Source organism: Acomys russatus, chromosome 4 (assembly GCF_903995435.1).
Source record: "Acomys russatus chromosome 4, mAcoRus1.1, whole genome shotgun sequence".
NCBI lineage: Eukaryota > Metazoa > Chordata > Mammalia > Rodentia > Muridae > Acomys > Acomys russatus.
In genome coordinates this window covers 32,061,000-32,132,096 of record NC_067140.1, presented here as the reverse complement: position 1 = coordinate 32,132,096, position 71,097 = coordinate 32,061,000, and the positions used below count along the sequence as shown (strand labels likewise).

Genomic DNA, 71,097 nt, shown 5'->3' with positions numbered 1-71,097 from the left:
TTCGAGACAGGGTTTCCCTGTGTAGCCCTGGCAGTCCTGGACTCACTCTGTAGATCAGGCTGGCCTTGAACTCACAGAGATCCACCTGCTGCTGCCTCCCAGAGTGCTGGGATTACAGGTGTGTGCCACCATGCCTGGCTGCTGAGACATCTTGATAGTCTTGTTTGGTCTTTCAGTGTGTGTAGACGGTGGTGTGTGCATGCATGCACAAGTACATACACCACATATGTAGTAGTGCCCTGAGGCCAGAGGAGAAACCATATGTGACTGTGAGCCTCTTGACATCAGTGTGGGAATGGAACTTGGGTCCTGTGCGAGAGCAGTGGACACCTTTACCGGCTGAGTAATCTTCCCAGCCCTGTCATTTCATGTTTCTGTTCTGACATCCTGCTGCTGGGCTTGCAATGTTCCAGGGGAGCACTGAGAGGGCTCTGCAGGGGTGCTTTTTTGCAGAACTAAGCTTTCTTTCTCCTTTTCTGAGCCTGGGGACTCTGACAACCTGGCACCACTCCGTTCCCATGTAAGGCATCTGTCCCAGCTCAGCTCTTACACTTTCTGAAAATTTCAGTAATTAGTCTCCTGTCCCCACACTGGGTTTCAGCATGATCCTCAAGGAGAAACCATTGGGTTCCTCTTCTCACTGCTCACCAATTTCAGCTCTTTAGTATGTTTTTCCTCTTTTGGCTTTATGAGTTTTCCACCCCCAGCGATCTGACAGGCTTCTTGTGACTCTAACCTTGCATTAAAAGAGGGTTAACAAATTCAGTTTGCAGGAGTTTGGGTCTGGACTAATTATTTGTTTTGTGTTTTAATAGGTGGGGATTTAGTCAGATACAAGCAATCAGATATAATAGAAACAGCATTGGAGAAACTAGACATCTGCAGAGGACAGAGGGAAATAGAAATAGCCTCCAGGTGGCACTCACGGAGCCTGGAGCCCCTCCCTACGTCTCACCTAACTACTAAAGCTATGACTTCCTCCTCTCCCCGTTCCCCTACCCCTCCACTCCCCTCCCTCCTTCCCATCCCTTCTTATTTTCTTACAGTTTTGGTGCTTTGCTAGCCTCTTGTTATTCTAAAAATATTTAAATACCTGAAGTAAATAACTTACAAGGAAGGAAGATTTATTTGCATTCACAAATTTAATTTTTAATAAGATTGTTTTTCTTTTATGCATATGGATGTTTTGCCTGCATGTAGAACTGTACACCTGTGCCTGAGGAGGCTAGAAGGCCATCAGACCACCTGGAGCTGGAGTTTACAGATGGTTGTGAGCCATGTGGGGGTAGGATATTGAACCTGGATCCTCTGCTTGAGCAGCAAGTGCTCTTAATTGTGAAGCTATCTGTCTAGCCCTTTTTCACTATCTTTGGAATTTTGCCTTCTCTGAAGTGTTGTTTCGTAGGCAGGACCCTACCGTGTGCAGCCTTTCAACCTGGCTTCATTCACTTTATCAGCATTCATTGACACTTCATCTGTGTCTTTTGAGGCCATGCTTTGTATCACAGAATAATACTGCACTTTTTGGATGTCCCACCATTAGTGATTCACCTACTAAAGGACATCGTGATTGCTTCTGCCCTGGATGCTATCAACTGGGTTGTTTGCCCTTGGAATCACATGGCTGTGGATCCTGTCCCCTGATCAGCCTCATGACATCCTGCAACACATTAACTAGTCCTGAAAAGAATAAAAATTAAGAATCCAAAGTAGCATTTGCTCTGTGTGTGTACCACTTTTTGCACCATTCTCAAGTTGAAAAAATTTTTAAGTTGAATGATTGAAAGTCAGAGACTTAATTTGTAAATAAAGATTATTTAAGACTTTATTAAGTATATTCAGACAAAGGAATAGCAATGTTGATCTGTCTTCAATTAAAATTCTTAGTACAGTTGTTGGGTTACAGTGGGGAGGGAGAGGACCTATGGTGTGAATACTAGTTCAGTCCCTAAGCCATCATAAAGTTAGGCTAATGGCCATGAATTCTCAGGGGATAGTCTTTCTGAGTTACTTGTGTCAGCTTAGGGCCACATATTCTAGAACCTTCTTGGGACTGGGGAGATGGTCCAGTGGGTAAAGGTGCTTGTCACCAAGCCTGATGACCTGAGCATGATCCTAGGGCCCAGATGGTCAAAGAGAACTGACTACCACAAGTTGTCCTCGGATTTCCACATGCATGTGTGTGCCTTTACACACACAAAAAAAATTGAATACAAATAAAACCTCCATAAAGCCTTCAATGAACACTGTTCCGCTCTCAAAATCTCCACTGCCCCCTGGATTTTTGTCTCTTCTCTGCAGCCTCAAAGCCAGTGAGACTGTTAACTGCTCCCTGCAGCCTGGAGCTGAGTCTTTTCATCATATACAAGAACACTAGCATGGCGAGCTCTAACTCCCTGCTGAACTCTGGGGAAGCACCTGCAATCCCTCAAGGTTGCTTGGAGTTGGAGGAGACCTGAGAGCCTCGCAGTGGTCATGCTCACAGCCAGCGGGAGCCCTTCCTAGACTAGCCCTTCAGGCTGGGAATTGCTAAATCTCAGGCTCTGAGACTCCAGCTGGGGTGCCTCCATGCAGAACTGTCCCTGGCAGCTATGAGCATACTGTGCCAGTATTTTCCTTGGTTTGGATTTCCTCGGGAATACAGCAGCAAGCACTCCGCATGCTACATGTGATTGGAAGAAGGAGGTTTGGCAAGACTCTGGTGTGAAAATCAGCATCTGAGAATAGGCCTATATGCAGCTCACTCCGCACTATATATAAGGGCCAGCAGCCCTTATAGCATCTATGTGTTTTGCCAGCCAGGGCCTAGGATAATGATTGTATGAAGACTGCTCCCCTGCAGAAACCAAGCAGCTGCAAAAGGTACAGCACACCCTGCAGGTGCTTGCCAATTGGCACAGGATATTATGAATGCAGATTGCTGGGTGCTCCCAGAACTACTAATGGGGCCAGGAATATGTAATTTTTCTGAAGTTTAAAAGTGTATTATTTGAAAAATATTTCATACATGTATACAATGTGTCTTGGTTAGGTCCACCCTTCATTCCCACCCAGGACCATCATATCTACTTCCCAACTTCATGTCTGCCTTTCTCAGTGTTTCTCAATGTATCCCTGGCTGGCCTCGAACTTGCTGTGTAGACCAGGTTAGCCTTGAACTTACAGAGATACACCTGCCTCTCTCCTTTTCTATTTGGTTTTTGTTTTATTTTGTTTTTCAAGACAGTGTTTCTCGGTGTAACAGCCCTGGCTGTCCTGGACTCACTTTGTAGACCAGGCTGGCCTTGAACTTACAGAGATCCACCTGCCTCTGCCTCCTGAGTGCTAGGATGAAGGTCTAAGCCCCACCGGAAATAGTGTGACTAGGTTTTGCCAAGGTGGAGCCTTGGAAATGCGTGGCTGGACTTGGGGTGGTAACCATGGGTCACTGATCCCCATGAACCAGTTCAGGGAAGGTACTGTTGTGCTTAAGTTGCCAAACAAATTGCCACAGAAGGGGTAGTTGACAAAGAAAAATAAGTTTTCCAGCCCCACGTTGTGGCACATGCCTTTAATCCCAGCACTTGGGAGGCAGAGGCAGGCAAATCGAATTGGAGTTCAAGGCCAGCCTGGTCTACAAAGCAAATCCAGAACAGCAAGGCTACACAGAGAGACCCTGTCTTGAAAAACCAAAAAGGACAAAAAAAAGAAAAGAAAAGAAAAAGAAAGAAAAGAAAAATGTTTTCCAGAGACTTGACCAGGGACATGCTTCCTCCCTGCCCTTTCCAGCATCTGGTAGTTTTAGGTTGTGGCAATGTCACGACAGCCTCTGCCTCTGTCTCCCCATGGTGTGCTGGTGAGGTCTTATGTCAGCCTGACCCAGACTAGAGTCATTTGAGAAGAGGGAAACTAAGTTGAGAAAATGCTTCCATAAGATTGGCCTATGGGTGAGTTTGTGGGAATATTGTCTTAATTAGTGATTGACTTGGGTGGTACCATACCTGGGCAGATGATCCTGGGGTATATAAGGAAGCAGGCTGAGCAAGCAAGCCATGAGGAGCAAGCCAGTAAGCAGCATTCATACCTTCAGTGGCCTCTGCAGCATCTTCTACCTCCAGCTTCCTCCTTGAGTCTCTGCCATAACTTCTTTGGTGATGGATGGCAATGGGGAAATATAATCAAAATAAACACTTTCCTCTCCAAGTTGTTTTTGGTCATTGTGTTTTCTCACAGCAGTGGTAACCCTAAGAAATACTGATTTCTCTTGTGTTTCTCTCTGCTTATGAAAATGTCAGTCGGTGGAGTCGGACCCACCCTGATCCCATAGGCAATCATCTTAAATCCCTCGGCAGAGATCTTATTCTGAGATAAGGTCACGTTCACAAGTTAGACTGTGAATTTAGGGGGTACACAATTCAACTAGGAACAGAGGCACATCCAGGAACCTGGGAGGAGAGCCCTATATTGGCTGTTTTTCTCACTTTGTGACCAAATACCTGACAGAGAAATGACTTAAGGGAAATTTATTCCAGTTTGTGGTTTTCTGGTTCATAGGGTTTCAGTCCCCCACTGCAGGTAAGGCATGGCCCTGAAGCACTCCATCCACATTGGTAGGAGCAGTTGTAGAAGCTAGCTCACACCTCCAAAGCCAAGAGTAGAGAGCTAGAACAGAGTTGGAGGTGGGAATAACCTTCAAAGGCCCACTCCCAGTGGCCTATATCTTTCAGTCAAGCATCACTTCCCGAAGGATCCACAACTTCTCCAGCAGCGCCTCCAACTCGGGACCATGTTTTCAAATACTTGAACCTCTGGTCAGTCGGGACATTCCACTTTCAAGCCACAAGAAGCCTCTTCTCCCTGCAGGCCCTTCTACTAATGAAGCTCAGTCCTGGGTCAGGCAGCAGGAAGAACTGTGTGCACACAGGATGGTGACTAGGAAGATCTGTTGAAGTGTCCACACAGGACAGTGGATAGGGAGGACTCTTGAAGTGTGTACTCAGGATTGTGGAAAGGGAGGACTGTTGACGTACGCACACAGGACAGTGAATAGGGAGGACTGTTAAAGTGTGCACTCAGGATGGTAGATAGGGAGGACTATTGAAGTGCACACACAGGATGGTGGAAAGAGAGGACTGTTGAAGTGTGCACTCAGGATGGTGGATAGGAGGACTATTGAAGTGTGCACACAGGACAGTGAATAGGGAGGACTGTTGAAGTGTGCACACAGGACGGTGGATAGGGAGGACTGTTGAAGTGTGCACTCAGGATGGTGAGTAGAGAGATCTGTTGAAGTGTGCACTCAGGACGGTGGATAGGGAGGACTACTGAAGTGTGCACACAGGACAGTGAACAGTGGTTCTGGAGCTGAGAGGCAAAATGTTCTACAACCGGCAAAGCCCAGCCCCTTACTCAGTTGACATCACACCCTCTGCACTCATGTGTATTGATGCAGAGCAGTACAACTCCATTTCCACTTAGCAAGACCTAGGTGTCTTTCCTGTAACTGGTGGAGTTGTCATTGTTTCTCCATGAGTCTACTGCTTTGTTATGACTTCCTAGCTCTCATAGTCCTCCCCCCAACCTCCAGTTATGTTAACTAAAACCAAAATTGCAGAACCTTCAGAAAACACACACCACACAGTAGCTGTCATACACATATAGACACATATATAATAAACAAAGAAAACACTGGTGAGGCTGGAGCATTCATTCCGGCCATTAGCTGTGAAACCAGAGCCTACACTTATGGCTGCTCAACCTCTGTCCCATCCACATTTCCCTTGCCTTTAGCCAAGAACCTTGGTTTTCTGGCTTCTTTGATTAGCAGAGTAGCCCAGATCCTCATTCCTAAAAATGCAAATTGTAAATTACTCTGTTGTCACTGTTGCTGATGCTGTTGTTTTCTGGTACCACTTACTATGGGCAAGAAGGACAAAGAGGCGCCCAGGCAATGAATGCCCTTGTTTCCAGACATAGCTATTGCCTTCATTGTACAGCAGCAACTCAAATCTCACTCACCCCACCCCCCACATAACTGGGATAAATCACCCCAAATGAAAGGACAAGTATTTTCCTTGCATTTTGCCTCAGTGATATAAAGAATCCCCTGGGGTTCTTTACATCACTAGGTCTGGGTGGCAGTCTTATGTCCTAACTCAGTGGGAATATTGTTTTACTCCCCGACACTTGAAACTTTTTAAAAATAACCCCACTGTTTTCAGGTTTTATCCCATGTGCTTAAGCCCTCTGGTGTATTTTCTTTGCTGTGAAATGAGTTCCTTGACCAGGAGCTGTTAATACCCTTGGGGCTGCCATTGGTGAATGAGACATTCGGAGGTCCACAGATGGTGTTGCTGGCCAAGGCAGTGTGGGCCAGGAAGGCATCCAGAGTGTGCTTACTCCAGTGAGAATGAGTCTCTACCTTCTCCAGGAAGGAAAGGGCCCATGCAATCATTCTGTCACCAAGTGACTTGGCAGCTGCTTGAGGCATGGTGACATGTGGAGGACTCCATTAATGGGTCACAGCATTTGCAGATCAGGGTTGGAATGGTAGCAGTTCAGGTTTGGCTGGCAGAACCGATACATACCCCTCCCCCCCCCCCCCCCCTGCCACCGTGGCTGTGTTTTGACAACCAATTGGGCAGGCCCCAAGAAGGGGCCGCCATGGATGGAGCATGTTGCTGCGTCTAGTGATTATAAACTTCCTCTGCAAGGGTTGGAAATGTCTTGACTGAACATTCGTACTGGACATAAACATCTTCAGTATTTGTCTACCAGTTTCATGTTCCCCCAGACTTCCTTGACACAAGCCTTCCTGTTCCTGATGAAGTGTCTTGAGTATCCTGAAACCCTATACCCATCTTTCATGAGTCAATACAGCAGTCTCCCGCCACAGTGGTCAGTCAATATGGTTTAAATGGGAATGAGATAGCCATCGTCATCCAATTATTCCAAGTTGCTGTTGGTCGCTGGAGTGGGTTATGGACCTTTCTGAGCCTACTGTGTCACACTTGACCTATGGTTCCAGTTCTCACACGAACACCACAACCTCTTGTTTTTTGTTTTGTTTTGTTTTTTTGTTTTTCTTCTTTAAATTCAGGGTGGTTTTTTTTTTAAATTTGTTCACTTTATGTCCCGATTGTAGCCCCCTCCCTCGTTGACTCCCGGCCCCACCCTCCATCCCATATACCCCCTTCTTCTCTCCCCTAGCCCTCAGAAAGGGGAGCCCTCCTCCCCTCACATCTGACCTCAGCCTATCAAGTCTCATCCGGACTGCCTGTATCTTCTTCCTCTATGGCCTGGCAAGGCCGCCCCACCAGAAGGAAGTGATCAATATTTGGGGGCCAGAGTCCATATAAGAAGTAGTCCCATATTATGAGACCCAAAAGGGGACTGTGATGCCTATCTGCCACATCTGAGCTGAGGGTCTAGGTCCTCACCATGCGTGGTCCTTGGTTGGTGCATCAGTCTCTGCAGCAGCCCCCTCCTCTGCCTGGATTTGTTGACTCCATTGGTCTCCTTGTGGAGCTATTGACTTCTCCAGGTCCTTCTGTCCTCCAACTCTTCCATAAGACTCACTGCACCCCACCCCCAAAGTTAGGCTGTGTGTCTCAGCATCTGCTTGGATTGGCTGCTTGGTGGTAGTTAGTCTATTCTATTTGTCCTTCTGAATTAGAAGCATTCTCTCTAGGGCTCTCCTTGTTATTTATAACCTTTTGCTTTTACTAACTTTTATCAGAGTGGAGTCTTTTCTTCTGAGGAAATAGCTTTAGTTCTTTGTTTTTAAAATTGTGTGTGTGTGTGTGTGTGTGTGTGTGTGTGTGTGTGTGTGTGTGTAGGTATGTAGGTGTCCATGTGGAAGTCAGAAGACAATTGCAGTGGAGATTGTTGTGTCCTTCCACCTTTATGTTGGGTCTGGGGATCGAAATCAGTCATCACTTTGAACAGCAGGTGCTTTACCCACTGAGCTATCTTGATGGCCCTAGCTTCATTTCTGAGCCTGTGTCTAGTAACCCCCAAAATGTGTGGGAATTTTATTTTTCAAAAATACAATTTTCATTAAAAATGACTATAGTTACTTAGATAGACTTAAATTCTAAATTTGTGTTGACAGTGCAGGATTCTTCCCCAAGCAAATCTAGCCCCCTCCATCAAGAGGTTGGGACATGTGATGACTTAAGTCTAGAAATTATGTGACAGACCACGTCTCTTCACCGTGACAACTGAGGCTAAGCTTTTGGCTGCTAGTCATGGAAGTTTGTTTCAACTTACGTCATAAATGGTCAAACACTGCTGGCTACTGAGCATGGAAGTGATTGGCTGAATTCACACTGGAACAACTAACAAGGGCCTTGGCCTACCCCCTTTAATGTTCCTATAGCACTCTGCCTGCTGGATGAGATGACATGGCAGAAATGCTCTAGTATTCCAAACTGGGAAATAAAGGGTGGGATTTGGAGCTTGGAGTCGGTGGTTTGGCAATGGAGTCAGGCTGGCAATGAGTCTCATCTTCATTTCCTCTCCCATAGCCTCTAGCTCCTTCCCTCTCAGATGAAACACAAGCAGCCCAGTTAGAAATGAGGAAACCAAAATACAAATGAAAATACCCAGCCCATGAAGAATATATTTCCAATATTATATACTTACATATCCTAGGCCCTATGAGTATGGAAAGCCCTCAGTTTTAGGCAAGCTAGAATTGGTTTCTTGTCTTACTAGTGTCCCAGATGGATTCATACTTTATATGGATCATTCTTTGGACATGATACAAATGTAAGCAATCATTTGGCTTTGTTTTTTTTGTTTGTTTGTTTGTTTCTGTTTGTTTGGGGTTTGTTTTGAAGCAGTCCTTCAGGTAGCCCAGGCTGACCTCAAACTATCTATGTAGTGAAGACCTGCTCCACAATGATCCTTCTACCTCTACCTCTCAAATGCTATGACTGCAGGAATATACCGTCATATACAGATGGGATTCTGTTCTTAAGAAGTGCTGTGGCATAGCCCTCAGCCCCAGCAGGCACTCCCTGGGAAACCCCAGGCTACTGTGACCAGGGAAGCAAGTAGGCTAAACGGTGATCTTCACCTCTCCTTTCATTCCTCCAAGTCCAGTCCCCCAGTCTCATCCCAAGCGTGGTAGCAGACCTTCTACTATGGCCTCCTCTCACTTTCTGCCCCTATTCCCAGAAATTCCTCATTTCTATTTGGGCTGTTTGTGTTTCATCTGACATGGAAGGTGATAGAGACTAACTAAGCAGATCCTGGTGGGATGCCCTTCTTTCCTCCCTCTTATGAAGCTCCTCCACCACCACCCCACACATTTTACCTGGAACCTCTGTGCCCATACCTATCAGGATTCCAGAAGATTTTTCTACAGCCACCACACAGTCACCTCATCCTCTTAAGAACCAGAGAGGAAACAGAAACCAAGGACAAAACACCCTAACAAAGACAAGAGCAGCATGTATCAGCTGCCGCGGCACCAATGTGAAAACACAATAACAAACAGGACAGTACGTCTCCACTAGAGCCTGGCAGCCCTACCACAGCAAGCCCTGAATATCCCACTATAGTTAAAGCACAAGTAAAAGGCCTTAGAACAGCCTTTATGCATAAGCTAGAGGTCCTGAAAGAGGAAACGAAGGAACCTCATAAGGAAACTTAGGAAAACAGAAACAAACAGTGGAAGGAAATGAAGACCTGAAAATGGAACTAGAGTCAACAAAGAAACCCTAAATTGAGGGGAATCTGGAAATTAATGATTAGAGAAATAAAAAAATGAAAAATTTAGGAACTCAAACAAGAACCACAGAAGAGATAGGGAAGGACACTACATACTCATCAAAGGAAAAACTCATCAAGAGGACATTTCAATTCTTAAGATCTATGCTCCAAACACAAGGGCACCGAAGATTGTAAAAGAAACAGCTTAAATCACATATTGACGCTCACACACTCATACTAGGAGACTTTACTACCCTACTCTTGCCAATAGACAGGTCATCCAGACAAAAACTAAACAGAGAAATGTAGAGCTAACTGAAATTATAGACCAAATGTACCTGTCAGATATTTATGGAGCATTCCATCCAAATACAAAATAATATATCTTCTTCTCAGCAAATCATGGAAGTGTCTCTAAAATTGACTACATACTTGGACACAAATCAATTCTCAACAGATTCAAGAAAAGAGAAATAACACCCTGCACCCTATATGACCACCACAGATTAAAGCTGGATATCAACAACAACAGAAACAGAAAGCTTACAAACTCATGGAAATTGAAGAACTCTCTACTGAATAAAAAATGAGTCAAGAAAGGAATTAAGAAATTACAGATTTCTAGAATTGAACAAAAACGAATGCACAACATAGCCAAACTTATGAAACACAATGAAAGCCGTTCTAACAGGCAAGTTCTTTGCACTAATTGCCTACATAAAATAATTGACAAGGTCTCATACTAGCAACTTAACAGCACACCTGAAGCTCTAGAACAAAAAGAAGAAAGCACACTCAAAAGGAGTAGAACATCAATAAATAATCAAACTCAGAGCTAAAGTAATATGGAAACAACACAATTTTAAAAAAAAAAAAAAATCAATGAAACAAAGAGTTGGTTCTTGGAGAAAATCAGATCAACAGACCCTTCTCCAAATTAGCTAAAGGCAGAGAAAGAAGACCTGCACTCCACCAATTGGAAAGTTTTAAAGAATATTTTAAAGAATTTAAAGAATAAATTTTTAAAAAGAAAAGAAACGGGTCGGGTTTTTTTTTATATATAACATTTCTCAGCATTAAATCAAGATCAGATAAGCAATTTGAACAGACCTATAACCCCTAGTAAAATATAGATGCCATCATTAAAAGTCCACCCCCACCCTACTAAAAATAAAAAATAAAAATAAAATTTAAAAAAGCCCAGGGCCAGATTTAGCACAGAATTCTACGTGACTTTCAATAAAGAGTTAATGTCAGTACTTTTCAAATTATTACAAAAAACAGAAACAGAAAGAACATTGACCAATTTCTTTTATGAGACTACAGATACCCCAATATCTAAACCACATAAAAACTCAAAAGAAATTTACAGACCAATTTCCTTTATGAACATAGATGCACAAAGCTTGCAAACAGAATCCGAGAATACATCAAGGAAATCATCCACCATTATCAAGTAAGCTTTATCGCAAAGATTTGGGTATGGTTCAACATACATAAACTGATAAATATAATCCACCATATAAGCAAACTGAAAAACAAAAACCACATGATCATCTCATTAGATGCAGAAAGGGATGTTGACAAAAATCCAACACTTGTTCATGATAAAAGTACTGAAGAGATTAGGCATAGAAAGGATAGACCTCACAACAATAAAAGCAATCTCCATCAAAATCCTAACATGATTCTCACAGATCTTGAAATGACAATTTTCAGCTTCATATTGAAACACACACACACACACAAAATGCAACAAACAAGCAAACCCAAGATAGCTAATACAACCCTGAACAATAAAAGAACTGTTTGATCTCAGTTGTACTAAAAGCTATAGTAACAAAACCAGCATAGCACTGGCATAAAAACAGACATGGGAACAATGGGATCAAATTGAAGACCTAGACCCACAAACCCATAGACACCTGATTTTTTTTATAAAGGTGCCAGAAATACACACTGGAAAAAAAAAAAGAGCATCTTCAACAAACGGTGCCTGTCAAACTTGATGGATAGAAGAATCCAAATAGATCTATATTTATCACTCTGCACAAAATCCCAACTCCAAATGTATCAATGACATCAACATAAAACTAAATACATTGAATCTGGTAGGAGAGAAAGTGATGAAGAGCCATGAACTCATTGACACAGGAAAAGACTTTATAAACGGAACACCGCTAGCACAGACACTAAGATCAACAATTCATAAGTGGGACTGAGAAGCTTCTACATGCCAAAGACACCAGCAAAAACAAACAAACAAAAAAACCAAAACAAAACCAAAGACACCAGCATTCAGACAAAGCAGCAGCCTACAGAATGGGAAAAGAATATTTACCAAATCCACATCCAATAGAAAGCTGATATCCAAAATATATAAACTAAATATCCGGAAGACAAATAACCCAATTTTAAAAAATGAGGCACAGATCTAAACAGAATTCTCAATAGAGGAAATTCAACTGGCTGAAAAGCACTTAAAGAAATGTTCAACACCCTCATCTATCAAGGAAATGCAAATCAAACTAAGATCAACAAAACAAGTGACAGGACATGCTGGCCAGGATTTGAAGTAAAAGGGGCGCTTATACATTCCTAGTGGGAGTGTAAACTCATATAGCCACTGTGGAAATCAGTGTGGCAACTTCTTAGGAAGATGGAATCAATCTACCTCAAGACTCAGCTATACAATTCCTGGGCATATACCCAAATGACACTTCATTCTACCACAAAGACATTTGCTCAACCAGGTTTATTGCTGCTCTATTTATAATAGTTAGAAACTGGAAACAACCTATATGTTCCTTAACAAAATAATGGATTTTTTAAAACTGGTACATTTACACAATGGAGTATTACTCAGTGTTTAAAAAAAATGACATCATGAAATTTGCAGCAAATGGATGGAACTAGGGAAAAAAAATCTTCCTGAGTGAAGTATCCTAGACCCAGAAAGACAAATGTAGTATGCATTCACTTATATGTGGATATTAGCTATTAAGTCAATGATAAATAAGCTACAATCTATAGAACCACAGAGGCAGGTATAGAATAAGGGACTAGGGGAAACAGATCTCTTTAGGAAAGCAAAACAGGATGGTTATGGATGGATAGAGGCCTGGAATGTGAGGACAAAGTTAGAGGAGAGATTGTTGTGAGAAGAAATACAGGGAAAAAACAGAGAAAGAGTATGGGTCGAGAAAAATTGAGGGGTAATGTGAAAATCTAATACAGTAAAAAAAAAATACCCAAACTTCATAAATATACACATACATGAAAGTGATATTTGTGATATCTCCAAATAATGGGGGAGACAGAGTCCCAAGTGGCCATCTCTTGTCACCCAGTGAAGCTTCCAGTATGAGGAATGGATCATATCTAATCAAGTTGTTGGCCAGCATGGACCCATGGGAATAACTTCAAAATCCAGTTTGTTGCCAAGACTATATGTTGTTCTCCACAAACTGACAGTAAGTCCCCCATGGCTGAAGACAACACTTACACAATTCCTTGAACATGGAGATGTTCACTCCTATGTTCCAGTATCTTTGGTACAAAAAAGTACTCTACAGGCTATCAAAAGAGACATAAACACCAGCCAGCTACAACCCCTTTTTCTACAATAGTGTACTTCCTGCAAGATCTACTAGGGCAATTGTGGCACAAAGCTTATGGGAGTAAGCTGCCAATAACTGATTTGACTTAAGGTTCTCTCCAGGAGACAGAACCCACACATGGGTCCACCAGGTAGGTGAACAACAACTTGAGACTAGATAGCACAGGGACCTAGGGTAAAACCAAATAATACTGGTCTAAAAAGGAAATAGATGTAGTGATGAAATGACTCCTAATGATATTCTGCTACACTCAGATCAGTGACCCTTGTTCAGCCATTATCAAAGAACCTTGCTCCTGCAGCAGATGGGAACAAACAGAGAGACCCACAGGCAGACATTATGAAGAGAGTGAGTGACTTTGGAACACTCAGCCTTAAATTGGGTGCCTCCATCAAATTCTTCCCCCACAGGGAACCCTGTGGAAGAGGAGGTGAAAGGAGGTTACAAGCCAGAAGGGATAGAGGACACCAAGAAAACAAGCCCCTCTGAGTCAACTTGAGCAAAGCTCATATGAACTCACAGAGACGGAAGCAGCATGTGCAGGGCCTGTGTGTGTCTGCACCAGGTCCTCTGCAAATATATTATGGCTTCCAGTTTAGTATTAGTATGGGATTGCTTAGTGTGTGAATGAATGAGTCACTGAGTCTCATGCCTTCTCTTAGGCTCTTTTCCTTCTGGTGGTTTTTCTCCTCCAACTTTGATGTGATAATATATATATTTACACAAATGAATGAAAATCTAGCCACTAGGGTAAAAGACAATAACTGAAACATCACTTACACCTGCTGGGAGATGGAAAATCTGCTTTCCCCAATGGAATGACACTGAGTATACCAACCACTCCAGCGCAGGACTGCTTTTCAGGAAGAGTAGAGCAACATATAATCGACCCCATGGGTTGTTGTTGTTCTTGTTTGCTTTTATTTGGTTACAGTTGGGTGATTGTCGTTTTTTTGTTTGTTTGTATTTGTGTGTGTGTGTTGTATTATTTTGTTTCCTTGGTTTGAGTCTTTTTTGTATTGGGCTTTTGGTTTTTGAGAAAGAACTTAAAGTTGAGTGGGGAGGATGAGGGAAGGATCTGGAAGGACTTGGGAGAGGGGAAAAATATAATCAAACTATATTTTTAAATAGTCTTAAATAATAAAAAATATTATTAAAAAAGAAGAAAAAGTGCTGTGATTTCAGATGCCAACAGGTCATGGACTAACTTTTGAAACATTCTGTTGGAGGCTGACTAGATGTCAATCACTACTTTTAAGAACTCTTCATTCCAGGCTTCTCTATTGCTGTTCCAAGCTATAATCATCAACATGAAAGAAATAACACCCTTTAGGAGATGTGTCTAATGTTCGTGAGCCCAAAGCAGACAGCGAAAGATTACTAGGTGATAGAGAAAACAAGTAAAAATTACAGTCCAGATGTCTCTCCTTTCAGTTCTGGGATAAGTCATTTTTCTTTCAATATCACAAAGTATAACAAAAATTGGACTTGACAATGGCAGCAATATTGGTAAATTGGTCGGGAACATTGAGCTTTCTACAGCCAAATACTATTTAGTGTCCAATACCAGGAGAATCAGGTTGCCTCGTGGAGTTCTTAGTCTCATTAAGAAAAGAACCTAAGTCTCTAGAAGAGACTTGATACCCTACGAGCATATACAGGGGGAAGAGGTCCCCTACAGTCACAGTTATAGGGGAAGGGAGTAAGGGGAAAATGGGAGGGAGGGAGGAATGGGAGGATATAAGGGAGGGGATAACAATTTAGATGTAATATGAATACATTAATAAAATATATTTTAAAAAAAAGAAAAAAGAAAAGAACCTAAGAATGGAATCAAATGGAAGGATGGGGGTAATTTTATTAGTTTAAAAGAAAAACATACCAAACTTCTGAGGGCAGTCAAGCTGGAGGAGAAGAGCGGGGAAGCCATGCTGTTTAAATGGGCCTGGGAGGTCAGACTCAGGGTGGACAAGCAGCCACATGGAAGAGAGGGGAGCATTAGGAAAAGAGTAAAGAAACAGAATGTTAGGGGAAGCCTGAAGTGTTAAGGGAAGCATGCTTAGAGAGGAGATTAAAAAGAAAGGAAAGCTATGGGTTTTTATTTATTTATTTATTTATTTTTCTGGATCAAGCAGAAAAGCAGGAAGACCTAGGAGCCAGTATGACCATGCTCTGTAAGAGACTGTGCTAGAGAGTGGGAATTCAGAGAAGCAAAGTACAGTATCTCATTAAAGGACTAATTCGTCTGCTCATCTCTTTAGTATTCCTTAAGGTAAGCCTGCCTTCCTAGGGCTAGTCCTTTGAGCAGGTGACTGACCCAGAGCAAGAGCAACGCTAACTCTCTACCCTAAACAGAGATTCTATTCTCTTGACCAGAAGGGGGTTTTTCTTAAAGGGCCTTTATTGCTACTCTGACAGTATTGGGCTTATTTGAAAGATTTCCACAATGAGCACGTTTTGGTAAACTTTAGAAAGTAACTTTCAAAATATAGTTGATTCAATGCTACAGTTAGAACTGATGCATTTAAGACGCATGGCTTAACCTGACCCCTTTAAAGATGCCTGTCAAGAAATCTGATGGGTGAGAAGACGCTTTGAGCTATCTTGAATTATTACATTTATATAGTGTTCCAGACATTGTGATCTCATTTAATCCCACTAACAGGAGCTAAGGCTATTTTACAAAAGGAAGCCGAGCACCTGGCCTAAATGGTGGCATTGGGATGAAGTTTAGTCAGATCTGTGGACTCAAGTAAAGTTTACTCAGCACTGACGAGCCCAGACAATTAAGTAGTGGTCTCACGTCCTGCCTTCAATGCTATGAAGGAAAGATGAGCAGGCTACAGGAGGAACAAAGCACATTTTAGGCTCTTCGAAGTTTTCAAGGGAACAAGCGAATTCTATGGCTGAACACACCAGGACCCAAGTTGTCCCAACTCCCGGGTTAGTACACCAAGTTCAGGGAGACTGCGGTTGTCTTTTCCACACAGACCAAAGATGCCAGCACTAGTTTCGGGGAGCTTATGCCCTGGGGCTCTAGACCTAGGAGGCTCATCTTCATTCCCACCTTCGCCTCACCAGGGCCGCATTAGCCACGCCTGAACCTTGTCCCCGGTTCTGATCCTGTTCCCTTCAGCATCTCGGCTCGGTCCTCTAGGCGCCAGGGATGTGGGGCAACCCGGACACCGGACTACACACAGGAAGCCGGGGCAGTGTGTGACGTAAGAGGAAGTACGCAAAACGGAAGCCTGTGGTTGGGCGGTGCAGGAGTTGGTGCTTCACTCAGAAGGTCCTCCGGCGTCCAGACAGCTGAGCGGCTTCGGAGCGTCGGGAACTTTCCTCACGCCCAGCCAGGTTGGTCCGGAGCGCCCAGCTCCAGGCTTGCCGCCGAGGACCCGGGCCCGGGGCCGGCATGTGAGGAGCCCCGTGGGCCCTCTCCTAGGCTACCGACCGGAAGGGAATCGGTCTAAATTAGGGAAAGCAACCCAGGCTGTTTTCCAGTTCACTTCACCTCAACCATGCTGAGGCTGGAGCTCAGTGGGTGACGTCAGCTGCCATAGAGTTTGCAGGTGGGACAAGGACAGGTCTGCATTCGTTCAAAGCAAGTTCCCGCCTCCTGCAGAGCCCTTGTTCTTTTTAAGGGTTTCAAGCTTTGAATCCCAGGGTGGTAGGGACATTGTTTAGTACGTAAATTCTGGGACTCCACAAACTAAGTTTCAGAACGCACTCTGGGCATTTTCTTTTCATCAGATACCTTAGACAAGTGACATAGCTCCCGCAGGAATGGAGAGCCTCAAGGCGAGCGGGTCGGAGGCCTTCGGGGATCACTGCTAGTTCCCTCGTCTTATGCCCCTAAGGCCTCAGAGAAGATGACACACGGGGGCTTCACACACCTCATGAGGCTGTAGAGTTGGGTTTGATTATGTCATTAACTCTTTGGGGGCAGATGATAGCCTCTGCATGTTCCTGCCTGATAAATGGTAAGCACGTGGTGTATTGTTGATGAGACGGGATCTCAATATTTTGCTCAGGCCTCCTGTGCTGGGGTTACTCGTGTGTGCCGGGAAAAGCGTAATTGCTAACACCTAAGGAAATGTAAACATAGAATCCTGAGCCCAGGTCTGCTCTACTGGATCAGATGAGGCCTGAGGAATCTGGGCTGAGCAATAAATGGGTTGTTTTTGTGAACTTGAAGCTTTCCTAGACCCATTTAAAAAAAAAAAAAAAGAAAGCTCGTAGATTCAGGAAATGTGGCCTGACTCCTGGATTCTGTATTTGTTACAGGGTAAAACTTAAGGGCAAAAATGTAGGGAGTTTGGTTAGCTCAAGGATAGAACTTGATAAAAGTTGAACTTTCAGTCAATATTGAGTGACTTTGTAAGTCACTAAACCGTCTGCTCCCTGTACATATTAGCATATCTTACCTTCACTGCTTCTTAAAAACACAGAAATGGAATCTTTGCTAAATTATAGTTTTGAAAGTGGTTCAGGGATATTTTAGACTTTAAACTTACTATTATTAGTTTTGGGTTTTTTGTTTTTAATCAAGAAAGGATTTCTCTGTGTAGTCTTGGCTGTCCTGGACTCGCATTTTAGACCAGGCTGGCCTCGAACTCACAGAGATCTACCTGCCTCTGCCTCCTTGAGTGCTGGGATTAAAGTTGTGTGCCACCACACCAAGCTGTTTAATTTGAAACATGCCAAGTGTACGTGTTTAAGGGATACTGTGACATTTTGACTGCTTGCGATACAGAGTGAGTGCAGCAAGTTAATACATTTGTTACCTCACATACTACCTTCCTGTGGTGGACATATTTAAAATCTACTCCAGTAACTTTGAAGTCTCCGGTGGTTTGGTATTTTTGGTCATTGTTCTGTGCAGTAGATCCGCAAAGCACATTCTTGTCCGAGTGAAACTCTGTGCTTTGGATCCACAGTGTCCTGTTCCCCATCTAGCCCCTTCCCTAGTCACAGCCATTCCATTCTACTCTTAGGAGTTCAGCTTTCTTAACCCTTTATGTGTGAGGTCATGTAGCACTGGTCTCTGTGCTTCTCTTACCTCATGTGGACAAAGTCCTTCAGGTTTCTCTGTCACGGATGGCCTTAAAGCTTCTAGGAAAATTCAATAGAGGCAGTGGGCGGTAAGTAGCAATGCACTAGGAAACTGTGTCTTGGCCTATTTTTTCAATACTCATGTTGTAGACAACGGGAATGTTGCAGCTGTATTGTTCTGCTCTTAAAACTAATCTGAGGAACACAGTTTGTGATGACCGCCTATTGTGAAAGTGCTGGGATAGCCAGCAGTCCAGGTGAGGTCAGTGTAGGCTCTGTTTTTTAACAATTAAACTTTATTATACAACCCAACTAGTTTACACAAGAGGGAAAAAAGGTTAAAGGGAAAAAAGAGTGAACCTTTCGGTATCCGTTCCACAGGACGGGTCCTTAGGTGTCTCTGGCCTGTGTGTTGGTCTAGTCTGTTCGCTGATCCACGTGTGTTCAAGCCTGGTCTGAACCTGTTGTTTTCTTTTTCTCTGCCTGTCTGTGTTAGGTATGAAGGGCGGTCTCCTTCTCTCATTGAGGGTCAATTAGAAAAACAATAGTTCAGGTGGAGTCCCCAGGTCTGTTTCCTAAATTTCAGGCCCAGGATGGCTCCACTCAGTCTATCACAAAGGTTTATCCATGGGGTGCCCAAGGGTAAAGCCCGCCAAGATTGCTTTTACCTGTGACAAAGCTTACAGCCTTTCCCACAGGTCAGCCCTCAGCGGAGACATTGTAAGGAAAGCTGACTTTCTGTGAAGGCTCTGGTTGCTGTTGAGCCATCTCCTCTGCCTGAAAGGCCTATAATTACTCATTAATAGCCAGGCCCTCACAGCCTCTAATAAAACACTCCGTTTCTTTTTGAAAACAGGTAACTATCCCATGGTTTGAATCAGGAATGAAATCTTCTGAAATCTCAGAACAGAACGCTTTTTGTTCAACATGGAGGACAAAAGACGGCGAGCCCGAGTGCAGGGAGCCTGGGCTACTCCTGCCAAGAGCCAGGCGACTGCTCAGCCAGGTAAGAACCTGCAGGAACTCTGTGAGGACGTGGACAGCTCCCGTCAGCTGTTTGCATCCATTGGTTTATAATGAGCTCCCTCCGAAGCTGTTAATAGTGTTTCTCTAAATATGACTGGCATTTTGTCTGGTCTTGTGGATGGTGAGCTAAAGGTATGAACTCCATTTCTCATGTTTAGTGCTTCAGTCAGAGTGTGCTGAGGCTGTTTGTTATCTTTGTCAATTACATTCAGAGGTCATCTTCAAGGAGGTTTTATTGGCTCTTGTTTAGACTGTTCTCTAATTTCAGCTACTACAGCTGGGAGCCATCTTTCCCAAACACTGAGGCAGACTTGGAGGAGCAAGGAGCAGCAACTGTCTGGCAGAAACTTTGTGTTCAAAGAACCTCAGCTGGTAAATTGTTGTTTCTCCTTCAATAGTAACGAAGGCTTGCTTGTAAAAGCTATGTTTCTGTAGCAAGTACTCCAACTGTGGCTGGATTAATTTACTTGTGAGTAGTAGAACAAAAAGCTTCTAGAAATAATGAAATGTGGAATACTTCAGTTTTCTTGTATGCCTGAAGATTCTTTGTATTCTGTCCCTATTTATCCCCATTTATTACATGGCCATATTGTCCTCCAAACCCTCCACCTATTGTTGGCAGGGAACTGCTACCATAACCACCAACTCTTCTGTGCCTAGAGCTGGCATGGGCTAGCTAAAGTCTAACAATTCTATAGTGATGCTTCTCCCTTCAGAGCTGTTACAGAAATTCTTCTGAAATTTGAGTTATTGTAGTAAAAATGCCTGATTTTTTTTTTTTTTAGCCACGCCCGGGGTGGGGAATAAAAAACAAAAAAAATAGAAGATGTAGTTTTGGGGATACAAGAGTGTTGCAGGGCTGGGGATCAAGCCTGGGGTCTTCTTTATGGCAGGCATGTGCTCTCCCTTGGGCTCGACTCCCAGTTCTTATTTTCATGTATGTGTTATGTAAATACATGTTCACATATATGAGTGCATATGTGTATGTGCCTATAGAAGTGTTTGCATGTGTGTACAGAGGCCAGAGGGTGACATCAGGTATCTTCTTCAATAGTCCCAACCTTATACTGAATCAGGGTCTCTCAGTTGAATCCAGGACTTTCCAATTCAGCTAGTCTATTCAGCCAGTTCGTCCTGAGAGGTCCCTGTTTCCACTTCCTTAGCTCCACCATTGCAGACAAGCCTCTGTACCCACTCAGCCTTTATGTTGGTTTTGAGAATTTGAATCTAGCCCTTCATGGTTTTGTAGCAAGTGCTTTACCAACTGAGCCCCTCACTTAAAAAAATAATATGAAAAAGGGTGTTTAAAAAGTAGGTAGCTTGATAATAACAATCATATAAATATCAGAACTCTTCTTAGAGTGTATCTTCTATTTTTAAAGAAATCTCCTTTATTAATAAAAGGGTTTTGCAGAGTTTCTGGCCAACAGGAAAGTTGATTAGTTTTAATTGTATCACCTTTTCTGTCAGCTTGCCAGTGTGACATAGTTCTGGGAATTGCAGAGGCAAAGCAGTGTTGGGGTAGCAGGAGTGGGATGGAAAAAGGTTAGCTGTAAACCTGGTTTGTTATGGCTAGAAATGAGAGGTGAAGTGAAGAGTCTTCTTGACCCTTGGAGGCCTTTACGGAATTCAGATCTACCTATTTCCTTACAGGTTATACGTACAGTCCCAGAACCCAGAGTGATTGAGTAAGTAAGCATTATTCACAGCGAAGTGGATGACCGGGGTTTTCCCTCCATGATTTTCCCAATTGAAGGAGAACAGCCCAATAACTAAATTCTTAGCTGGTAGGAACAGCCCTCCCTCAGACTTTGAACTTGATCTTTTGAGGAGTCTTTCTGGGGTTGCTGATGGCATAGCAAACACAGCAAGATCTTTTCACACTAAAGTTTGCCTCAGGTCGCCCTCCTGGCCCTGTTTTACGCTATCTGTAAGAGTAAGCTGAACACAGAAAAGCTTTTTCCTGAGTCACTGGAGCTTGGCTTGCTGAGAAGCCTGTAAGCACCATTTCACTAGCAGTCCTTATGCGAACTGCTGTAACCTAGGTGACCCGCCAGCCCATTTATTAAAACCGCAGGGTTGTTCCTGAGCAATTTAAGCAATGCTAAATGTTCCTCTCATATTGATCTGTGTCTGAAATGTTCTCCAAAGCTGATGAGAGATACTTGGCTTCTTTTCTTCTGCCTCTCACTTTCTACCTGATGTAAATAAATTATCAGTAAGAACTATCCTTGTATGCTAGCCATTATATCAGGTGGATGTTCTTGCCAATGAGCAGTCTCTTATGCTATTTAGATGTTTGTAGATTGGCTTGTACAAGTACTGAGGCTAACAAAAATATCAGCATAATCTCAAAAAATTTCAGTCTCATCTTTGTGACTAGTTAGCTATATAGCCAGTCGAGAGTTCTTTCCATCTCCCTAGAGTTTGATTTCCTTTACTGTATGTTGAAGATTTGTATCCTAACCAGTTAAGCCCTATCGAGGTCTGCTAGTCTTTGTTTGAATAGTAGCTGTGCAGTATTGCTTCCATCACTGATAGAATGGACAAGACCATGAAACCATTACAGTTAGGCTTAAGTGGGAAGGGCTGCAATAATAAGTTTGCAAGTTGAGAAAATTCATAGCATCCACCCCTGTTTGTACAGCCTTGCTGAATATAAAGTTAACTCTCCTAGACTTTTTTTTGCCAGTTCCCAGAAATGTGATCCATCTTTAGAGTCAAACAGTCTAGATTCAAGGCAGTATATCTCATTAAAACACAGTATTCATACCTCAGGACTGTCATAGCTGACTTCTCTAGAAATGTGGTCATTATGAAGTACATGCTAGCTATGCTCATTCAGCTGCCTAAGAGGCTGTGAACCACTGACTAGAACCCTCAAAAGAGGTGGTAGGAAAACCTTTAAAGTATAAGTGATCTGTCTTCTCTGTTGCTTTTCTGCCCTGAACCTTACACCTACATAGAACCCTCAAAAGAGGTGGTAGGAAAACCTTTAAAGTATAAGTGATCTGTCTTCTCCGTTGCTTTTCTGCCCTGAACCTTACACCTGCATAACTGTAAGTTTCATACCTTTTCACATTTGATTAAATTCACCCATCCACTGTATGCAGGCTGTGAGAATAAGCCACTCTTTGCTTCTTCAGGGACCCACAAACTAGGGGATAAAATAGCCATGTAAAAAAGTTGTAATTTTGTATGTAAGATCTAATATTGACTCAAGGTGAGATGGGTGAAGTGTCTTGTAACTGGGCTTTTAGCTACTTACTGGGTTCCTATACCTACCACCCTTCTCCATCCCAATCCCTTCCAACACCCCCGCCCCAATACTAGGTAGACAAGAAAGGTTGGAGGGGAAATGGGCATAGACCTATTTAGACTATTTCCTGCTGATTAGAGGCATTGAGTGCCTTTGGGAAAGTCCAATCTCTGTCATCAGAATGCCAGCAACCAGACATCCAGCAAAAGCAGCAGCAGGTGGAGAAGAAGCAGCAGGAAGAGGAGAAACAGGAGGAGGAGCAGGAAGAAGAGGAGGAGGGACAGCAGGAGGAGCAGCAATAGCAGCAGGAGGAACATGAGGAGGAGCAGCAGGAGGAGGAGGGGCAGGAGGAAGAACAGCAGGAGCTGGAGGAGCAGCAGGAGGAGTAGCAAGAGCAGAAGGATCAGGTGCAGGAGGAGGAGCAACAGGAAGCAGAGCAGCAGCAGGAGGATGAGGAACAGGAGGAGGAGGAGCACCAGGAGCTGGAGGAGCAGCAGGAGGAGAAGGAGCAGCAGGGACAGGAGGAACAACAGGAGCAGCAGGAGGAGGAACTGCGGGAGCTGGAGGAGCAGGAGGAAGAGGAAGAGCAGAAAAGCAACAGAAGTAGGGATAGCAGGAGGAGGGAGCAGGAGGAAGAGCAGCAGTAGCAGATGGAGGAGCAGCAGGAGGAGGAGTTGCAAGAGGAGCAGGAGGAGGAGCAGCAACCACCACAGGCCCTCTTAGGGCTCTTGCATTATTACCCTCTTAAACGTTCCCAGAATTCCAAATGTAAACTGTGCAGATGGCAAAAATCATGCCCCTCCTAGAGTGCAAGACCAACCATTGTTAGCAGCTGTGAACAACCTGAAGGACCCCATATTTTACACCTGGGATTATAACAAAACTATATTCACATAACATTACTGGGTTTTTAAAGAAGCCAAAATTCTCACTATAGTTAGTGGTCAGGGAAAGCTTGGCGGTGGGGCTTAGTGAGTTTTGCGTAGAGGAGTCAGAAGTTTGCAATGGGCCAAACTGGCAGTGGTTGAATAGGGGCTGCTGCCTGGTAGGCAAGTTTTCTGCATAAAGAAACATGAGCTAGAAACACCCATGGTGCTGTGTCAATGGGGTGTAAGCAGCAATTGATGCTGAGGACGGTGACTGGGAGTTGTCAGCAGAGGCTCTAGGTCTCAAGGACCGTGAGTGCAGTTATGGGGACACTGAAGGCTTTTACTCAGAGGAAGAGCTCACTAAATATGTGTCTTTGAAGGTAACAGAAGTTCAAGGATTTGAGATGCTCTTGCCGCCTGGGGTGTACTCCTCATCCCAAACTCTTCTTTGGGGATAGGTTCTGGGACCATACTAGCCTTAATTATGGGTGAGACCTAGAGGGGTAGAATCAGGTTGCTTTCTCCCACTTTTGTCTCCATGGCCAGATCCTATCGGTTCTATTCCCACCATTGCCCTTTGTCTAGCTCTTAGAGAGGGTGGAGCTTATGTCTCTGTCACAGTGTTGTCTATCGGTAACCCATTCTAGTGTGCCAGGACCTTGGGGAGGCAGGTCTGTTCATCTTCACACTAACATGTGCTTTTCCTCTGCCTCTTCAGCCGGGAAGGTGTGTATGAAATCAGCCTGTCGCCCACAGGTGTGTCTAGGTAGGTGACGACTCATTGGAATGTGACTGAGGCTGTCATTTGAGTTATCATCTCTTAAACCTGTCTTCTTATTAAGGAACAAGACTTGGGTAATAACTCCTTTTTACAAAATATTTCCACAGCTTCTGCCAGTTACAGTAACTATTGTGATTGCAGTGTCTCTATCACAAGGAAGCAAGGCCCAGAGAGAGAGTCCTTTTTCCGCACCCCCACCACTCACAGTAACTTGGTGCAGAGCTGGCTTATCCTGTGTCTAGATAAGAATGTATTTAGGCCGGGTGTGGTGGCGCATGCCTTTAATCCCAGCACTCGGGAGGCAGAGGCAGGCAGATGGCTGTGAGTTCGAGGCCAGCCTGGTCTACAAAGCAAGTCTAGGACAGCCAAGGCTACACAGAGAAACCTTGCCTCAAAAAAACAAAACAAACAAACAAAAAAAGAATGTATTTAGTAAGACAAGGAGACCTCTTTTGAGAGTGTTTGTTTTGAAGCCACCATGGTCTCTGTGCATTGTAGTTGGTGTAGTTTTAAAAGCCATCTTTTGGTCCCTGTGGTTTACTAGTTACTCTTCATAGTGACCTTATGTCATCTTTGGGTTACACTTTTAGAAACTGAGGGGCATTAAGTGCCTGCCCAAGGTTTCAAAGATAAGCTATGCTAGTAATTTCTGCCTCTCATCTCCTTGGAAACATCTTTAATACTGTTTAAAGCAGAAATCTATAAAAGCTGTATGTATCCCTTGTATTTCCTTGTGTCTTTAGTGGTACCATGAAAGGAGTGTATCTTCATGAAGATCTGATGGGAGGGAGGTGGTGAGATGGGTCTGTGTTCCCTTTAGAGAGAAGGTCTAATTAACGAACTCTAGTCCACCTTTTCTGTGTAGTTAGCTAATGATGGCTGTTTCTGTGTTAAGGGTGTGTTTATATCCTGGCTTTGTTGACGTGAAGGAAGCTGACTGGATATTGGAACAGCTTTGTCAGGATGTCCCCTGGAAACAGAGGATGGGTATCAGAGAGGGTAAGTAGGCCACTGGGCCACAGTTGTTGCTGCCTAGTCCCCATTCAAATGTTTTTGATTTCCTGCATCTGAGATACAGCTAGTTTCAAACAGGTTAAAACCCAAGACTCCCTAAGAGACAGATAGGAGGGAGTGTGTCAGGCAGAAGCTGTAGCCTGCAGAGGCCCAGAGGTCAGGGAGAGCAGACAAGAGAGAGGCAAGAGCTCAGAGAGCTAAGGAAGCCTCTATGGCTGGCCTGTGGCCTAGCATGCCTCTCTCTTTCACTTTAACTGCCTCCTCTGTTGAGGTGGTGCCAAGTGCCTTCTTCACAGAAGTTTCCAGAGCTTTCTTTTTGCTAATCCATTTGGCACTCATTTTTCTGAAGTCCTTCTCAGTAACTTTTTGTTCTCCCTTTCCTTTCACTGGATTCAGCCAGGCGCCTTCAGTTTCAGTGTCTACTCTCCTGAGCTTGCAGAGGTGCAGCCGAATTGATTTTGCTTCCTGTAATCTGTTGCTCTCTGTGTGCCAGCAATGCCTGTGATACCACACATGCCCACTAGGAGGAGCCTGTGCTCTGTCATAGACTCTGTAGGACAAGGAGTTTGAATTGCTTTTGAAGAGAGACAAAGTGTATGTAATTGGCTCTTTTCTTTTTCTTTTTCTTTTTGTTTAATGCACATGCCAGAATAGGAGCCAGCCTTTTTAGGGAAGCCTTCTCCCTACCCAGAGGAGTTTTCACAGTGTGGCTTTTGGTTGCTTGCTTCAACATTCCATGTAATTGTTAATTTTGAACAAATTATACTTCAGTGACTCTGTAATTCTGGGTTTTCTTATCTTTGAAATTTAGTAATAGTACATAAATTATAAGAATCCTGTGTTAATTAAGTAAATTAAAATAATGCATGATATCTGCTGGCCAGTGTATGTGTGTGCGTGTGTGCTTGTCCTTTATGAACACTGGCTCTCTGGCCTCTGTTTCGGCTGTTCTGGGAACATACCCAGGGTCTTGTGCAGGCTTGGCAAGCTCTACCACTGAGCTGCATGTACCCACCCTGCACTTAATCATGTTGTGACTGGCATCTGTTGGGAAGAGACAGTAACCCCTGACCTTGCTAAAATAGTTTAGATACCGCACACTTGTAACGGAAGCAAGTGTGTGGTATGTTTGCCCGCACTCTTTATATCAAGAGGACATGTAGTGTTTCTAGGGCATAGGTCACCAGGTTCTCTTGTTTTCAGATGGATTATTGGCACCACAGATTCCTTTTCATGAGGTCCAGGCTCCATGTTCTGCCTTTGAGGCTCCTCTTTTGCCATGACAGATAGTGCATATTCCCTCTGCAGAGCCTTTTTGCTCAAGCTGTCCCTGCCAGCATGCCTTTTTTCCTTCAGGTTCCACTAGCCACCTCCCATATCCTGTCAGAGGAAAGGACTGGGGTCATTCCTCTTCCTTTGTATTTCTCGTGCTTCTCGCAGAGTACAAGCACAGATTGGCTGGCAGCAGGCACACTTCAACCTGCATCAACTGTCTCAAGAGCCCTGTATTTTCTTTCTTAGATATAACTTATCCGCAACCAAGACTTACAGCATGGTATGGAGAGCTTCCTTATACTTACTCAAGAATCACTATGGAACCAAATCCTCACGTATGTTGAAACAATGTCACTGGTGTGGTTTTCTCGTCTACATATCGAGTATTGGAAATAATTCCTCATAGAGGCACATGACAGTTCCCACTTTCCTCTGGGTTTAAAAACCTGCTTCTCAAGCCAGGTGTGTGCTGCACGCCTTTAATCCCAGCACTCAGGAGGAAGAGGCAGGTAGATCACTGTGAGTTTGAGTCCAGCCTGGTCTGCAAAGCAAGTCCAGGACAGTCAAGGCTACACAGAGAAACCTTGTCTCGAAAAACCAAAGCAAAACAAAAAAACCCTGCTTCTCATCCTCTCTGTACTCATGATTTGTAGATGAGCTCAGAGGAGGGGCAGAAGTGAACAGTGAACTGGGTCCCAAGGGAATGAGCTGTCTCCTCCTGCCCCTCCTCCATGAACACTGCAGATGCTGGCAGTGAGGGTAGAGTACCCTTCTGTGTCTCAGCTCTGTTGTTACTAGTGGGAAAACTCTGGGTCTTAACTTTATCTTCATCCTGTGGGTACAGTTCCCAGACAGTTCCAGCTGATTGCCACTTGGGCTTGTTTCTACTGCTTCTTATGTTTTGGAAGACTTCTGTGATAGCTGAACATAGTAGTATATGCCTGTAACCCTACCACTCAAGAAGCTAAGGCAAGGGGGATCAGTCATAGGTTCAAGGCCAGACTGAACAGCACAGTAAAACCCTATCTCCTAAAAAAATTCCATGACAGTAGACAAAGATATTTTAGTATATAAATAAACTTGTCCAAAGGCTAGAGTTAAGGTCCAAGAAATAGCTCCCTGTTTAGCTCCTGGACTCTTGCCTTTGACAAAAATGTTATGCTTTAAGAAAGAGACTTTTAAAGAAGTAGCGTTTTGCTTATTCATTGGAACACACAGAATGTGGCATGTTTTAAAGTCCTAGCAACATGTAAGCACAAACCAACTGTGTGCTGAAATACCTAGGGACAACATGGACACAGGAGGACAGGGCAGACTGTCACTGGAGGAGTCTGCTGCTTTGAAGGTTTCTGTTCCTAGGGTTAGGTGAAGCTATGGTGTTAGAAGTAGAGACTCCTTTTCTCTGAAGTAGATTTGGAGATGCTGAAGGAACAGAGCTGCCTCTACTCTGCTACCCCCTTTTACCTGCTGGTCGGTGGCCCCAGCAGTGAAGCTGGGGGCCTAGCATGCTGTGGGGAGGTCCTTTTTCATTAGTTAAAACTTATCAGTCAGTTTTCTCAGCAGACATTGCTATGTGTCTGTTGGGGGCAGCTCCTGGGCTTAAAACTGCCATGTTTATAGTGTACAGAAGCCATACAACCTTGCTGGATATTGTTTTTCACTTTGGAGGCATTTTTAAAAAACGAAAACAAATGTCGGGCATGGTGGCGCACGCCTTTAATCCCAGCACTCCATGGAGGCAGAGGCAGGTGAATTGCTGTGAGTTTGAGGCCAGCCTGGTCTACAAAGTGAGTCCAAGACAGCCAAGGCTAACACAGAAAGACCCTGTCTTGAAAAAACAAAAACAAAAAACCCAAACAAACAAAAAAATGTTTTTCAAAAGATTTTTGTTTCAATGACAAGCCTTTTTGACTTTTATTGATATTATAGTCTCCGTGCTTAGGAAAAGGTAGGTTTGAAATAGTTAAACCTTTCCCTGGAAAAACAAAAGTGACTTGGAGGTGTGGCTTAGTTGAACCGTGCTTACCTAGAGAGCAAAGATCCTGAGTTTGTTCTTGGCACTACAAAACATCAATCAACCAAATAAAACAAAAGAATAAAACTTTTAAAAAATTGTGTATTTCTCTTAACTGTACATCATTAACGAATTTTAATATCAGAAATAGTCTAATTGATTTAAAACCTGTATTATATTCCATAGACTTGGAGTACATTACTTTATTCAAGCAAGCCTCTTGTTAGATATTAAGATTGTCACAATAGCCAGTAAGTACTTGGTGCACAAGCACCAGGCCCTGAGCTGAGACCCCCCCACCCCACAAACCCAGGAGAAACAGCACAGTGGGCCACACTTGGAATCCCACTGTTGATAGGTTTGCTGGCCAGATAGTCTAGCTTCTTTGATGAATTCCAGGGAATTGAACAGTCCTGTGTCAAAAAAATAATAAAGCAAGGCGAGGTGGTGCATGCCTGTAATCCTAGCACTCTGTAAGGCCAGAGGCAGACAAATCTCTGTGAGTCCAGGACAGCCAAGGCTACACAGAGAAACCCTGTCTTGAAAAATGAAAACAAATCAAAGAACCATACCGTACCTTTGGGATGACACAAGAAATTGTCTTCAGGTCTCCAAGCACATACACATATCCACACATAAAAGATGCTCAAATTATAATTCCTATTGCAGAATTTTGTGTTTGTTGCTAATGTATTTAGCGTGTGTGTGTGTGTGTGTGTGTGTGTGTGTGTGTGTGTGTGTGTGTGTTTTGAGATGGCCTTGTTAGATAGAATAGGCTGGCTCCAAATCTCTATAGCTGAAGATGGCTTCGAACTCAAAATCCTGCTTCCCTAGCCTCCCACAGTGGGGTTACAGACATGGGCCCAATGCCCAGCTTTAGTTGTAGGTCCCCCTACAGTTGTAGGTTTTAAAGCTTGTTTGTCTTTGTACAAACTGAATAATAATGGGCCCGATGTATAAATAGATTAAAACATCAGCTGCAAGTCCCACCATCATGACCTCTTTCTTCTGTAGCCCCAGACTCAGCTCTGTGGCACTGAGGCCACCCAACTCTGTTTGAAGTCTGTTCTCTGACTTCTGTGTTCTCACGCTTCCCCTCAGATGTCTTTTAAGGATAGAATGCCTTCCTGAGCAGCAAGATGACGCTGAATTTTAATTTAGATGTTGGGTTCTAAAGGATCTCTATTTAGAGAATTGGTTGAAGAGTCTAAATTAATCCTCCATTACCCACCCCATATCTCTCTTTCTCTATACTTCACTACCAGAATAGCCAAGAAAAAACATATCCCCATGTAGAAACATAATGCAGGCGATGTTGTCACAGTGCTGGGTCCCAAGCGAGTCTTGCAAATGCTAATGAGATCCTTAGCCCATTCTAGAAAAGCCATCTTCTTTATATTCTTGTTTCTTTCTTCCTTCCTTCCTTTCTTTCTTTCTTTCAGATTTTATAAATTGTTTATACAGTATTCTGCTTGCATGTGAGCCAGTGGACCAGAGGAGAGCATCAGATCCCAATATAGGTGGTTGTAAGCCACCATGTAGGTGCTGAGAATTGAGCTGAGGACCTCTGAAAGAATAGCCAGTGCTCTTAACCACTGAGCTGTCTCTCCAGCACCTCTTGTTTTCTTGTTAAAGTGTGTAATTCTAGCATCTGCTGTCTCTCAGTGTAGGTAGATTACAGCTGGGAGGTGGGCAGGACACACAGCTGTCCCATGCAGTGCCTGGGATTTCACGTTGGAATTTGTTCTCTTGAGTGGATGCCAGCTTAATAACATTTTTTGTTTTGTTGACCTGTTTTGTTTGTTGTTACTGTTTCATTTCTTTCCTAAAATCTCTGCATAGTAATAAATGCGATGCTGATAGCCACAGAGAGGCCCAGCTTTCATTCTGGCTTCACATTGCAGTAAAGCTGTGCTGTTCCAGTGCTTCTGTGGGAGGAAAGAGGCTAGACTCAGCACTGCGCTGTCTTTTCTGAGCATCCATCCTGCCACTACCAGGCTGAACACAGCTGTTCCCAAAGCTCCTGGAAGCAATAGTTCTTGAAGGACAACCCATGGGTCCAGGAAGCCTTTGTAGCAAATGCATGTATGTTTTCGCAGCAATGCCAAGAGTGTGTGTTTGTAACTGTGTAGCATCTGCTCTGATGCTGCAGAACTGCAGATGGATGAATGGGGAGCACATAAGCACCATCAAACTGCCAGCGATCCCTGTGCTCCTCACTGCTGCATATACCCACTTAGAGCCTGCAAAATGCAGAGCTTTGTGCCCATGAGATGGCGCAGTGGGTACAGGCGCTTGCCCCCAAGCATGAAGACCTGGGTTCAGTCCCGAGAGCCTACATGGTGAAAAGGGAGACTCCTGCAAATTGTCCTCTGATCTTGACATGTGTGCTAGGTACACACGCATGTGAGCGCACACACACAACCAAATTGTATGTAATTTTAAAAGTTAAAAATAAGGGGCCTGTAAAGGTAGCTCAGAGGTTAAGGAACACTTGTTGATCTTGCAGAGGAGTTGGGTTCAGTTCCCCACACTTACATGCCTCTGCACAACTGTAACTCTAGTTCCAAGTGATAGGGTGCCCTGTTCTGACCTCTGTGAGCACCAGGCATGTACATAGTATAAATACATACATGCAGGCAAAACACTTGTGCTCATAAATACATATACATAAAGTAAATTAAAAATGAAAGTGCTGAGGCAGACAAAGGTGGTGAACGCTTTTAATCCCATAGAAGTAGTCGGATCTCTGCATCCAAGGCTGGCCAGCCTGGTCTACAAAGTGAGTTCCAGGACAACCAGGGCTATGTAGAGAGATTCTGTATCAAAAAAGAAAAGAAAAGAAAAAAGCTAACTTTTTGAAGATTGGCCTTATGAAACAGTAACCTTAGTTTTATTAAATATTAGCATTCAAGTACATCTGAATAGTTCACTTGATAAAATTAAAAGAACAAATAAAGCATGTCTCCTAAAAACTGATTGTGATTGACTCAATTGTTCTTTTTTTCCTCATAGATTACGTTTATAAAATAACTGGCAGACTTGTTCAGATCTGAGAATCTGACTAATATTTCCTCATCAACGAATGAAATTAGTTTCACTTCAGTGAAAACAGTGGACAGGGTTTTTTGTCAATGATAAAAGTTGAATTTTCAAGCAAAAACTAGACTTTGGGTAAACTAGTATCCATCACTTTGAGCCTGGCTTCTTCCCATAACTAGACTTCTCTGATGAGATCAGTGACGTTACTTACAGATGTTTTGTTACACTCTGTGACTGGTGTTTCCCAGGTGACAAAGGGTAGATCTTAGAAAAATCATACAAGGGTAAAGATCCATTCAATTGGTGTAAACCATTGCGTTTAAATGTAAAAAAAATCAGGAAATATTTGAGATAGCATCCTATTCCAAAGTGGGGCTAACTCAGGAAACCAGCACAGGCTGAGCTTCGGATGCAGTCACAAAACCCACTATCTGACAGGGCTGTGCTCCGGTCTTAGCAGAGTAAATACAGAAGCGGGAGACCACACTGCCTCCTGAGAAAGCAGACATTGTGTAATTTGTAAAGCAGGGTCATTCTTGTCACATTCTTTTGTATTGAAATTACAGACATTTTTTCCTACAAAATTACACAGATTGGTTGTTACATTTTTTGAATGAATTACCAATGGTGTTTATTTATCTTGACACAGGGCCTTGCTATAGCCCAGGCTAGTCTGAATGCTCTGTCCTCCTGCCGTAGCCTCTCTGAACTGAGAGTTCAGCTCTGATTTTACATTGCCCTCAGAACGCTGATTTTGCCTTTCTGTTTTTCCATGGCTGCCCTCTGTGTCTTGTGTGTCTGTCCTGCACTTGCCTCGGCTTGCTGACAGTGGCATCCTGTGCTATGCACTCTGAAGAGCCGCATTGAGGAGAACACTGGCCACACTTTCAACTCTTTGCTGTGTAATCTTTACCGGGATGAGAAGGACAGTGTGGACTGGCACAGTGACGATGAACCATCTCTGGGGAGCTGCCCTGTCATTGCTTCACTTAGTTTTGGTGCCACTCGGACTTTTGAAATGAGGAAGAAACCCCCACCTGTAAGTATTCTCCGCCTTAGACACCTGCTTTCCCTTCCCTCCTAAGCAGGAATGTCGAGCTCCTCAAAGCCTCTGCTTCCAGGGTTAGCGGATGGGGGTGTGAGATACGGGTGGGGGTGTGAGGTACGGGTGAGCCATTTTCAACTGATTGCTTCCTGCCTAGGAAACATGTGGCTTCCAAAGGGCCCGCTCATGCATTCGCCTCTCCAACAGAAATTGTCTGCCCTATGGGTCCTGTGGGCCCATTACCACTGATGGAAAGGACAAATAGAGTCCTTATTCTAGGCAAGGCATCTGTTAGACCAAGCATGTAAGTGACTGCAACCGTGGTGAGTGCTGTGACTGAAGAGTTATAGAAGGGTGACTCAGAGTAGTGGGAGCAAGAAGGGAGATTCCAGAAACACAAGAAAGATGCCCCTGAAGAAACTGTGGCCTTGCCACTATTCTGTGAGGGAGCATCTTGCAGCCTCTTTCCATTCTTAGTCTTCCTCTGAAAGACATGTGACCCTGTGACTTCCTGAGGGAGAGGAAGTTCAAACTGGATTATCAGTCATAGTGAGCCTAAGTTGAGGTTGGGAAGCAGTGACTTAACTGACTCGAATTTCAGTTTTTCACTCTGGCTCTTACATAGATTACATGGTGTTTGACCCCCAAGTCCAGCTCTAATATTTAAATCAAAAGTAAACCTTAGAACAAAGATAGAAAGCTGGAAGAAACTGCAGGAGAGGAAACTCACTAAGTCGTCCTGGTTTCAGAGTTCCTGGTTATTCGGCTCGCATAGCTAAGCCAGCTCTGGCAGTGTGGAAGACCAGCAGGCTAGATTTTGATTATGACCTAATTCATGCCTCCTGACTATTACTCAGAGCTCCTGCTGCTTCTCCCTCAAATACTTCCATAAGAATGCAGTTAGCAGGCCTATGTAAGATTGCCTTCCTGCAGTGCCATTGGGTTTCCACACATGCTATTGTATAGCACGTTGAGTTATTTGGCATATATGACCTTAAGCTCCGTTAGTTGGTATAATTTCCATTCGTCAAGTTTTCTTTGCTTTTGTTTCCACCTAAACTTCGGTTGTTGTTGATAGAGCATTCTCAGTCACCAATGTAAGAACTAGGCCCACATTTTCCAGGAGCCTTCTTGGGACTAGGGAGTCAGAGTTCAGTGCCAGACTGCCTGCCCTTTGCTGGTGTCTTTCAGTGTAGTTACTCTTCTATACATGGGCCTGCACTTGGATCCCACACTGCATGTATGAAGAATTATTCTTTTTAAGACTCCTATATTACCGATAGCGGAGGAACACTGTATGCCTGATGGCTTTACAAACCCTCTTCTCAAGCAGATAGTTGGAGCATCAGCTGTTTTCCAGGCAGGTCCCGGGGCTGCAGGTAGCTGTGAGTACGCAGCATGCAGCTTCTCCAGTCCCAGGACTGTAAGATTTGGTGCCACCTCTCTTGGTTCTTCACAGTTACTTGTTTTGTTGCCAAGTGTTTAAGTCTTCAGCGACTGTTTTACCCATGTACGTTCAGCACCACCCCTTATGAAAAAAATCAGGGGCCTATTTATAGATGGGAACTTAAGAATTCCCAAAGAATGCTCTTGGGGTAGTTAGTTTCAATGTACATGCGGTTCCCAACTGCTAAACATTAGCAGTGTGTTAATGCCAGAAACACCCCCTTCCTGTCTCCCCTCCCAGCATAGAAACTCTTCATTCCCTCTTAGACCTGTCTCAGGGACTGAGGCTACAGCTCAGTGGTAGAGTGCATGAGCAAGGCCCTGGGTTCTAATAGCCATCAAACAAAGCAAAACAAAGCCCAGCACATGCTGAGCAAGAATGATTTCTTGGTACTAACTTATGCTGTAGGCTCGTGTGTGGTCAGCAAACGTAACAAACACATACATCATTGTTGGTGAGTAACTGTTTAAGAGAGAGACTGTCCACGCTGAGGCTGACTCTTCCCAGGTTCCTGAAGTCTGTTTTCAGGAACCTGGGGAAAGGCTAGGTCATGGAGTAATGAGAGAGGTCAAGCCCCTCAGTGTCCTTGGTCTGCAGCTGTGCCAGCTGAGTTAATGGAACATAATACATCTTGTAAGTGAGAAAATGTACCTGAGGTCTTGAAATAAAAAGTTGGCTGTGGAAATGAGTTCGGGAAGAAACAGTCAGTACCCCAGGTTACTGGCTCTAGTAAGCTTTGGCTCCTGGCTTCGTTCTCACTGATTGACTTTGGCACAGTTCTTGTGCATACTCTCAGTTTTGACTTTTGTTTAAGATGGAGAAACTGAGTGTTATTGTGTTTGAGATTATAATCACACATTGCTGATTACAACTTAGAAGTTCCACTCTTGAGTAAACACAGCACACATCTAAACTTCTGAGGCCTCGCTCAGGCTTCATTAACGAATTCCAAAGCTTTGGAGCCCCATAAATGTAACGAAACGCAGAAGCCTTTCTTTGAGTTGACAACCATGGATTTCTCAAAGCATACATCTTATTGCAAATGGGCCCTTTCCTGAAGCATTCGAAGGAATAGGCTCTGCCGGCCTTTGCTTTTCCATCTAAATCCAGGTAGTAGCTTAGAGCATAAGCCTTGTGACTCATAACCCAAAGTGAAAGTGTACACTAAACATGCAAAGTCACTCTTCTGTGTGGGACTGAAGAACTGACTCTCCGTACTCCTAGGACCTGGCTCTGAATGTCACTACTGGCTGTAATTTTCCTGTCTGCCAACAAGACATTTGAGTTAGGGATTGCAGGAGGGAGTGTCCCACACTCCTATCAGCTTTGACCTATTTGCTCAGGTCTATCAGATGAGAGGCTGTCACCTGTCTGGTTGAGTTGCTTCCTCATCCGCAGCAGATGAGGGCCAGGAGATCTCATGAGTCCCACATATTATGGAGTTTTGAGAAAGAAGACTTTGGTGCTACTTTCAAAGAGCCTTTGTTGTTTTCTGAGGTGAGCTCTCCTGTAGCAGAGGCTGGCCTCGAACTTTTGATCCTCCTGCCTCTATCTCCCCAGTGCTGGAAAAGCATTCACTACCGCGCCCAGCTAGAGAAGTAGTCTTGCTTCTTTTTTTTTTTTTTACACAAATTCAGACTCTTCCACCCCGGTAGCAGCTGCTTGCTTTGCAGCCTGGCGCCTTGTCAGTCTGGCTGCTGATCTTATGAAAGCTGCCCAGTGTTCTACACTATTTCAAACAGTTACCCCTTGCCAAGATTGTAGGAGAGCTCTGGCCCCTACAACCCCTCTGAATGGTCGAGCCTGTGTTGTCAGGATTAAACACAGAATGTCAAGGTACCCATCCTTCTTCCTTCACTGTTCTCTGCTGGGAGAGTCAGAGCAAGAGTTGGCCACAGTAGACTTCTTTGGTCTTGCTGTGTACCTGATTCCTTCTTTTGTGTGGGCCAAATCAGAGACTGGCCAGTGCCAGCCTGTCTGTCCTAAGACAAGGGAAAGCTTACCAAGTACTCATCAACAGATCTTCGTGCCCTATCAGAGTGGGTTCATAAAAGCTTTTCTGCACTACTTATCCCAAGCCCAGTTGTATTCTCCAAACTACATCATGTCCCTGTTTGCAAAGATTATCCTGGTTCTTTCCCCCATCTAACTCTAATTCTATACAGAAGAGCAAACTAGAAAAGGAATTACAAAAGCCACTTGGCAGGCTGCTATTTCTCTGTCGGTTACCGTGGAAACAGTGATGGCTGGGGGGTTATTAGATAATAGCAGGAAGTTTGTGATGCACTGGAGGGTTAGATGCCAAAAGCCTTGTTTTTGTAGCAAATTACCTTGCATGAGCTCTTTTCCTGATCAGCTGAATCGTGCCTGCAGGAGGGGCTCCTTTCCACCCCAAGATGATTGAGTTGAGGCAAAAGGGGCTTCTCTCTGGCCGGTCCTCTCTGCAGCACCTTATGAAGGGAGTGGCTATAAAAACAAGACTAGTGGTAGAGTCTCTGAGAACACACCGCTAAATGATTTGTTATACACTGCTGGGAACACTGGAGTATTAAAAAGCCAGCCTGATCATAAATATTGACCCCCCCCCCCAGGACTTTAAAAAGAAGGAAGATATTGAGATTTAAAATATCATGCCACTGAGTGGCTTAACCTTGGAAACTAGAAAGGCTAGAGCTGTAGTGTCAATTAGTGATGAGCTTCCACCTCAGGCAGTGGCCCCTGCTGCGGGTTTTCAGCTATCCTTACCCTCCTTTTAATTGTTTGGAGACAGAGTCTTGCTTGTCTGACCCACCCTGGCCTCAGGCTCACAGTTAGCCACCCAATGTCTGGGATTGCAATAGACCATGATGGGGCTCCCTCCTTTTCCTTTGGTGATCTGATCTCAGCATCTGCCCTGAGAGCTTATAAAAAACGCTTGAAAGAAGTTCTTGATGACTGTGGTCTTCTCAAACACCCTCCAGTGAAAGTCGGAAGATCTACCTTGCTTCCTGTTTCTGCACCTAGGCTGGGAACCAGCACATAACCTGTATGCTTACTCTTTTCTCATAAAGGTTGTCATCATTGGTAGTGACTCCGAGGGAATCATTGAAACACTTTGCCAAGAATGTTATTGAGTAGTCAGGTGGATTTGAGCTGTTCCAAAAGGTGTGATCGGTGGCTTAATCAAGAGCTGAAAAAGGAAGTGAATAGTGATGAGAGTGTAGTGGAATCTTGGGAACAGGGGCAGCCAGTGGACAAGAAATAGTGAGGGAGTTTTGAACTCCTTGGAGAGTCAGTATAAATGAGAATATAAACATACAGGAGATCTATGGGAGGCTGGACAAAGGGTGTTTCTGGTGCTGCACTCTTGGGGGAAGCTCTTTCATGATAGCACTTCCTTCAGCCTGTATTTCCAGCAGGTCTGTGTTACTGATCACACACTTCACTGGGCACTAACTTCAGATTCCAAGGCCACACCCAGGGTAGCTGGAATGGCTACAGCTGTGAGTGTAAAGCCAGGCTTGCTGGTGATTCGGTTCAGTGCCTGCCCCATCCAGCCCCTAGGACTGCCCCAACCATAAATCTAAATAGTGAACCCTGTCAGCAGGGGCTGCCCTATGGACCCCATTCCCTTCTAGCATGTATCGTTGAGGAGGAAGGAAGGACAGAAATATGCCTGCTGTATGGGCTGCAGTGTTGCAGCAAGGACTAGCATGACCTCCAGAGCTCTGTGTGAGCCAGAGAGGCACTGGTGTGCTCCCAGAGGATCAGTGAGTTTGCCTGGAGTGGGTGACTGTTGTACCCACCTGCCCTTTCTGTTTACTTTTCTCATTTCCTTACCAGAACCTTTCAAACCTAATGGATGCCAAAAACCAAAGGTAAATGGTGTTTTAGAAAGAAGGAAGGAAGGACAGAAAGAAAGGAAAAGAAAAGAAAAAAAGAGTTGCATGTGGCAGGTGAATTTCAAACTGTTGGTCTTGAACCACAAAGCTCTGCGGTTCAAAGCTCTGCTTTTCCTGATCTCATTTCAGAGGCAGCTGCTTCTGTTTTTAACGTAATGTGTTTCAGATCAATGCCCAGGATGCTGTCACTTCATTGTGGCTTGAATCAGCAGAATAACTCCAGAGATGACTTTGTGGGGTCCCATCCCTCTGTCACATAGTTCCCATTTCACCACTGTGCACAAGAGCCTCACTACATTCAGTGCTGGAGTACCACCTAAAGCTAGAGGATTCCTGCAGGTGTGCCTGACCCTGAAGCAGGGTCAGTCCCAGCCAGGTGCTCACAGGCAACACAAATACCACTGAGCGAAACCAGCTGCAACGAAATGATATTGTTGACAAAGGGGGCATTATTGATATAGCCATGCATTGAGAGACAGGGCAAAGAAGGACATATAGCAAAGAGGGTATAAGCTTCTGGGTTGTAAATACCACATGAGAAGGCTCCTTTCTGGCTTGTACCTGTGTCCCCAATTCATAGCATTGTGTGTGCTTTGGTTAAGCAGCAGTAAGCAAATAGAGTGCCTGCACTGTGGTGGATGACTTCCCAATTTTTTTTTTTTTCCTTTTCTTTCTTTTCTTTTTTGGGGTGTGTGTGTTTATTTGTTTGGTGTTTTGGGTTTTTTGTTTGTTTGTTTGTTTTGGGGGGTTTTGTTTTGTTTTGTTTTGTTTGAGATGGGGTTTCTCTGTGTAACCTTGCCTGTCCTGGACTCACTTTGTAGACCAGGCTGGCCTCGAACTCACAACCTCTGCCTCCTGAGTGCTAGGATTAAAGGTGTATGCCCCAAGCCCGGCTTGACTTCCCAATTTCTTATCCCAGATTATGCCATCATTTCTCCATATTCAAGAGATGTTTTGACTTCATAATAGCACACGGAAGTTCCAAAGTCAGCTTTAAAGTTAGCCATTATTTTCTCAAAAAAAACCCACCACCCCTCTGCATACGAATCCATTTCTTGGTTGCATCACTGTTTTCTTGGTCAGGTTAATGCTATTTTCAGTTCTTTCTTCTCTGATTCTCATCAAATCAGTATGTAAATGATCTTAATTCTTACTTTTCTTTTTCTGATATATTATTGCCCAGCCTTGTCCTCTCAATCCCCCTTCTTCAGCTTCTTGGACTGTTAAGAGTATAGTTGCTATATGACTATTCTGGATCTCTTCTTCCTTTCCCTCTTTCCCTCTCTTTCCCTTCCTTTTTCTTTCTTTCATAAAACATGGTCTTGCTATGTAGCCCAAGAGAGCCTTGAACTCCTGATCCTCTTGCCTCAAGAACACTGGCATGCACCTTCCCCTGCCCTATCTTGCTGCTAGTTCTTCACTGAGATGTCTGAAGATTCCACCCATCTGTCAGGGACATCTTCATCCCAGGCTCCTTTACCACCTATCCAAATGCCAAAACTGCCTATTCCCTGGGTGCCCTCCGCGGTAGTCTGTGCCACCCTTCTGTCCAGTGCCCAAATGGTAGGTAACATTGAGGAGCAGCACTTCCACCCTTCCTTCTCCCCACCAAGCAGATAGTACCTAGTACCTACTGCGTGTCAGGTACTGTGCTTAACTCTGGGGGGTGTGGCATTGAGTGAGAGAAAGATATAAGTTCTATGAGCTATACAGTAGAAGGAGTGTGCGTTTACTTTGTGCACAGTGGGATTCAGTGGAGGCTGGGACATGATCCATTTCCGTGTTTAAGGAAACTGTGGCCCTGTGGGGATAGCAGTTCTCCCTGTGGGGAGAGCAGGTGGCTACCTGGGAGAAGCAGCCCCAGTGGGAGGCTGCTACCTTGAACCAAATGCTGTGGGAGAAGGAGAAGTGAGTGAATTTGAGGTATGTTTTGGGGGCATGGAAAGGAGAACTTGCCAGTGTTTTAGATGTGGGGCAAGAATCAAGAATGACTCCCCCGTTTCTGGCTTGAGTGGTTGGTGGGTGGAGGTGCTGTTAACTCAGATGTCCTTTTGTAAAGAGGTCCTATTTTTTCTCTCAAGATTTATTTTAATGTGTTGTCTACATGTATATGTGTATACCATTTGCATGCCAGGTGCCTTCATAGGGTCCCCTGAAACTTGAGTTACAGTTGGGAGCCACCATGTGGGTGTGGGGAACACAACCCAGGTTCTCTACAAGAGTATCAAATGCTCTTAACCCCAAAGCCATCTCCCTAGCCCCAGGAATTGTTTTCTGCATGTTAGGTTTGAGATGCCTGGAACTTACACATGTAAATTCACTTACACATGTGAAAATACAAGCCACTGGCCGTGAAAGCCTTGGCTTCAGTTGTCAGAGGTACCATTCCGATTGTGAGAATGCTACCAGGTAAAACGCTGTTAACAAACAGCAATCATAGAGTTGCTTGTTTTCTGGGCTGCATTCTTAAAGCTTTACCCTTTATCTGTCCTGAATCTTGAGTTAATGCTGTTACTGTCCTCATTGTACAGATAGGGTAACAAGAGACACAGCACCAGCTCATTGCATAAGATGGCTTAGAAACCATTTGCTGAACTTAAAGTAATAACTTATTATTGAATACTATGTAAAGCCACATGGCATTTGCATTCCTATCCAGGACAAGAGAACAGGGGGAAAGGAGCATAGACCCAACCTTGAGTCTGTTTCTGTCATTTGGCTTGATAGCTCAGAAAACTCCATCGCTGCCGCTGAAACAATGGGCAGGATTGTCCAGTGTGTACAGTATCTATACCTGGCCTGCACAGGGTTCCCACTTATCTTTGTATGGTTGCTCTATTCTCCTGAATTATCTCTTTGCCTGGTAGGCATGCTTACCACTTCCTGTTCAACTCAAGCACTGTCTGGGTTTCCAGGGCTGCGGTAGCCAGTGAGTCTCCCTTGATGCCTCCAGCACAGAGTCTAATGATTGCCATTGCACCCAGTGCTTCCTGTGGACTTGAGAAATGAGAAGCAGGTAGCAGGCGCTTGCTTTGTTTCCTTTGCCCTTTCTGCTCATTGATGGTTTTGTTTTTCTTAGGATCTTAGTAACAAGATGGGAGTTTTCTTAAATAGCTCTTGTGAGTCTTGGAGAGATGTAGGAGACCAAACGCTGCTGTTAACCCAGCACACACTGGGAAGCTTATTTAGTTGAACAGACTTTTCTGTGGTAGAGGAGACTAAGACTGATACCTGAAGACAGTGTAGTAGCACATGCAGTGGTGGAGGGAGGCAAGGAAGAACAGCAGTGACAGGCTGGTTGGGGTGGCTGGTGCAGGAGCTGAAGGAGCAGCCGCGCTGCTGGGAAGACCTGGAGCTTGGTGTGGCCTTAGCTGCCTACACTTAAACCTGGATATTTCCTATAAAACTCCACTTAGCTTTTCCCCCAGAAAAGCCAGAAGATGATACAACACTTGGGAGCAGCAAGAGGGCCTGCTCCTCAACAACACTCATCCCTATATGCAGACCCTTGGCTCTTCAGGATGTCCACTACCCACTGGCCACATCTCCCTTTTATGCTCCTTGCTGGTGGCTGGTTCCCTTCAGTAAGGTGAACATGCCATGTCATGAAGAGACAGTATGGCAGGACTTGAGGAGTGGAGCTAATGTCACGATGGAAACAGTATGAGGAAGGGAATGTGGGTGTGAGCACTCATGGGTCTGTGCTTACCTGCTGTCCTGCCTCCTGCCAGCTTTACAGTAGGAAAAGTGAATAGCATCTCCCTGTGGGTTTCCAGGGAGAGTTAGTGATGGCTGTGCGTGATGTTTGTAGTGCCCAGCATGCTTAACTCCACCATGGTACCAGCACAGTAAGCCTGTCCACACAGCTAGCAGGAAGCATTCCATTAAATACTTGGATATTGCTATGAGAGAAACATTGGGTCTAGGGCAGTGGTTCTCAACCTATGGCTCTCAACCCCTTGGGAGTCAAACAACCCTTTCACAAGGATCACATAACCTATCAGATGTTTACATTACTATTCACAACAGTAGCAGATTACACTTATGAAGTAGCAATGAAAATAATTTTCTGGTTGGGAGTCAGCACAACATGAGGAACTGTATTAGGAAGGTGGAGAACACTGGTCTAGGGGTTAGCTCAGTGTAGCGTGCTTACCTGCCATGCATGAAACCTAGCCTCTCTTTCCCCACCCCCAAAGTATAGAAAACAAACCAAAACTCCCCAAAGCAAAAAAAAAAGTTGTGTAGATTAAAGAGTTAAATCTGAAAAATGCCAACTCTTTTGCTTTTAACTAAAGGAAATGCAGTTGTATATTTAACTTTCCTCAGGATGGGAAAAGCCATTCTAAGCATAAAACTCATGAAAGAGGTCAAATAAGGTCAGCGGAGTCAAGTCCAGAAATTCTTCATTCAACATCAAGTAACAGTTAAAGGGCAAACAGAAAACAAGAACAGCAACTGCACGACGAGTTATGTCAAGGGGAATGGCTTGTTAGCTTAATGAATTGGGGAAGTGCTAACTCCCACAGCACAGTGGACAGAGACTGACACACGGACTACAACAGAGGCCATATTTTCCTCATGGAATTACAAAGTGCTGGAGGCTTTGCAAGGAAACAGTTTGGCACTGTAAATCAAGCACCTTAAAGGTCAGACCCTCGCCCAGAATTCCAACTTTAATACTCTATCCAAGATACTTATGTTTAGTGATGCTTCACCTCAAGTCAACTTGCCGTAACCTTTCTTATTCCTTTAAAAATGACTGCAGCAACAAATCAGTAATATTGGTGTATTAAAACCTCAGTCTCACAATGTGCTCTTCACTGCTATACCCCAGCACTGTGTCAGGTACAATGCCTGACACCCCAGTAGTCAGACATATCTGTGAGCTTAAAGAAAAAAGAATTTGCTCATGCAAAGGAACATTACATGACAATATTTTTGAACTATTATATGTTTAAAGAGAGCCATTAAAAGTGAGAATGATCATATGGATGGAATGCTGCCTGTGGACTCTGGAAGAGAGGAGCAGAGGGGCTTTCTATGTATCACTGGCACTCTCTCCAGTCACTTAGCATCTGTCCTAGTCACAGAGTCTTCCCCTGATTTCAAGAGCAGGAAAGCTGATGCTGAGAAGTTAGACCTGCACCCCTTACATGAGTTATGACATATTCTAGAACGAAAATATGAAGGTTGAAGTAATAATGGATGAGACTTCTAATACCATTATAGGACAGGAAAGGAGGTGATTACCTGAAAAATCCAAATTGCATAATGTGCATTACCTTTTACTGAGAAGGAAATTTTCTAGTTTCCCATCTGTGATGGTCAATAATGACATAGCAGTAAACACCTAGGATTTTCTCCTAAATAGTGTCTTCCTGAGGACACGGAATACAGTAGCATCTTGGTGGAATGAGGGCAGGAGTGTGCAAATCCTCCATATTCTTTAGGAAAGAGTACCTGAGTATCCGGATGGACTGCTGCACTTGGAAGTGAGGGCACTCTTTAGCACTGATAGGAAAGATGTGCCCTTTGTGATTTTCCTCCTTTTTATAAGGTTTCAATGTGTAGAAAACTCCAGAACATCTATAGTCACCACTTGCTCCCCCATTGTGTGTGTGTGTGTGTGTGGTGTTGCCTTGCTTGGGTACAGCAGAGGGTCGTAGATGTGTGCTTTAGTAATGTAGCCATTGGTAGCCATGAATGGGCTTCTCTGACAATGTGACCCCTGTTCCCCACTTCACCAGCCTTTGCACACAGCATGAGTTCCCTTGGCATTAATCTGCTTCCTAGGTGGAGGTTAGCATGTCACTGCCTGCAGTTGCTGCTCTGTCTTAAGAGATGGGTCCATTAGTGAGCTTTGCCATGGTGGAAGCTCTGTTGCCTTCTTTACTCTCCATCTCCTGCAATTAGGAATGTGTTTTCTAAGTCACTGGTGTTAGGAGGAGTAAATACAAGCAGGGAAGAAACACTAGCACGTCTCACACCACAAGCTAAGGTGAGCAATACTGTCTGTCCCACTCCATACAGACCACCTGAGTGCTCAGCCCTGAGGATCTGCCTTTTGGTGTGGCTAGTGGCTATGCTGAATATTGTGTTCAAAATACACCTGAAATTTTCTCTCAATTGAAAAATTCAGATCTTAAGAATTATCAGGTGGAGCCGGGCGTGGTGGCACATGCCTTTAATCCCAGCACTTGGGAGGCAGAGGCAGGCGGATCGCTGTGAGTTCTAGTCACAAAGCGAGTCCAGGACAGCCAAGGCTACACAGAGGAACCCTGTCTCGAAAAACCAGGGGCGAGGGGGGCCGCGGGGACAGACTTATCAGGTGGGGAATGCACATCGACACTGATGCTAGCCTTTTGCATGTGGAATTCTCCTTGGCCTCTCAGGTGCATTCCTGCTTTGTGGTTCCAGATAAAATTACAGTGTCCACCTCTCCACCCAGTGCTTTCAGCACCTCTTCCTCCCCGCGCTATTGTGGGTGTTCTAGAAGATCTCAGAATTGCTCTTGTGTGGTTGTGAAGTCTTTCTGAGTGTCATTCAACTGTTTCATCCTAGAGTCTGTACAATTTACAGAGTCATGCCATGTTGCCCTCCCTGATTCTATAGCATATAGGAGAGATCCTTCTGCCTCCAGCCAAGTTTTAACTTGAGCTGACCTGTCTTTCAGCCTGTGTTAAGCCTTGATAGCCCTCTGATGTCATGGAGGATGGACCCCCCCCCCCTTTGATGTCTTTTCTTTAGCAAAGCATTCATCTCCACTATCTGGCATACTTTTTCCAAGCACCGACTTTTGCCTTCAGAAGTAGAGGTGATTGTGGAGGCAGGTGTGAGCCTCCATTGGCAGGGTCACTTCCCAGTGTGCTCTGGGAGGCTGAGCTGAAGTCAGTGTTTTGGTACTTACTTATTTCTGGAAGAGAAAAGGTGGCAGACACAAAACAAAACCATCAACCAATCAAAAGTTGTTTCAAACATTGCTTATGTCTTCTGTCTGTAAAAATTCTGGCTGTCCTTGACAAAGTCACTGCCAAGGGTTGGGCCCTGGAATGTAGACTGTTTATACAAGTTCAGTATTGTTTTGATTTTAGATTTTCCTGGGGGAAATCATTGTAAACAGTTAAGTTCTCAGAAAGACCCCTGCAATAAATATAAACAGATTTGCACTATAGTAAATCCTGCAGTAACTCAAATGTAACCATTGCATGGGAAGGGAGGCAGATGAACCGGATAGGCCCATTGTCTCTGCCCACAGCAGAAGTGGAGACATCAGGAAACTCAGGCCTATCTCAGTCGCACCCAAGGAGTTCTTCGTGGCTGAGCTAGGAAGCCAAGAAGCTGTTCCCTGCAGCCAGCACCTCTGAGGAGGAGCAAATGGCCCATTGACTTCATTGCAGGCATGCTGTGGTGCCAGTGTCAGGCTCTGAGCAGAGCTGTCCTGTGTGCCCCTAGTGTCCAAAGCACAAACATCAGACAACCAGGTCTCACTGACAGCAATAGTCTAGTCTTCTCTAAGAAACCCGCATGACTGCTAGGATTCCTGTTTAGAAAGAGACAGAGGTCCATCTCTCAAACACTTAGAGTAGCCAAGGGAAGGCTGGGGTTAGCTCTACAGCACTGGGCTGCACCCCTTTCACAGGTCACCTAAGACCATCAGAAAGCACAGATTCTCACATTAGGATTCATAACAGTAGCAAAACTACAGTTATGAAGTAGCAATGACAATAATGTTATGGTTGGGGTCACCAAAACATGAGGGACTGTATGGTCGCAGCATTAGGAAGGTTGAGAACCACTGGTGTAAAGTAATTACCAACTAGTGAATCAGCATATCATTGCCAGGGGAAGCCTACCTTGGTCAAAGGTTGTTTTCCTCCCTCCTAGGTGAGGGCAGGCTTCTCTGGGGGACAGTAACCATAGCTAACTCTTACACAGTTCTTCTGTTGCTGGTCCCCAAGTCATTTATACACATCTTTGGAGACACTTGGGTAGTAGGTACTGTCTTTCTCCCCATATCACAAATAAGTATATTAAGGATTAGAGGGGTAGAATACCTGGCTGAAGGCAATGAGCTGCCAAGGGACAGAGCACTATGCAAGCTCCCTCAGTCTGCTTCTCTTGCTTCTTGACCATACAATCAAAAACTCCAGTGGGATGGCTGCTGTCTTTCAGGAAGAGAACGGAGACTACACATATGTGGAAAGAGTGAACATACCATTGGATCATGGGACCTTGCTGATCATGGAAGGAGCCACACAGGCTGACTGGCAGGTGAGGACTTGCAAGAACCACCAGTCACTCTCTGGAGGCACTTCTCCCTGGCTGAGGGACCGGTCATCTCATCTTAAAGTGCACATAACTTAGACCAGTCATGTCCAAAGAGTTGGTCAAACAGACCTCTCAGCAGAGGTTTCTAGCTGAAATTCTTGTAGTGTTGGAGGTGTCCACGTCTGTGCTGCCATTGCAGCCACAAGCCACTGTACCTGCTAAAAAAATGACGGGCACTAATTTACCTGTAAATAACCTCAGTGGCTGCCATCTTGGACCTCATAACGCCACAACTATTCTAGGTCACTGTGGGCAAGATAACGTTAAATACAAACATTTAGAGTAGAAGCAACAGTAAGAAAAGGTAGACATGCCTTGCTGCCAGGGCACTGGCACAGCCTGCTGGGATCAGCTGGAATTTGTTTCAGAGGAAACCACCTTTTCCCACAGGACTGTAGAACACCTAGACATTTAGTCAGGGATAAAAATGGGACTGTTTCCATGTCTTCATACGTCAGTGGTAAATCATGTTGAACTAAATGCATGTATATTTATGCCAGACAACTGTTCATGTTTCCATTTAGCACCGAGTGCCCAAGGAATACCACTCCAGAGAACCAAGAGTGAACCTAACGTTCCGGACCATTTATCCAGACACTAGAGGAGCCCCCTGGTGACTGGACATGTCTACAAGCCACCAAAGTGAGCGCTGTGCACCTAGCAGTCCCTCCCCCTCTCCTGGAAGCACTTCAGAAGCTGCTCCATGCACTCTCGTGATGTGATTGTTTGGAAGTTGTGGTGTTTGCTTCTCAGATCCTGCTCTTCCTGAATGAAAAGCACCAGCGCTTCATGTTACCAACGTGTCTACTGTGGGTTCGGTGACTTTGAGATGATTCTCTCGATCAAAGGTTATCATTAGGCAAATTGAAAACTGCTATGGCTGTGCTCACAAATGATTTGGTCCATAAGCTCTTTTCCTCCTGCCCTCCCCCACTTAATTTGAAGAAATAAAAATGGCCTTGTGCCTCTGGGGAAGATCTGAACATGTTTGTGCCTTATGACGTTAGCAAAATGGAGATATAAATATGTGTCAGTGACTCTGGAGCCTTCCACAGAGCTTTCCAGCTGCTGAAACCCAAACAGAGGTGGCTGCTCTGGGCTTTGTTGAAGTCTTCCTTGACTCCTTAACATCTTGGCTTATGTGTTATTGTAATGGAAAGCTGAGTGTTCAGGGACACTGTTTATTTAGCTGAATCTCCCAGCTGTCAGTCTTCCTGGGGCACACTTAGACAAGCTACAGACCTCTGAACAAAGAGAAAGCAGCATGCTCCTGTCCACACCCCAGGCAGTCCTACCTAGACCCCTAGTAAGGAAAGAATGCTGTCTTCTGGAAGCAAGGAATAACTGAGAATGTCAGAACCAGGCTGAAATGTTCGTTAAGAGCAGCAAATGGCCTGTTAGCAACAGCTGTTCCAGTAGATTAGTTTCCCCTAGAGAATTCTTTGAGTCATTTAAACCCACGCCAGATAGAATCCGAGCTGCCCTGAAGGGAATAGCCTGGCTGACCTCATGGCTCTTGTACTTTAGATTTCAGAAGCCTGTGACTAAGGCTCTTCTGACTCATGTTCCTTTTACTGGGTGCCTGAGTTCAGGGGTTAGCCTGTGATGTCATCAAGGTTTCCAAAACAGAATGGGGTAGCTGCCCTTTGTTGCATCATAAAAACACATGACTCCTTGACCTTGACTCAGGAGCAGTATACCAGGTTACCTCAAACCCAGAGGAAGATGAGTGTAAGTGGATGAAACTGGGACACAGAGGCTAGAGTTTCCCCTCATCCTGGAAGGAAAATTTACTCTCTTGGCTTTGTCCTGTTTCCATTCCACACTGTAAGATGGACGATCCCCGTGACGTGAAAAGGTACCAGAGGCTGGGCAAGCTTACTCCGGGATCAAATGGAAGCAGCCTGGCCAGACTTTGTGCTCTCACAAGCTCTCTGGTTCCCTGTATCAGAGTCTGGTTTCTAAAGCCTGTAGAGTTCCTCTTGTAAGAAACTAAGTGCTGTGTACAACTTGGGCATCGTATAAGCCTTCCTAGGAAGAAGGTGTGAATCACCCTGAACATAAGCCCTCTGTTTAATACTAGTTGTTCTCCAGCTAAAGCCAAGAAAACCTAGCAAGGGTGGTATGGCCAGCTAGGATTAAGAGCTGGATGACATACTGGAAATGCCTCCTCCCTCCTTCCCTTATAGGAAGCCTGGCAGGTGACTCCAGGTCTTCCAGTACCTTGTCCACTGTCAGGGTGCCCCTCTTGCTGCTTTAGACGGTGGTCCATCTCTGCACTCAGCAGACCCCTGTCTGTCAGACCATGGAGAGGCTGGGCCTCCCACCTGGGTCACATGGGCAAAGGGCAGTCCTAGCTTCTCTTTCTTGCCCTCACTCACATGTGCGACCGGTGCCAGATATTTCCACCACTAGGACCCCACACCCTCTGACGTGTCCAGCAGGTTCTTGCCATAAATTAAAACTGGACAGGTGTAAATGGGCAGAGTGATGTCCGGTTCCCACACCAGCCTGCTGCACACTACCCAGGATGTGAAACGAAGCTGTTTGCTGATAAAGTGCACACAATACAAAGTGCAAATCAGCCGGTATGCAGCTGAGCATGAGAAGCAGGTTTTGTTTCAGTCGTGCTCTGTGGGTGTTGCCTGCAGGCCCTGTGCTGTGAGCTTCAATTCGCCTCATCTTCCCCACACTGATTCCACTGTGGAGATGAGAAGTGGTTTAGCAGGACTTGCGGTGGCAGAGACAGATTTCAAAGGCGAATCCCAAAACCTCTATGCCCTTTCTCATCCATGCTGAAATGTGGAATCCGCTGAGCAGAGCTGGCCATAGCCATCTGCAGGCCACTGGTGTGTCCCCCGGTTTCTTGTGCATCGGGGCAGGTGCCTTCATCTTATTTCTCCTTAGCCAACATGAGCATCTTGTCAGAAGCTGTGTGGCCCACTGAACAAGCACTGGGAAACTCATTTTGGTGGGGGTTTGGGGGGGGAGAATTCAGAATTTAGAAACAGTCTTGAGCAACCTCCTTAGCAAGTGGTTGTTGCTAGCCATATTCAAGCAGATGTGACTCAAAACTTTTGACAGGTGGGTCAGTTTTTCCCTATGATTTCTTCTGTTGTTTCTGACTACATGTGGGAATGTAGTGGTGACATCCTGGTGATGTCCAGACTAAGTATGAGGCATCTTAACAGCATCACCTCTCCGCTCAACAGAGCTGGGCTTTACTCTAGAAATGCAACTAGCCCTCAGACACATGAGGGTCCAGGTTCACTGGCTCAGCTGATGATCTCTAACACAGGTGAGTCACAGCTCCTACGTGAATGCCCTCTGGACTCCTTTCTGCCACCTCTGTTGCCTCAACTCTGGTGCATGGCAGGTTTGTGTGGGTCCCGTTAGTAAAGAGCTGGGGCTGCTGAGCTGTGTCACAGCAACCCTGAAAGCTCTGCAGTGAGGGTGAGCAGAATGCTCCCCTTTGAGGGTTTCAGAGGAAAGCCTGACAGGATGGGCTCCTGTTCCGCTCAGAATATTTCTTCCTTGAGTTCTGGCAGCTTTTTCTTGGCTGCAGAATATCTAAGACCCACTTTGCCTTTTCTGGTCATAAACACTTGGAGTGTTGAATCTGAAGTCTTGATTACTTTCTTTTTTAACGGTCCCTTTGAAAAACTGGTTGTTTCCATAGCGATGCATTCTGTTTGTTTAAATCCTATACATGATTCCACCCACAAGCTCCCACCAAGGGACTAGTTCACAACTGCCCTTTGCCCTGCCTTACACACACACACACACACACACACACACACACACACACACACACACACACACGGGACAGGGTGCTGCCATATTTGAGCTGCTGGAGTACATGCTCAGATAAAAAGCCCTGGATCTGGTAGGCAAATGGCTTTGATGTTTATCAGGGTAGAAAGCTAGTGGCGCTTCCCCCAGCTGGGTTAGTAGTCACGTGCCTGGGCTGTTTAAAAAAAAAGAAGAAGCCTTTCCTAGCCTGTGATCAGAACCTGGTGTTGGGCTAGGCTGTTTGTGTATAGTTGGGGGGCTGTGTAGTTTCAGAGAACCCAGCTAGGAAGCAGGTAAGGCGACACTGTAGTCAGCACAGCAGAAACCAGACTTCATTCAGGCCCCTTTGAACTGGCACAAGTGTGTGTGTGTGTGTGTGTGTGTGTGTGTGTGTGTGTGTGTGTAAACATCAAAAGGATGACTTTTGTGCTGTCACTACCCCTCAGGGGAATGATGATGTCACTCAGCATAGGGACAGTCCCGTTCTCACGTGGCCTCCAGGAGTATGGATGTGTCACTGTTCAAGCAGGGCCTTGGTCCCCAGTCCGATCTATTGATCTAGCTCTGTAGACAAACGCTACAGTCTGAAAAGGGATGGGAGCCCAGGGAGTGAATATGTTGGGTACATCCATCAGACCTGAGTAAAAGCAAGTCCATGAGTTCATTTGTTGTAAATGCTCTGGGGAAAGGGAAGCTTGTAGGACTTAGGGGACCCTGCCTCCCCTATCAGAACGTGCTGGCAGAGCTGGGTGACAGCGGGAGCTGCTTGGGCCATTTGTCCTTGCCTTAGGCATGCTGCAGAGACTGGCGCAGACAGGAGGAAGCGGTGGGCTGCGCGAGCGCTGGAGGGCCGCGTGACCGGGACTGCAATTAGCCTCCCACCGCAGGAAGGCTGTGGGCGTGCGGTGACGAGCGTGCTGCCTGCCAGGGTCCCCTACCGGAGCACGCAATGCCTAGCCCTTCCCAAAGGCTTAGCAGGGAGGCGCCCCGCCTTTCCCAGGCCAAATGGGATGCCAGCCTCATCACCAGCTAGCGCCACTGTGCTAAAAGAAAAGCCCCTGCCGGAAATTCTGAAGCAGGAGGCTGTATCCTCCCTGTAATGATTGAAAATAAGAAAATAAGATAAGATCCCAGGCAACAGATATTATAGAGAAAGAAGTTTATTAAATGAGCATGGGGAGAGAAGGAAAGGGGGGTGCCCCCGGGGGAGAGACAGAGACAGAGACAGGGATAGAGATAGAGGAAGAGAGAAAGAAGCAGAGGGAAAGGAAGTAAGGGGGTAAGAGAGGGAGCCTGAGAGGGTCTGTCCTTTTATACAGCCCTGGGCAGGTAGGCAATGACATCACAGGTAGGCAGCCTGAAGCAGATTTTCAACACTCCCTCCCTGCCTGAGGAGCCTGGATGGTTTGTGAAGAGTGCACTAGGGTTCTGCAAATAGGACCCAGGGACATTGCCACCACAGGGCCACCCAGGCAGGACGGGAGAAAAGCCTAGAATTACAGAAACCAGGGGCTCCCTGAGCAGCCTCCGGAGCTTGCCTCTTGGCCTGCAGTTTGTTTTTCCAGAACCTCAGCCTTGAGGTTCTTCCTGTCAGAGAGAAGGAGAGAGTACAAAGCCACAGAGGCTGCTGGGAGGTGAGCAAAAGACAGAGCTATGAACCCTGCATATGCCTTCCCTTCATAGTCCCCATCTTGCGGGTATAGGTTAGAGGCTACAGTCCCCACTGAACAGGCTAGAAGACTGATGAGTGAAGTGCACTGTGTCCAATGTCACCCAGGGAATGGGGCAGCACTGGATGCAGCAGGGCTCAACCACCACTCTCAGTAACCTAGTAAATGAATGTGTGCGCAGCAGCCCCATTGGGACATTGTGCCTATGGGGCAGCACCAGCCCTGCAAGGATTGGTGTGGATGGTCTGCACACTGGACCAACTATGGGGCTCCATTTCACCTACAGTGTAACAGGCCTCCCTTTCAGCCACAGTACTACCTGCAAGAACAGAATTAGGGAGCGACTTGACACCTCCAGCCCCACTGCAGCCTTCACCCCTTGGAGCCTCAGTCTCCTCAGCCATGAGATGGACACACACGAGCAGGCTCCTCTGGAGGGGGGGGGGGGGTCTTGAAAAAGTTGACATCTGACATGTTATGTGCCTGGTAGTAGCATGTTTAGTAATACAGTTCCTTCAAATACATTGACCCGTGTGTTGAGTAGGCAGTCCTTTTCTGATATGTGGCCCTCTGACCCTGCCCATCCCCCAGGTGTCCCCTGACCCTGCACATGCTGCTGTTGCAGTCATCAAGATTGGGGGGTGGGGAGGCTTTCCAGAGAATGGCCAGAATTATAACTGCGGGGCTAATCATATTAAGATCTAATTACACTTACACCACCACCACCCCCAGACATTCAAGTTGAAGAAAGCGCTCAGGTGCCTGAGTGGCCTAGTGCCGATGCTCAGCTGGCCCTTGGCTGCCCTACCACATGCGCACCAGGCAATTGGCCTACTATGCACCTGTGGCTGGAACCCAGGATCCCACTTCCTTTTCCCCTTGAGGTCACTCTTTGACATCTGCCAGCCCCGCAAACGGGTCACCCACTGACTAACTACAGAACAAATGCACCCTCAGCCCTGCCCTGTTTTCTCTTGTTGGCTGACCTTTTCTACACCCTATACTGAATGACTTGGCCTACAAGATGAAATAAGACCGCCAGACTTAGAGCTCTCGTCACGATTGGGCTTTTATGTCCAAAGACTGTGTAGATGCCATAGTGTACAGATAAAAGGGAGACACAATCTCTTTCACGACAAATGGTAGCAATCTAAGGCAGCTTGTGTTTTCTTTTGCGAAATTAGTCCCCCCACACACACACACTCCTTACCTCAAAAGGAGTGTGTGTTCTTTGTAAGAAATTAAAAAGATTTAAAAAAAAAAAAAAGGGAAAAGAAAATTACTTTGTAACTTCATTAGCTGGAGAAGGCAAGCCCACAATTTACAGTGGTTTTTTTGTTTTTGTTTTTTTCTGCACCTCTGTGGACTTTACAGTGAATTTAATCTTGTATCTTGGTGTGAGACATTAATTCTTGCCTCCAGCATTGCCGAGCGGTCACACAGTGTAAAGGGATGGCAGTGTGTGAGATATGTAATTCTCCTGCAGCAGCAATGTATAGGGTATGTAGATCCTGGGAGATATTGGTGCGGTCTTTACAACTGGTTGCCTCTGATTTGGAAACTGTGAGGACGGTCATTGGGAGGCAGGATGGTGGCACAGCTAACAGACCTCAATTCAAACAGGACAACACAGGTAACACTTCCACCAGGCACCTTGTAAAGGACTTTACATGTGTTAATGCATCACTACCATAAATGAGATGCTAGTGTATATGTGTTCATGTGGGTCACACGTTACATATGTTAACCCCTGACTTGCTCATCCTCACAGCAGGCATGAGGTGCTATTATGTGTATTTGTGTTCGTGTTGGTGCACATGTATACACATGCATACACATGCATATGAAAGTCAGAGGTCAACATCTGGTTCCATTCCTCATGAGTGTTTGTTTGTTTGTTTGTTTGTTTGTTTAAAAAAACAAGGTCTCTCTGGTTGGCCTGAAGCTAGGCTAGGCTGAGTGGCCTTTGCCTAATGAATCCCTATGCTGTTTTCTTCCCAGCACTGAGGTTCTTTATAAACCGAGCCATCTTTACCAACTGAGCCATCTCCCAGAATCCCAGGTGCTATTTTTTTTTTTTTAAATCACCTATTTACAACAGGAAAAACCTAGCACAGCTCTTATGCTTAGTATCATGGTTGTGTGCAGCATCCCCGCAACCAAACCTTTGACCATAGCTGCAATCACTTCCTTAGAATAAAATTTGAAAAGTAGGCTTGCTGCTTAGACATGGAAGGCTGTGCATATTTCTAAGGCTCAGAATACATAATGCAAGTAGTTTCCAGAATGGCTTGCCCACATGCTTGTCCTTTTACCGCAGGATTTGAGCCTGTCTGAGGAAAGTAAGCTCCAGCTGTATGCCAGACCCCACACACAGTATTCTCCAACATTTCCCTCTTAAAAGAGAAGCAGCCTTGCCCCTGGCCCTGGCCTTGGGGAACTGGCACATCATAGCTGGTGTTGGGATGGTCACTGTTATATTTTGTGTCATTTGTGAAGAAAACAAGACCCACTGTTGAAGAACCACAGAAGTAGGGTAAACGTGAAGCGATGGGCTCTGAGGAGCACTGCAGCAGTTGGTAGAACAGGCAGCGTGATGTGGGGTGGTGATCAGGGAGGTCTTTCTGGTGGAGGAGGCGTTTGGAAAACAGGGAGGTAGACTCTACTAAGTCTGCAGGGAAGACCCCTAAGCAGATGGTGTTTAGAAGACCCATGTGTGTCAAGCTGGGTGAAGTGAGAGAGCAAGATGGGCAGGGATCGGGTAGAGTGCTTACTTGGGTAGGGGCTCAGTGATGGGGAGCCTCTGAAGACTTGTGGGTACTTTATGAGGGCACCCCTATCAGTATGGTGTGATTTGACTCAGTCCCCACAGGCTGTTTTGAATGTTTGTTTCCTTGCTAGTGGCACTGTCTTGAGAGGCTGTGGAACATCTAGAAGGTAGGTTAATCTGCTAAAGTTATACCTGCCCTGTTTTCCTGGCTTTGTGCTTCCTGGTCTGCCATGGTGTAAGATGTTAAAGCCATACCCTCCAGCCACCATGAGTTCCACCATGCCTTCCTCATAGTGATGGACTTAAGTCCCTTTGAAATCAGGACTCCAAATAAATCTTTCTTCTCCTGAGTTGTCAGGTATTTGATGGCAGGCTAGACAAAGTCATCAATGCAAAGATGCAGTAGGGTGGGAAATAAGGCAACTTGCACGAAGATCTGTGGAGACTGTGGTAGGCAGAACTGGGTCTCTGTGTGGCCCCTGGGGATGGATGGAGAGGTGCCAGGCATCCTTTCTATGGAGCAAGAGAAAAGGCAGACATGGGACTCCCACTGTGAGAGAAGAACATCAGTGTGGTTCCTAAAAGTATCTGGGTGGAGACCTCAGAGTCCACGCCTGGCCAGTCAAACTTCATCTTCCCTCATTGAGGCCACACTAAAAGCAAGCAGTGTCTGCCAGCCACAAGAACGATCACCAACTGCCCTACCAAGTCCTTGCATGGGAGGTGCCATAAACCCTGCTTCTAAGAAGGTGGATGACAGCTCTTTCTAGGCAACCATCCCTCAGAGGACTTCTGGGAGCTGGGTGGTTCATACTCTCTGTGGTAGCAAGTACAGAGATGAAGAGTCCCTATAAAGTCAGGTCCAGAGAGGGGTGTGTGGTGCTTTTCAAACCTCCTCTCTTGGAGGTGAGTGGTCCTTCATTACAGTGTAACAGTGTGTGCCTGGGAGGAAAGGCTGCCAGCAGCCAGTAGGCTGAGCATCCCTGTGGTGAAGCAGTCAGTATCCAATAGCCAAAGATCTAGTCTCAGCTCCTCCCCCTTAAGACTTCATGGCTTCTCTACCTGTGAACCAGGTTTGTTGCAAGAACTGAGAGAAACCATGTCTGTCAAGTGCCAGCAGCTCTTCTATGGACCTGTGAGTGAGGTGGAGGAAGGATTCCTGCCCCCATACCTAGGGGCAGAGTGGGTGGAGCTTGTGGGAAGGGCTGTCTTGTGGGACAGCTGCTATACATGAAAACTTAGGCTAGGCCCCCCAGGGAGCAAGGACCCAGTCTGTTGAAAAGAGATTGGGGTGGCCACAGCAGGGGGGAAGGTACATCATGGACATCGGTAGATGGAATGCAGAGAGAGGATTAAACCTCATGCTCCCACCGGAGGAGAAAACACAGGGGCAGAGGCTGGGAAGGAACAGTCCTGATAGGAAGACGCTGGAGAACATTCTGTCCCAGCAGGCAGAATTCTCTCCCACCTTGTGCTTAACTCCAGCATAAGACTGGATTCTTCTCCGTTCAGGCCGGGACCAACACAGTACCATAGTTAATAGGTATGTAGAAACAGATAGTTCTACAGAACAGACTGTGAGATCAGGCGGTGACCCAACTGCAGGAGCTGGCTGGCTGATCTGTCTTCTGGCTCTGGCTCTTGGGCAGAGCTTTTTCTTCTCTCAGGCCTCAGTTTCTCCAGATGGAGTAGCTGCAGGTGCACTGCCCCAAGAACCTACTCTCCCACCTTAACTCACTGGCTGCTGTCCCCAGGACTCCTCACCTGTTTACCAGGTGTCTGCCGCCCAGTGTTGAGTCTGAGTCTATCCTGTTTTCTTTCCTGTTTACCATAGGAAACCAGGCATGGATCTCGTCTGTACAACCCTTCTCCCTGACTCTTAAGACTCTATAGACTTATGCCGGTGAACACGCATTCTTGCTATGAGGAAATCACTGTCAGGTGATTGACAGTTGAGAATCTAGAACCTTTCCTAAGCCCAGTGAGCTCCTTTTTTACCTCACCTTCCACAGACTTATTCCTGGGCAGGCTGAGCTGTGTGGATAAGACCTTTGGAACCTACAGACCTGGGTTTCAAAGCCCAGCCCCACCTCTGCCTAGCTATGTGGCCTCTGGGGAGTTTCCTCCATCTCTCTTTCAACAAAAACTTGGGGGTAATATTCTTTGCCTGAGAGGGTAGATTTCCAAGGATACGACAGGCATACGCTGCTCTGCACTGGCACCAGGGCCTGAGATCAATACTCAGGAAAACCACATTCTGCATCCCTCTGAAGGCCTGGCTAGAGCAATAGCAGCTATTCCTGCTTGAAGAATGAGAGAGGACCATGCCTTCTACTTCAGGAGAGGCCATCTCCAGCTGGGGGTTCTGAGAGCAGCTCCATCCCCCAACACATCTTGAAAAATCAGAGACCTGGCCCCAATAAACTCTTCTGGTGCCCACAGTCTGGGCAGAACACACACAGGCCTGAAGGGGAGGGCCTCCTGGGCCCCCAAGGTGTGCCAGCAGCACAGTACAAGGCTGGCCAAGCATCTCATTGCAGGGCCAGCTTGGCACATCACACAGCAGGGCATCTTTTCAACCCCAATTTGTGGACTTCACTTAGATGTGCACCCTTGATAAGGGCCCAGTTTCACCACAGTGTGTTCTTATAAATCACCTAGTTTGATTTCAGCAAATGCCGCCGACAAGGATAAAACAGGCTAGAGGCTTCACAATCTCAAGAAGAACCTTCTAGCAAGCACTAGAATCAGGACATGCAGAGAGGTGTCCTTGAGCTGCTGGTGTTTATCCCCATGCTGTGACCCAGTACCAAGGCCATGTGAAAGTCTTGTTCACAGGTGTCTATGAGGCCCTCCATGCTTCCTTCTTCATGTTGGAGACAGCAGCGGGCCAAGGACACCTCTCTCACCAAGAGACTACTGGTTCGGACCTACCCTCTCCAGACCTTGGAAGGTGCTTCCTTCCTGGGCTCCTGGATTAAGAGCTCTACTTACCCTATATCCCCTTTTGACAGCTGCAGGCCTGGGGCTGGGGAGCCCAGGTAACTTGGCAAGGCCTCACAGTGGGCACAGTGGAAGCCCTTTTCAAGGCTGTTGTGGACAACAGGCACTTGATTCTGCCTGGGAGAGCCTCTGACAGTTGGCCTTTGTGGTCCTGGTTCCAGCTGCCCTCCGCTTAAGCTTGCCACAAGCCAAGGGACTTTCAAAACAAGGCCTGCCTTCTTCCCTTAACTCCACCCCCACCCCCCTCTCCTTTCAGCTGGATCTTGATATTTCCCAGCTTGTCCCAGCCTCATGGGCTGGAGTGATCCTTCTGCCTCAGCCTCCTGAGTAGAGAAAGACTTGTACTTTCATCTGGGGACATAAAAATGCCACCAGGGCTTGTGTTATGGAATACAGATTTTGGGCTGATGGCCTAACCGTGGCAGAAAAATGCCCTAGCAGGCTGGGACATGTGCCAAGGCTTGAGTTTCCGAGTCTGTATGATGGGGTGGAACTGCATGGATCTGATCCAGGGAGCCCATGCTCCCAGAAAGCAGCTTTGGGGTAAAGTCCAGGGCTGGGCTCTATCCTCACTCTGCCCTGCCTGTTGTGTGCTGTGTGGCCTTGGTCTACTCCCCTCTCCAGTCTGGCCTTCTCTGGCTTCTTTTCAGAAGATAGCAAAGATATCCTTACCTTGCTGGGGTGGCAGATGAGAAACCATGTTGCAAAGTTCAGGAATGTGTAGCACTTCATCCCTCACACGGTGATTCTCAGGCCTGTGGGAAGGACGGAGTCCTGGACCTGGGCTGGGGAGTTGTGCTAAGGGACATGAACTCCCATTTCTTCCTCAAGCATTGTTGGGCTACTGGCTGGACAGCATTTTCAGGAGGGTCTCCTGGGCTCCACTTCCAGGATTCCCAAGAATGTCCAACCCTCAAGCCCAATCTGAGGTTCCTTGGGGACTGCAGTCTTTCAGCCACTGGTGTCTCATTGTCCAAGGGACAGGGTAGCCCAGATTGGTGAGAGAGCTCATCACTACCTGAGGAGGACCATCCGCTGGAGACCGAGGGTCTGACTTGAGGCCTCCCAGGCTCCTCCCTGCCTCTCTGCCCTCTCCCTTTGCCTGTTTCCTGCTCAGTGCACACTGACACCCCTCTTGGAGCTCGCTGAGGATTGTCATGGCAACCCTCCAGCCAAATTATCGAAGCACTTTTTATGCTTCCAATTGTTCCAGACAAGTGCTAATTCTGAGTGAAGAGAAACAGTTGGTCGGATGCTGAAGTCAGGGGCCTTGTGCCAAGGGCCTGCTGCAGGGTGAACACCAGTGAGGGAAAAGGGTGTGACCAGCACAGAGCAAGCTATCCAAAACAGCCCGTCTGTTGCTTGTCTGCTCCCATTCCATCCTCTTATGTTCCACTCGCACTTACATAGAAACACAAACACATGCATGTGCACAAATACAAGCACATATGCACATATACATACACACACACACCCACACCCACCCACCCACCCACACCCACACACACACGTGGCTGGGTTAGAAACACCCAAAGTACAAACTGACCCAGACACTCCATATGAAATAACTACCTCTCATGGAGTACCTAGATCCCTGAGACCCACTCTGGGGATCCATCAGAGTATATCAGAGCTATAGCAGCTGAGCAAAGCTATGGACCATAGTAGGTCTGTGCCGTCATACTCCAGAAGCCACTAGGAGGGACCTGATACTCTTACCCAAACCCAGAGAAACCAGAGGAGGGATCCAGGAGTTGTCACCCTGTCCCTCTTCCTACTGTGATGTGCCCTTCAGGGCCTGGCTTGGGCTTCCTGCGTTACCCTCACAGCTGTGCTAAGGGAAGAAGCACCCTGGGGCAGCCTGCTAAGGCCTCCTTGGAAGCAGAGCTATGGACATAGATGGAGAATCGATGACAGCTTTTTAAAAGCTTGGTTCTGCCCCAAAGCTAAAGTGTGGGTGGGGACAGTGGAGGAGGTGGTGGCAGAAACCTTTCCCTATGTGCTGCCATCTCCTTACTCCATCTGCTCTCTGTGGACTGGGCCTTCTCCCACAGCCACAGCCTGGCCTGCCGGCCACTCTTTCCTGAGAGGAAACACCTGCTTCTTTCAAGTGAGTCTCCTTATTCCTAAATCCTCCCACAAAGCTTACAGACCTGGAAGGATCCGGAGAATCCAGGAGTGGCCCCTCATCTTATAGATGGGACACTGCTGCTCAGAGATGTGTCCTGAGAAGTACGACAGATTCAAGGCCACAGGCTGTGAGTGACTGAACAGATTCAGCAGTCCAGGTTTCTAACTTCTGGTCTGGTTCTGGTTCTGCCAGAAGAGAGATTGCAGCATAGGGTGGGCTGGGGCAAAGAGTGAGCATGCGCCTGAGTCAGGCAGACCTGGCTCTGAGTTCCTGCTTCAGGACTTGAGTGGCCCTGGCAAAATACTAAGCTCCTCCAGTCCCATCTGTAAAGCAGGGCCCCTCAGAGGAGTCCAGAGGGTGGTTCAGTGAGGTGACATACTGGATACAGCTGGCCACAGGGTCGGCACATGGCAAATGCTGAGCACATTGCTGTGACCCTCTGTATACCCTAGGCTGCATCCCTGCAGCATCCAGCACCTTCTTTAGTGGTCACCCCCTCCCCAGGCATCCAGGCAAGGCCGTGTATAAAATTGGACAGTGGCCCCTGCCCGAGCTTCCAGCCTCCAGAACTCAGCCCAGAGGGCAGCAGGAATCCACCTGGAGGGCAGCAGAAATCCAGTATCCAGTATGCAACCCTCCACCCTCAGATTTGCCCATTCTTCCTTGTTCATGACAGAACAGAAGGCTTTGCCAGGTATGGTGGCACATGCCTATAATCCTAGCACTCTCACACTCACGCACACATACAAATACACATGCACTAAAGCACAATTTTTGAAAATTAAAAAAAAAAAACTTGAACAGAAGGCACTGACCATTTTATCTGTGGACAATGGCTATAGATGGGGATACAGTATATAATGGGTTAATGTCCGCAGAAGCCTCCTGGGCCTTCCTTTGTGCATGGGCAGTAGCACCCAACATGCAGTCTAACACCCAGGCTTCTGCCTAGAAATCTGACTTCAACTCACTGTGGCTTAATTTGACTTCTTTCAAGCTGTGAGTCAAGTAAGGAGATAGAGATGCTGAGCCCCTAGATGTCCTGAGCATGGGGTTTTCCCAGATCCTGAGATATCTTCCACTAAGTGTGTGGGGGGTGTGTGTGGGAGGGGGGTGGGACTGGGAAGGCTCAGGCATGAGATCATAAGGGCAAAGGGGGCTTTGACTTCATCTAATGCATGTCTGGCTATTTGAGGAGCTGACCACACTTAGACGGGACTTTCACACAGGCTTTTCAGGTGTGAACCCAAAAATCAGTGTGACAAGCCCATGGCAGAGCCAGACCTAGAATATAGCCATGTGACCTCCAAACCTGACAGTAACCCTTGGCTGCCTCTTGTGGTTGGGGTGGAGGTGCAAAAAGGCCACCTCTGGTGGGGCTGCTTCTTGAGTCATCCTGAGGTGGAGGTGCTTGTGTACTGCAGGCAGCTCAGATGGATGGTTACTTTGTTGTCCCTGTTTGCTGTTTGCTTAGGGTGGTAGTGGAGTGAAACCCTGTAACTCAAGCACACTAGACAAAAACTGCCACAGAGCCACAAGACAGCCCTTTTTTTTTTTTTTTTTTTTTTTCCCTTAAGGGCAAATTCCATCTCTCCATCTTCTCTGTTATTCCTAGAGGTTCATTTGAGCAGTCTCCAGGCAAGGAGGATGACCTCGTGGCTAATTTGGGCTGCTTACTATGAAGCACAAACCTTTCTTCCTGTTCTCACTGCCCTGTGCCAGGGTCAGGAAATCCCCATCTGAGAGTGGAGAGAGACAGTCCAGGGTAGCTGCCCTTAGCTGAGAATTTGGAGCCAAGAGAGCTTTCTGTTAGGAAGGAAGGCTTGGCAGAGACAGCATGGCCTACAGGGAGCCACAGGAAATGGTGAGCATGGTGGTTGTCCATTCCAAAAGAACCTATGGGCCTTTCTATGTGCCAGCCCCATCCTGGGTGCTAGAGAAAAGCAGTGACCAGTTCTGAAAGTCCAGTGAAAAAGGCAATGCAGACAACAAATATGAAGCACTCTAAGTTGAAACTAGGTACATTGCAAAGTAAAAGGGTATAAATAATTTTATTTCCTCAGATGAGGGAGATGAGGTGAAAGCTGTACCCAAGTTGTGCAAATACACAACTTGGGCTGAAGCCAGAGCATTTCTACCTAATTATCCCTAGGCTTAGGCCTGGAAGTTTCTAGCATGGATACAATCTAATCTTCTGTAAGCCCAGACCTTGAAGGCTTCAGCTTACAGCCTCCATCTGCTAACCTAGGCCTAAAATGTTTACAGCCTCTGGGTCTTACTGATGAATAAGCTCATCCTTTCTAGTTCTTTCTGAACTCTGGCTGGCTGGTTCAACTCAGCTGTTCTGGCTCAAAACTCCTCTCCAGGCTGATTGATTCAAAATGGTGTCTCTCAGCCTCTGACTAAATTGCTCTGCTTGGAAAAACTGCCTCTGAATTCCATGAACTGAACTGCATGAACTGTATAAACAGAGCTGAATTTAACTGCACAAACTCAGCTGCACTCAACTGAACTGCACTCAACTGAACCAAACTGTACTGTACTCCCGAACTGTACTGTACTCCCAAACTCTACTGTACTATACTGTCTCCATGAACTCCCTCCCGCCTCTCTCTGCTGTTCTTAAGTAGCTTTTCTTTCCTTCCTGTTCTCATGAGAGTTGGGCATATCCTATCTCCAACTCATTCTGTCAAATCTTTCTCTGATTTGTCACTTTGTCTGCCCCTCAGTCAGATGTCATTGTTTGGGATTAAAGGGCTGTGCTAAAGGTATGTTTGTATTCCAAGTAGATCACACAGGTCTTTGGATGTGATCCCTTGTCAGAATAGCCATGTTTCTGGATTAAATTTAGGGTGTCTGACCTTGAAGAAAGTGAGCAGGAAGGGCTTCATGATGTAGAAGTGGCCATTGGAGCTGTGGGTAGACCAAGTGGCTTACCCAAGGCCACACAGTGGGTTCTGGTAGAGCCAAGCAAGGATGGGCCTGTGGACTCCTATCCTATGAGAACCCTTCTCTTGGTCTCTCTCATTGGCTTCTAGCTCCTTCACTAGCCTATGCTGGTTACCAAGGAGCCATCCCCAATGTTTTTACTTTTTCAGACAATATCTCTTAATGACTAGGGCTGACTGGCCATTGAGCCCCAAAAGATCTGCCTCTCTTCACTTCCCTAGTCCCGAGATTGCAAGCACATGTTACCATGTTGCATGTTAACATGTTATCTGTTGCCTTTTTTACATGAGTTCTGTGGACCAATTCAGGGCTTCATGCTTGCACAGCAAGCCTTCTATTGACTGACCTGTGTCCCCAGCCCTTTTTCTAGTATAGGTAGGCCTGTTCCAGCGCTCTGTGTGAAAAGTGAGTTTTTCCTCAGGCCTCCATTGTTGATGGCACTGATGAACCCCTGACCTCCACTTCAACCCCAATAGGCCTCCTCTAAGCTCTATCCTTGCCTGACCTCTCCACTTGGATAGTCCATGACATGCAGTTGCTTCCTTGTAGCTTCGAAGAAAGTTCAAGCTGGTAGGCAGGTCAGCTCCACTCAGCCTTTGAGGGACCCAGGTTAATGGTGATATTTCTGTCTTTAACATAAAGTTCCCATGATCTCTTTGTTGTTGTTCCCACCAGAGGGAAAGAAAAGTCACAGAAGGCATTTCCTCTTGGGCAGAAGAGGTAGAAGTGACATGTGGTTGCTCTACACATCCCACAGATGGCAGTTCAGCTTAGTGACCCCCTGCTCTGGGGGTCATTGAGGAATATGACCTCGCTGTGTTAGTAGCTAGAGTCCTCTGCCCACACTGACCCTCAGAAACCACTGGAGGAAGCTGTGTGGGGATGATCCTGTTGCCCTCTGTAGCCCTGACCGCTAGCCAAGCTGGCAGGTAGTTGGTTGTCCACCCTCCATGCAGAACCATCCACCTTGGGCTCCTACCGATCAGCCTTACAACTTTGTTGGTGATACCAACTCCCCCAGAACCTTAGTTGGCTTCGGGTTTATCTGGTTCTAGACAGTTCCATGTGGTCATTACCATGCCCAGAATGGCTCTCCTAACAGTTACTGTGTTTCTGGCCAGCCCATCACTTTTCACTATTTTACAATGAGAGTCACCCAGGGACATCTGAAATGATAGGCCTGGATAACACCTTTTAATACAATACTTGGCCCCAGCAGTGATTTTGAGGCCTTAATCTTTGGCATAGCAGGCAAGCTTTAAGAGGCTCTGGGCTTCTGACCCATCTGCCCTTTGGATGTCTAAGTGGCTTTTCCAACCCCAAGGACATCAGTTTTCTGGACTCTATTTTTGACTGCCTCTTCTTGCAAGCCAGCCAATCTCTTTCTTGTAATATCTTGCTAAAAGTAGCACCAAGCAGCCAACACATACAAATGGGTGCTTTTTTTTCTCTCTTCCCAGCCATTTTTCTAGAATTACATAGGATCAGTAGTCATGTGGTCTGACTTCCAAATGGCCACACATGATAAGCATTTCACTCCCTTGTAACAAAGGTCCCCAGCTTTCTACTCCCTAGTAGCTGTCTAAGCCAGCATTATAGGTTTGAGGAGAGTCATTAGGGCCAGCTGTCCCTTCCTGGTACCCATTGACATTTGAGGATTGCTAAACTGCTGTTAAAGGCAATGTAAAAAGCAGTGGCCTCAAGTTTTAGGATTATGCAAATTTGCTTTGTTCTTTCACCTGGTATAATTCTGTCATGAGCCTTTCAGGTCTCACCCAGGCAGAAAGCGAGTTCTGATGGACAACCGGCAGATTCTACCCTGATAGGAAACAGCACCCTTGAATGTTTGCTGGAGCCAAATGCAAAGAAGTTAGCCTTGGTCCCTGTGACTGACCCTGCACCTCATCTCAGACAAATCACAAATCAAACCATTTCCCTGCATCTCTGTGAGCCAAGGCCCAATGCAAGGCTTTAGTGGCCCGAGTTTGAAGTCATTTCACAACTACCTAAGTAGGTTGCCTGCTCCTTGCCAGCCTTCTCGCCTCAGAATTTTGAGGAGGTTGTTTTGAAAAACATCAATTGGAGGAAACCACTTCAATACCTTATGGCGCCCTCACGGTGAAATTCTACTTCTATGGTATTACCTCAAAGCCTTAAGAAACCATCCCTACGTCTTGCCTTCTTCCCCTACTCAATCAGAGGTTGCCCTGTGGTCATTACTCTCACCAGTCTTACTGTTGCCTTAGCGACCTGTACCAGGTCCAAACACTGTCTTCCTGCCTTGACATCCATGTTCATTCCTTCAGCATCCCCCACCAGTTGTTTAAATTTCCATTTCAGTGTGACGGGTAAGAGTGAGCACCTGGGAGCCACGATGCCTGGATCTTAGTTCTGCTGCTGACTGACTGTGGGCAAGCTGCTTAGCTCTCCTGTGCCTTTGCTTCCTCAAGAGTGCACAGCAGTGATAGTGGCTCTGGCTACCCAGGGTTGCTGAGAAGATAGCAGGGCACACACTTGCCTTGAACAAGTCCATATATCTCCAGACTTGCCCCAGTGCCTTTGGGGTGCTTAGCAGTGCTCCCACTGTCTATCGGGTGCCAGCTAAGTGCCACCCACTCTGAGAAGTCTCTCCTGGTAACTGGCTCTGCACACCTCCCTCTGCAATTCTGTCAAGGCACCTGTTCTTGTTGATGTTTATATGGTCCCTCCCACTAGAATGCAACTTTTACGAGAGAGGCTACAGACTTCGGACTTCGGGCTTCTTCTTTGTCTCTCCTCCAGTCTTGGCAAGCTCTTATGTAGCCTAGGCTGGTTTGGAATTCTCTGTACAGCAGGGCTGGCTTTGAACTCCTGATCTTCCGGCCTCCATCTCCCAAGGGCTGGCATTATAGGTGTATACCATCACCCTGTATTCAAGAACTCTTTTACTGTTGCTCCCATTTACTCCTGAGCTCCCACACGCATTCTTAATAGGCCTCTGGTGAGTGGGTATAGAGGGAGGCCACACCTCACTGATGCCCTCCATTGCCAGACGCCATCCACATCCTGGTCAAGGCAGCACTCACCCAGTTACCTTCTGGGGCCCTGAGGCCAGCAGGGGCTACCCTGTCAATCTTCTCTCCAAGGTCACTCACTGGTGGGATTTGGCTTGGGAACACTACCCTTATCATTGTGCTTTGGAGTCCATCCCATCCATCGGGTTCTAGTGGACTAGTTAATTATCCCTTCTGAGGCTCCCTTTTCTCAAGTGAAATTGAAGGAATACTAATTATCCCACCCGGCTGCTAGGAAGATGAACAAGATAATGTATGTACAGAGAGCTCGCTAGCTGGCTCAGATGAAGTGCTCCAGATGGGAGCTATTATTATTGTCGTTAGTGTCCTGCTATCCAAGTGCCACTCTGCGGTTCATGAATGGGGGTGCCTGAGAGACTTAGGGTGGGGAGAGTGAGGAGATAAGCACGAAGGGGAGGGTAGAACCGGAATGGAGTAAAGGTATTCGTGTGTGTGTGTGTGTGTGTGTGTGTGTGTGTGTGTGTGTGTGTGTGTGTACGGTGTGCCTGGGGAGGGGTTGGGAGGGCTTCAGAAGCCCTCCCGTTTCTCGGAGCTCTAGCCCCCGGGAAGCTGGGCGCTTTGGCTGCGGCGTCCCGCGTCCCGTCCCGCAGGAGAGCCAGCAGCTGCCGGGTGGCCAGTGCTTGGCGAGTAATCTACCATAGAAGGGCCTGCTCCTCAGAAGTGACTAGAGCCTGAAGCCGGGGAAGCGACCGAAACCTCGCGGCCACTCAGGTCGGTACAGATTTAGGGCTGGGAGTATCCCAGGACCTATAATAGCACCTCGGCTCTGTGGGTACTGGTAGCAGGGTCCGGGAGCGGGTGCTCTTGCTAGATGGACCTTGGCGGGCGAGGCGCGCCTTCCGGTGCGTGGCGGGCGGGTGGTGCCGGGGAAGGGGCCGTTACTTTCCCAGAGTAGCGGGTAGGGCGACGTCAGGCGGAAGGGCGCGGGGCGCGCACGCTTTAAACGGCATTCGCTGTCATCCGAGCTTGCAGCCGTGTGGGCAGAGGCGGGCTATATAAGCGGCGAGGCGGGCCGCCCCGGGGCACACGGAAACAGCGACAGCGGCGGCAAGGAGCCTCTTGGAGAGCCGCCGAGCAGCGTAGCGCAGCCCCGCGACCCCCGACGGGCCTGCCCGCCCGCCATCCCTCCCCAGCAGCGCCGGCTCGGGCCAGCGAGGCCCGCCGCCACCCCGCAGCAGATTTGGATCCCCCGCCCGGAGAGCCCCAGGCTGCCGCCTCCCGGGGGACCCCGGAGCCGCGGCCGCCCCCGGAGAGCCCGGGCGCCCCACCGCCCCCCGGTTCCGCAGCCGCTGACGGCGCCATGGCAGTCGCAAAGCCCGGAGAGCTCATGGGCATTTGCTCCAGCTACCAGGCGGTGATGCCGCACTTCGTGTGTCTGGCGGACGAGTTCCCGCAGCCCGTGCGGCCGGCCAAGCTGCCCAAGGGTAAGGGCCGGCTGCGACGGCCGCGCCAGTCCCGCTTCAAGACGCAGCCGGTGACCTTCGACGAGATCCAGGAGGTGGAGGAGGAAGGGGTGTCCCCGATGGAGGAGGAGAAGGCAAAGAAGTCGTTCCTGCAGAGCTTGGAGTGCCTGCGCCGCAGCACGCAGAGCCTGTCCCTGCAGAGGGAGCCGCTCGGCAGCTGCAAACTGAGGAACAGCCTGGACTCCAGCGACTCCGACTCAGCCCTGTGAGGCGGCAGCTCGTTTGGGGACTCATTCCGCCGCCACGCGCCGGGGACCAGCGGGAGCACCCGGAGGGGGATAGTACCTCCAGGCGGCCCGGATCACCCGGGATCAGCACGCCTCGCTCGCTCGGACTCTAGCCCAGCTGCTGACCCGCCGGGGCCCCGGAGCGCCTTCGGGGACGCCAGGGAGGGTAGCCGCTTTCTTTGCCCCTGTAAATGTTTATTTTTTAACTCTTTCCTAGTACGAACTCTGCAGTGAGAGTGCGCGGGGAAGCAGCCCGCGCTGAGTAGGGTCGCCGGGGTTGCCGCGGCAAGGCCTTTGGTTTGCAACTCCGATTTTGCACACCGCTCCACTGTGCCCTACCCCCAAGCGCACACCCGTTCACACTCACGCCGATACTCTCGCTGGACACTTTTATAATTGTTAGGTTGACGGAGGGGACTTGGGGCTCAGCGCGGCTGCTGCTGCAGCCGGAGGATTGATATTTATTTTTGCATTGCAATAGCTGAAGGCGTTTTATTTAACGGTCTTTTTACCTGGATGTTGTCAGTGAGGCGTCCGAATGGACACAAATAAAGCCAATATATTTACACAGTGCGCTTCTTCGGGCTTTGGACTTCTTGAACCTTAGGGATCCAGTCTGGAGGAGGGAATGTGGATGAGGAAAAGGGCAGGGAGGACCAGGTGGGGGGTAGTCCACAAAACTTCCGTTTCCAGATTGAAGTGACGCCTCTGAGGTACCTACCTCCCCAAGTGGATCCCCACCCAGCCCAGGGTGCTCTGGCCTCCCTGGTCTGCTCTCCACACGGTCTGAGAGGCGAGGGTGGTGCTCCGAGGATACAGAGCGCCCTCCTCTGTGCAGCTGACCTCCCAGGGAGATCCAGGTCACCTCACAGGCTAGACACGGCTCTTTCCCGGCGCTGACTTCTTTGGGGGGGGGGGGGGGAGAGTGCTGGGATATCGCAGGGGATCGAATCCGAACAAACAATGGGAAACTCTGGCTGAGATGTTTCAGTCGTGGTATTCCAGGGAGGGTGAGCGCGTGGGTGCGCATTCGCTATCCCGTGAGGTGAGCGACTCTTTCTGCCCTTCGCCGCCCTCCCAACCCGCGCTGACTCAGCTCAGTGCCTGGCGCACCTGTGCTTCGGGTGATCACAGGTCTCTTCCTCCCTCGCTTCTCTTAGGCTCCTTCTGGCTTCCGCGAAGGACAGGTCGGAGTCTTTAGGGTCCTAGGGTCCCACCGCATCCCCCGCCTTTCTCAGCATGGGTCTTTGTTTACGGAGGAGAAAACAAGCCTGGCAGTCACGAAGAAACCACACTGAGAGCTGCGGCTTATTCTGACTCTGGGTCTACTTTCCCTTTCCAGGGCTCTTAAGCAGCCGACCCACATTCCACGTCTACACTCTACACTCGAAATCTCCACTACCCCCCACCTCCCAGCTGGCTATGTCGCAGTGTTGCCTGGCGGCAGGTGGCGACAGGGGTAACAAACATTTGGCTCATACTGGGTCCCTGACCAACCCTATAAGTCCAGGGCTTACCTGGGCCAGACAGCTCAAACTCTGCTTAGTGGTAGCCACTGTTCTGTGCTCAGAGCCGCCCCCCCTCTACCTGGTAGTGGGGCTAGAATGTGTGTGTGTGTGTGTGTGTGTGTGTGTGTGTGTGTGTGTGTGTGTGTGTGTGTGTGTGTGATCCTGACCATGACCCACTTAGGATCTGGGTCTTACACTCTACCTCTCTAAGCCCTCCTCGCTGCAAGTCAGAAAAGCAGAGGAAATGAAACAAAATATACACATAAGTTACGAAATGATGCCTCTCTGACTGTCTCAGAGATGGGAGGACAGACACAGGGTCCTGGTGATTAGGGTCTTTAACCCCATCCCAGCTCCTGAAAACACTATGATACTCAAAATGCCTCCATTGTGAAAGAAAGTATGCCAGGATGGCCTTAGCTGCTAGGTCCTCTCTCTCTTGAGGCAACTCTGGCTGATGTTACTCTTTGCAGCTGCCAGTTTGGGCTGGCCTGAGCGCCAGAGTTGGGGGCAGGAGGCTGTAGCTCCCCTAAGACTTTTCAGCCCCCTTATTCTTGTCTCAGCTCTTCAACTCTGGCTCTGTTTCCTCCTGAAAGGCAGCAGTCCCAGGCATCTGGATGATAGCCTCCACCTCACTGAAGGCCTTCCTGGAGAGTCTTCATGGGCCTTCCCAGCCAATGGAGGCTTATGCTTTGTGGGAACCATGTGCATCCCCCTGACTCTCTGCTCAGCCACTAGTGGGAACCAGTGCTGACTACCCACTTCTGAGATGTTTGCTGGATTAAAGTGAACCAGGAGGCAACAGGGAAGCCTGCTTCCTGAGGGTGGCCATATGTTTGGATGTTTGGTGGTGGTGGTGGCGGCGGCGGCGGCGGCGACAGTGATGACACACACACACACACAGAGAGAGAGAGAGAGAGAGAGAGAGAGAGAGAGAGAGAGAGAGAGAGAGAGAGGAGAGAGGAGGAGAGGGAGGAGGAGAGGAGAGAGAGAGAGAGAGAGAGAGAGAGAGAGAGAGAGTTATTTACTCCAGCTGCCCTCCAGATCTCAACGTGGCTGAAGAACTCCTGGTTTTTCTGCTCCCACTTCCCAAGTGCTGGCATCATAGGCATGTTTTGCTGCTTTCCGTTTTAGATTACTCCACTATTTATTGTTCAAGAAATATTTGTTCACTATAGTGAAAAACTCATCCTACATACTCCCACCGCCCAGGGTGAACGGGTGGGCATGTTGGAAGTTGTGCTTAGGGATACATATTTGGGGGTTTGATAAAATGGGTGTGTACTCTACACATTGCATTTTCAACCTGCATTTTGACTTGAATAGATCTGCATTTAGTGTCAATATATATGGATCTGCATCATAGTTTAATAAAATCCAATTGGGTAGCTAGCCTACCTTTATTTAAGCTAAGGCCCCTACTTACAGGTACAGAAGTGCCATTTTGTTTGTCCCAGGTTCTTAGTTTGGCCTCTAAGTGGCAGTTCTGAGAGATGATGGAAAAAGATGTGCAATAGAGTCAGTGACCCAGAGAGGGGCTGAAGAGGGACACAGAGGTTTAGTGTGGCCATGCCTGAGGGAGCAGGCCAGGCCTGGAGCAGCCCTACCTGGCACAGAGGAAGAAGGAGGTCTGTCTTGGGGGCAGGGCTCCTTCAAAGTGCCTGGGAAGAGCTCAAGGTCATCCTCAGTTACATAGGGAGTTTGAAGCTAGCCTGAGCTACAATGAGATCTTGCTGTTAACACACATACACAACACACTATTAGTTAATGTATTATAAGCTGGTATTATATGTTTTTAATTCATGTTTTAATTTCTAGAATACAGACCCCCCTAGTGTTTTTTTGGTTTTGGTTTTGGTTTTGGTTTTTGTGTGTGTGTGTGTGTGTGTGTGTGTGTGTGTGTGTGTGTGTGTGTGTGTGTTTCTCTAAACCTCTGTAACAGCCATGAGCATGGGCCTATCTGAATTCTTCCTATGGGGCATGTAATTGACCAAAGGATGTTCGACCTTTGAATCCCATCACCTCTGTCCATCACACTGACACCATTGTATATGGCTAGTCATCCAAGAAGGTGTGAAGAGTTTGTAGCTGGGAATCTTGGCCCAGGCACTTACTAATGGCTCTGCTGTAGCTTTCGTAGCTGCATCGCCTCTGT

General features: G+C 46.6%; 2 protein-coding genes across 2 annotated transcripts; both read left to right on the top strand.

Moving 5' to 3' along the window:
- Window positions 1–16,514: 16,514 nt before the first annotated feature.
- Window positions 16,515–46,996, top strand: Alkbh3 (alkB homolog 3, alpha-ketoglutarate dependent dioxygenase). Its single transcript, XM_051144210.1, has 10 exons — window positions 16,515–16,673; window positions 19,228–19,377; window positions 19,666–19,769; window positions 21,051–21,085; window positions 24,244–24,291; window positions 25,202–25,305; window positions 26,842–26,930; window positions 32,481–32,690; window positions 46,200–46,298; window positions 46,880–46,996. Exons 2-10 carry the CDS (start codon window positions 19,299–19,301, stop codon window positions 46,970–46,972), a joined length of 861 nt encoding a protein of 286 aa, XP_051000167.1. The 5' UTR covers window positions 16,515–16,673; window positions 19,228–19,298; the 3' UTR covers window positions 46,973–46,996.
- A 19,871-nt stretch (window positions 46,997–66,867) lies between these two features.
- Window positions 66,868–68,081, top strand: C4H11orf96 (chromosome 4 C11orf96 homolog). Its single transcript, XM_051144203.1, has one exon. The coding sequence runs from the start codon at window positions 67,045–67,047 to the stop codon at window positions 67,414–67,416; it is 372 nt and encodes a 123-aa protein (XP_051000160.1). The 5' UTR covers window positions 66,868–67,044; the 3' UTR covers window positions 67,417–68,081.
- Window positions 68,082–71,097: the final 3,016 nt, after the last annotated feature.

Bases quoted from the DNA above. Each gene is read 5' to 3' on its own strand.
- Alkbh3 (XM_051144210.1), top strand. From the start codon at position 19,299: ATGGAGGACAAAAGACGGCGAGCCCGAGTGCAGGGAGCCTGGGCTACT. The intron at 32,691-46,199 runs GTAAGTATTCTC...GCTGTCTTTCAG, and splicing joins TGAGGAAGAAACCCCCACCT to GAAGAGAACGGAGACTACAC. The intron at 46,299-46,879 runs GTGAGGACTTGC...GTTTCCATTTAG, and splicing joins CCACACAGGCTGACTGGCAG to CACCGAGTGCCCAAGGAATA.
- C4H11orf96 (XM_051144203.1), top strand. From the start codon at position 67,045: ATGGCAGTCGCAAAGCCCGGAGAGCTCATGGGCATTTGCTCCAGCTAC.